The sequence below is a fragment of the Benincasa hispida genome, chromosome 5, assembly GCF_027475165.1.
Source record: "Benincasa hispida cultivar pf3 chromosome 5, pf3_genome.v1.1, whole genome shotgun sequence".
Lineage (NCBI taxonomy): Eukaryota > Viridiplantae > Streptophyta > Magnoliopsida > Cucurbitales > Cucurbitaceae > Benincasa > Benincasa hispida.
This window is the reverse complement of record NC_143482.1, coordinates 61,902,680-61,974,768: the sequence shown is the minus strand read 5'-3', so window position 1 is coordinate 61,974,768 and position 72,089 is coordinate 61,902,680. Positions and strand designations below refer to the sequence as shown.

Below are 72,089 nucleotides of genomic sequence, written 5' to 3'. Positions count from 1 at the left end.
ACAGGAGAAGAAGGAACAACGCAAGGTAAGGGAAAGGAAACAAAGGCAAGAGTCCCGCCTTGCGTTGATCAAAGAAAAGGGCAAAATAGTTGTAGAAAGTAGCAAACCCGCATTGGTTAAGGGGCGTCCATCGAAGAAGAGAGAAAACGATGATATGCTGATGGAGATGGGATTTTTCCCTGCACCAATGCCACTACCAGACCTGATTACAAGCATTATACTGGAGCACGGATGGGAAACATTTTACTAGTGCCCAGCCATCGTCATCCCAAAGGTAGTGCAAGACTTTTATAACGGACGGCTACATGGCACCAAGGATGTGGTGACCATAAAAGGGAAAATGATGCCTTTCAGCGCAAAAGATATCAATGAATTATACTTGATGAAGAGCAACCCAGATGCACTGGGTAATAAAATCATTGATGATCTTACTGAAGAGCAGATGGAAGATGCGCTGCAAACATTAACGCAACCGGGCACTAAGTGGACGGTTTCATTAAAAGGCATCAGAACCCTGACGTCCAAGACACTGCTTCTCAAGGCGCGGCTTTGGGTATATTTGGTAAAACGGCGACTCATCCTGACTTCCCATGACAAAATAATTTCGAGGGATCGAGTCATGGCCGCATATTGCATTACGCGCGACATTCCAATCGATGTGGGCCAGTTGATCGCAAGACAAATTCGAAGTTTTGTGGGACACATAAGAGGTCAATATTTCTTCGCATGGACTGTCTCAAGTTTATGCCTATCAATGGGTGTAGGCATTGAGGAAGAACCCATGCCTGAAGTTCATGGCCTCATAAACGTCAAGATTTTGAGGTTGTTCCTCAAAGATTCCCCACATTACCCCGAGCTCCCATTGAAGAGCCCCATCATTGATTTAAATGCGCCGCAGCAACCCAAGCCAAAGAAACAGTGCAAAGATAACAAAGGAAAAGGGAAAGTCCAAGACTCACCAATGCAAGAATCAGTACCTTTGGACCCTTTGCCTTGATAATTCGCCCTCCAAGCCCTCCCGCACAGCCTTCTTCGTCACTTCCCGAGCATTTCACCAATCTTCTTCTTGCCCCTGATTCTCCCACCGCATATCCAGTAGCTCCATCCTCACTTTCATCATCATCACCACAACTTCCCTTTCCACCGCCGTATGTTGATGACCCACGCGATTTAGGTGAAGGCACTTCCGCTCAACCTTACAACGTCGATGGTGAAACATCGCAGGCAAAACCTACCATTTCCTCCTTAGCTACTGAACTAGCCGAGATGCGAACTCTTCTTGTCCAACAACCTACCGTTCTACTTGGTGCTGGCTTATTTACTCTTTCGAATAATCTAAGCTAAGGATGTTTTTACCAATTGTTCAAGTTGGTTTAAGCGTTTAAAATGAAGTTTTGCATAAAGTATAGATGCATTCAACATAGACAAGAAATAAACAATGGCAAAGTGTGATGAATCAAATATATGAATTTATAAAGAAGCAGATTGTCTTTACAAAAGCAATATTTAATCAGATGAAATGAGAAAAGTGATAAATGAAATGAAAAGAACTGAGTCAAGCCGCAGAGTACAATTTCTTGTATCTCTTTGGCTCAATTCTAGTTATGTACAATCACTTGTATAAGAGTTAGACGAAGTATCTCTCTCAAGCTCGGCTTCCTCCGCTCCTTGATCGGTGGTGATGGTGGTTCTCTTCCCTTATGCTCTTCTTGGCACCACAGCATAGCTTCTAACGATCTAACAATACGACTAAGCTAATACTGAGAGTGAGAACTTGAAATTTCTGAACTAAGAACTTTGAAGGGATTTCATCTATTTATAGGCGTTGGTCATCTCCAGCTTGGTGATGGGCAGCATTAAAGTCCATACCCTGGTCAGCCGCCTGACACTCAAAAGCTTTTCAGACGCCGCTTGCTGTAGGTGCCCATACTTGCAAGTGGTGATTTGACACAAACAACCTGAATCAATGAATCTTCTCTGCGTTGAATCCCTCCGACGCATGGCCCATACGTTAGAACTTTGCCTGCAACACTTCTTAATCATGCGTTAGCTTCTTGTTGAAATCCTGCAATATAATGCGTTAGTGCCGCAGTATTTTAGTAATAAACATTCTTTTGCATGAGTTTGCTAATGTTTTGAGTAATTCCATGCATTTCTTCTAAAAATGAGGAGAATTTATCATTAAAAACTTTAGTTGTTCCAACTTAAGAGCAAAAATAACTTGTATTTCTATAAGTTATCAACACCATCGCATACATCGCATGCATTCTAAAACTAGAAGCCATAGCATTTACATTGAGAGATGATTTGTTGTTGTATATATGTAGCATGATCGCATAACATGAACGCAATCCTAGGAAGTGTTAGATAAATCCCTTCTCAACCCATTCCCTCGCATACTCATCACATCTTTCGTACTATTAACTCTTTTCTCAACTCCGCCACATAAACTTTTTACTATAAACAACATACCAACCAATGCATTGATTTATTTGTTACTGCAAAGTAATCAAAGATTACCATCGCATTTTGTTTCCTTAGTCCCTGTGTTCGACCCTGGGCTTACCAGACAACTCAGTAGGATTTATACTTGGGTCTTGCTGAGAAAACTTGCATGCACAACGTATCTTCCACCACTGCATTCTACACCATTATTTCATCGCATTAACAACACGCATCAGAATGCTTGAAGTTTTTATAGATGCAATATTTCATTAATTCATAAAGAGTTATAGTATTAATAAAATATATCAAAATCTATAATCTAGATTGCATGCAAACATAGGTCCAAATTATTTTAAATTGTTTAAAATTGTCTTATGTTATTTCTAACAGATTAGGAATAGGTTAATCTTTTTAATTTGTTTTAATAGAATTAAAAATGAATTGCAATAAAAGATCAATAAAAGAATTGCCTATAAGGGACCTTTGTCTAAGGAAGGTTTTGTCTAAGAGCGGGTATTTAAGCTGACAGAAACGGAACACCTCCACTTGGGAATCGACCTAGAAGGTGAATTGGGAAAATATTTTATAAGTATGCAATAAATGATTTATTTTATTAAAAGAGTTTAATAAATGAAATCAAGTATTGTTAAATTATTCAATATAAATGTTATGTTAAGCAAATGTAGATGACTTAGATAAATTCATTAGTCGAGTTTTTACTAAGTATAATAAAATCCTAATAAAATATTAGAATATTTTAGTGGGAGGAAGTTGGTATATATAATATATCAAATTTTAGCTCTCACATCCCTATGAGTTCACAGCATGAGATTCATGCTCGGCTTCGTGTTGTCTTGGATCTGGCCTCTCTTTAGAAAGTGTTTTCATGGGTTAATAACAAGATGAATGGGGAAAGTGTTCATATTAAGTGAGAGAGGGACACGTGTCAACGTATCCCATCATCTCCTCCATTAGGTTGTATCATGAGTTTCCTATGGTCCGCCTGCGTGTCATCCAAGAGTGACCATCCCTTCGGAGGGTCTGATCATAGGGGTCAGAACAATGCAAACTCCAACAATGGATAGGGTTTCTTAGGTTAATCTTTAATAGTTATCTTTTCCTTCAGTAGCCTATTGAAGCATGCCTCTGGGATCCAAAAATGGAAGGGTCATACTTACGGGATAAATTAAGTTAGTTAATAAATCCTTGATCGAAACAATGGTAGCGAAAAAAAATATAGTAATATGAGTTATTCCAGTATTAGTGATTGGTTGAGATTGTCTCAATTCAGAGGAGGAGTAGCTGATCATCCTTTGGTGGCTATTGCTCTAAACCTCTGAAGTATCATTGCAAAAACTAAAATCAATAGTTTAATTAGGATGCTACGATTACATATGTTTTGCTAAATTGATTGTATAATTAAGTAATGGGTTATGATAAAGATAACTAATAAGGTCAATTGATTGTTATATGTTTCAGCATCTTCCACAATCATATATTTGCTTAAAATGAGAAATTAACCTGTGAAAACTATTCGATGTGAAAATCTAACCTGAATACAATTCTGCTTGTTGATGATATGCAATTTTTCTTGACGGAGGAATGTCCTCCAATCCCCGCTCAAAATGCATTTCAAGGGTTGAAGAATGCTTATGATTGTTGGACAAAGGCTAATGACAAGGCCCGAGTCTACATCTTGACAAGTCTGTCCTACGTTCTTACCAAGAAGCATGAGGCCATGATGACTGCACATCAGATCATGGAGTCCCTCCAGGAGATGTTTGGACAACCGAATGCTCAAATTTGGCATAAGGCCCTCAAGTACATTTACAATGTGCGCATCAAAAAGAGCCAATCAGTGCTAGAACCTATTCTCAACCTAATGATCCATTTCAACGTCGTCAAAATGAATGGTGTGGTCATAAACGAGTAGAGTCAAGTGTCTTATTTTGGAATCTCTTCCGAAGAGTTTTCTTCAATTTTGCAGCAATGCAATAATGAACAAAATACAGTACACTATGACTACCCTTCTGAATGAGTTACAGACTTTTCAATCCCACATGAAAGGTAAGAGACCAGAAGAAGGAGAGGCAAATGTTGCCTATTCCAAAAAGTTCCATAAGGGTTCATCCTCTGGAACTAAGTTTGTTCCTTCAACTTCTGGTATTAAAAGGATCCAGAAAAAGAAATGAAGGAAGGGAAAGACTTCTGCTACTAGCAAAGGCAAGGGCAAAGATAAGGTTGACAAGAGCAAATGTTTCCATTGTAATGTGGATGGTCATTGAAAATGCAATTGTCCCAAGCACCTTGCTGAGAAGAAGATAGAGAAGGAACGTAAATATAATTTACTAGTCCTGTTAACTTGTTTAGTGGAAAATGACTATGATGCCTGAATGCTTGATTCATGAGCCACTAATCACGTCTGTTCTTCTTTGCAGGGAATTAGTTCCTTCCACCAGCTAGATGAAGGTGAAATGACGCTCAACGTTGGAACGAGAGATGCCATTTCAGCTCGTGCAGTGGGAGCTGCTAAGTTTTCTTTTGGAAATAGATTTTTATTTTTAGAAAATGTATACATTGTTTCCCAAAATGAAGAAGAACCTTGTTTCTATTTCTTATTTAATTAAACAATCATACTCAGTTTCTTTTAATTCAAATGAAGTGTTCATTATGAAAAATGGTGTGACTATTTGTTCAGCTAAACTAGAAGACAACTTATATGTGTTAAGAGTAACTGAATCAAAAGCAATTTTAAATCTTGAGATGTTTAAAACTGCTAATACTCAAACTAAAAGGAGAAGAATTTCTCCAAGTAACAATAATACATACATTTGGCATTTGAGATTTGGCCACATAAATCTTGATAAAATCGGGAGATTGGTAAATAATGGACTTCTAAGTAAGTTAGAAGATGATTCATTACCTCTATTGGGGTTGATGCCCTAAACTCTCGTTGGGTCCTGTAATTTGTAAACAAAGTTTTGAACAAATGCTTGTGATGTAATAATATATGATATTTTCTTCACTTTTGTCTATAGAACATTGAATGTTTTAATTGTTTTACCACAAACCAATAAACTAAGATCCCTGATTGTCGTTGTAACTTAAGCATGTATGTGGAGACATACAGGTGGAACATGTCTTAAGTGATAACCAAAATGGTCTGTAGTATATGGATATAGGAGCGAAACCTTATCCTGGTAACACTACGGATGCGGCCCGCCTTGTAGAATAGATACAAGTGTTGTGACTTGCTATAAATGGTCTGATCCTAATCATTCATGTAGAGACATGCGAGCGGGGGCGTCCTATACAAAGGAGTTTGTATAAAACTAGACTATGAAGTGTTATAGTCTCGTTATATAACGTCCTACATGACAGAGACTTCGCTTCACTAGGATGACCATAGGTAACATGACCTCAATCCTGAGTAAGTTGGGAACTTCTGCCTTTGAGGGCAGTCCTTTAATTTGCACGAGTGTGAGTGGTCAAATTGCCGACTCAAACTTACCACTTTGGGGATTTATCTGATTTGGGAGTTGGGAACTCAGCTACACAAGATCAAATTCACTCCTTCCCCGAAGCAGAGGTAAGTAGAAAGATTGTTCCCTTAAGGGCTGATTCCGGGGCTTGAACAATGTGGCACCACACACCTTCCCATGGCTCGAGAGATGTCCACATATAGTAGGACTATGTTGTATTATTCATTACAGCGATCAGTGGTACTTAAGGAGTTAGATGTAACTATAGGGGAAAAATGGTAAATTGGCCCAACTGTACTTACGAGCATCTGTGAAGGGTTATCGTACTGTTGATTGGTTATATCCGATGGACACAGAAATATATCTATGGTGAGAATAGTGCAGTTTTCGGTCTTTAGTGGAATGCCTGGTAGTTAACAGATGGGGGATCTCGTGGTTAAATAGTTTAGTCAGCTATTCACATACCGTTGGAGCTTCGAGCCATAGGTCCATAAGGCCCCCTTAGTAGTTTGATGGATTCAAGTTGAGAATCAGTTTTTGGGTCAGTTTGTAGTGTTCAAATTGACAAGAGGGAGTTCGATTATATATGATATGATTGAACTGGTCAATTATATATGATATGGTTGACATGATGTATAAGATACATTAATTGGCTGAAAATAATATAAATATGATTTATATCTAGTGGAGGAGAAAAAAACCATAGTTTATATGTTGCATTTGATGTGATATAAAACTATAGGTTATAAATATAATAAGATTATATTTATTTTTTAATTTAACAATTATGGGATAATTTTGCTGGCTTTTTCTTCGTAACCGAATGAGTTAGTGGGAGGTTGCATTCAATTTTCGTAACTGAAGGATAAAATGAAAACTGTTTTCATTTTGCAAAGAATCAGATATTCGCTCACCGAATTGTGTATACTATCTATCGCATAGCAAACTGAGAGCATACATGATAGCTCAACGTTTCTAAACGATCGTATACATGTGTGAATTTTCCTAAACGATCGCATAGAAATTACTAAACAATCGTCTAGCTCTTTTGTACGCGATCGTGCGTCCGAGCGTTTACTAAACAATCGTCTATACGATCTTGCCTCTTTTACTGCACGATCGTGTACCTCTACATAAACGATCAAACATCGCCTATGAAGGATGTCATATCGAGAGTTCCATGAGCGGGCTTAGATCGCTCCGATTTCACAGTGATCGAAGCACAATAGATATACATTCAACACATATAGTTATACATATAAACTTAATTATTGGCATGCTCAGAATACAGTAATACACAAGGAAAAAGGTTCATACCAGTTGAAGACTCTCTTTGCGCTTCTGAACTCAATGCAGCAGAAAACCTCCCATCGATCTACCAACACCTGGCGAGTATGTCGACTGCAATAGCACGATCAGAACGTACACGAACAATGTAGCAGAGACGACACCACCACAAGAGAAACTCGGGTATTCTCGGAGTCAAAAACCCAAAGAGTGGGCTCTAGTGAGTTTGGTAGAGGACGGAGGAGAACACGTCGTGTAGACGATAAGCAAGTGGGAGATGAAACTCTACTATCGTATAGCGGAAGTGCTTATCACATAGAGGAGCTACACGATCGTGTAGGATTTGCTGAACGATCATTTAGGAAAAGGTATACGATCGTTTAGCTAAATCGGCACACTATACGATCATTTAGAGAAGCTATCCGATCGTCTAGGCGACAGTGTGTGATCGTTTAGGCGCGAGGTATACGATCGTTTAAATGGAGAACGCTATTGCATAGGCTCTCAAGTGATCGAATCACCAACGCATGCTTCACGAATTCTTTTGGGCACGGACGACAATCGATTGCACGATTATGAAGAATGAAAAATGATTTTCATTTCTTTAACCTGCCAGTTACCATAACCATCGCAGCCCCACTTCCCACATCCGAACGTGGACAATTAGTTAATTATCATATAATTAATTAATTAATTAATTAATTAATACATACAATTATATTATATTTATATCCTATAGTTTGATATCACATATCTACTATAGTATTTTCTCCTCTACTTAATATAAATCATATTTATATCTAATTTCCTCCAAATTAATGTATCCCATACATTTAGCGAATTATATCATATATAATTAACTAGTCCAGTTATATCATATATAATTGAACTTCCTCTTGTCAATTTGAACATTTCAAATTAACCCAAACACTGGTTCTCGACATTATCGAAGCTCCAACAGTACGTGAATAGCTGACTAAACTCTTTAGTCACGAGATCCACCATCTGTTAACTGTCAGTGATTCCACTAAAGACCATTAGCTGAACTCTTCTTACCATAGATATATTTCTGTGTCCATCGGATATAACCAATCATGAATACGATGACCTTTCACAGATGCTCGTAAGTATAACTAGGCCAATTTACCATTTTGCCCCTATAGTTACATCTCATTCCTTAAGTACCACTGATTCTTCTAATGAACAATACAACATAGTCCAACTATGTGTGAACATATCTCGGGCCAGGAGAAGGTGTGTGGCGCAACATTGTTCAAGCCCTGGAATCAGCCTTTAAGGAAGTCATCTATCTACTTACCCCTGCCTAGGGGAAGGAGTGAATTCCATCTTGTGCAGCTGAGTTCCCAACTCCCAAATCAGACGAATCCCCAAAATGGTAGGTTTGAATCGGCGACCTGGCCATTCGTACCCATACAAATCAAAGGACCGCCCTCAATGGCAGGAGTTCCCAACTCACTCAGGATTGATGTCATGTTACCTATGGTCATCCTAGTGAAGTGAAGTCTCTGTCATGAACGGTGTTATATAACGAGACATTAACACTTCGTGGTCAGGTCTTATACAAACTCTTTGTATAGGACGCCCCCACTCGCATGTCCCCAACACGAATGATCAAGATTAGATCATCTGTGGAAAGTCACAACACTTGTGACCATTCCACAAAGCAGGCCGCGTCCGTAGCATTACCAGGATAAGGTTTCCCTCTTCTATCCATATACTATAGACCATTTTGGTTATCACTCAATACATGATCCACTTATATGTCACTACATACATGCTTGAGTCACATACAGATAACCAGAGATTTTATGTTTATTGGTTTGTGGTAAAGTAAATAAAACAATTAACCAAGCAAAACAACAAGATGTGAAGTAAATATCATATATTAACAATCACCAGTGTTCGTATATACTGTTTACAAACTACAGGACACGAGACTTTAGGGCATCAACCCTAACAGTCTATACGATAGACACCCGATATCTCCCACTTGCTTGGTCGTGGTAAATGATCGTCTCATCCTTCTTCCCTCTACCAAATCCAACAGAGCCCACACCTCCTAGATTCTCACTCCGAGAATACTGAGGGTTCCGAGTGGTGGTGTCTTCCTTACTGTCGTGTTCGTGAGGAGTTCGTTCGTGGGTAGACGATAGTGATTTGATGGACGACTGGTTTGGACGATCTAAGCAAGATCTAGATTGGTTTCTTGGAAGAGAGCGAGATTTCTGTGAAGAAGAGTTCTTCAACTAGTATATATTTCGTTCTCTTTGTAGTTTAAAGTTTCAAATCATGCCTGTAATTTGTTGTTAATGCATAACTTGTATGTTTGAATGTGAATGTGTTAATTCTGTCACAATGAGTTTGGAACGATCTTGCTTCCACTCAGAGGTACTCTTTGATAAGAGTTCCTTCAATTGGTATCAGAGCCATGTTCTGATATTCCAAATTCATTGATGCAAAGAATAACAATTACTTTCTCGGTGGGTAAACCATGTCTACATTTTGTTTAAGCATTAAATTATGTTTGTATATGTGGATTAGTGGAGTTTCTGGGATGAAGCCTCTGGTTATTTAAATTCTGTTACATTTGAAGTTAATTATAAGGGCCCCTGCGTTTTTGGGCGTATTAACTTGCTATTGAGTTTGTAAATTCAAAGTGTTTGAGTCGTTGAGTCGTTCGTGCTGAGGCTTCGAGGTAAGAAGTTGCTGTTCTTCGAGGATGAAGACAACCAAGCGTTGGTCGGGTCGTGTAAACGATTGGGTAAACGATCGTAGAGTATTAGATACTCGGGAGTAGGTTGACGCGCGCGCACTAGAAGATCATGTAGCTCAGCAAGCTTCATCGCTTAGTTCTGACTACATGATCACAAAGTAAAAAGTTTACTATGCGCTTGTTATGTGATCATCTAGACGATCATGCTTCACAGCAACGTCGTCGTCTAAACGATCGTTTAGACTCACGTGTTTTGTCTTGTGCGCTAAATGATTAAGTACCTCATGCTTCATCACATAGTTATTGGTACTCAATCGTAGCTAAACGATCGTGTATACCCGACTGCATTTACTAAACGATGGGAGCTTCACCTGAGCGGTTCAAGACCCGGTTCACCTGTGAACCGGTTTGCTCGATCGAAAATGTAATAGATAGAATTTTTATTTCCGTTTTTAAGGCAGTTTAACCCAGTCCATTAATCTTTGTGAATGTACATAGGATGTATGTTTATTTATATGTCATATGGTATATCATATAGAAGAAATCCCACCTTAGGTTATGCATTGGTCATGCATCATCTCTTTACTATAAGTGTTATGATTTAGAAAAGCATGATTTAAATTACATAAGAGCATGCTTATGCATCATATAACATAAGAGTTATATTTATGCATGCATAAAACATAGACATGCATCATCTTTATATTATAAGTGTTATAGTATAAGGGTGTATGGAAGCATGTTTGCTTGGTTCATTACATGTATATAAATGTTATGTATAGTAATGAATGGACATTGCATGAAGCATGACACATAGGTTAAATTTATAAGTGTTATAGATACCTAGTTATGTGGCAATGTGTATGGTTTTAGTTGTTTCTTTTATAAAGGTTATAAGGAAATTAGAACTAAAATCTATAAGAAAGACATGCATGCGAACTTAGGTTAGAATCATGGTTTTAAAAGTATTTTAAAACTTGGTGGAGATAGACCTAAGATTACGGTTCTAATATGATTAGTAACCTAGGCTTTAATCTTTTAATCAGTTTAATAGGATTAAATTGACTAATAAAAGGTTAAAGTGTAGCAAATCTATCTATAAGGGACCTTTTGTCTAAGGTGGGTTCTGTATAGGCTGGGGTATTTAAGGTAACAGAAACGGAACACCCCTACCTGGGAACCTACCTGGAAAGGTGAATTAGATAGATTTGATGCATGCATGCAAATTTGAGGACAGTTCATTAAAGAGTTTAATGTGACTACTTGAACTTGTTTAATTTCAAAGACAATAGTTGTTTTTGGGCAAATTAAACTAACTTAGATTAAAATCAGTAGCCAGATGGTCTAAGTAAATGAACCCTTAGGTAGAACATTCAGTGGGAAGTACTTGGTGAAGGAACTCTTAATGAAGAGCATCCATGAGCATGTTCGGATCTTTCTGATTTCATTGTGACCGAAATACAACATATACATTCTAACAGATAGTTATGCAAATTAACACTAATTAACGGCATGCTTTGATAAATAAAACACAAGGGAAGAGTTCTCATACCAGTTGAAGACTCTCTTCAAACATCGAACTCAAAGCAACGGAAGAATCTCTACATGAACTCTATCGCCCAGCAAAATAGTTGGCTACGACAATACGATCGTCTACACGAAAAGCAACAACACGAACAAGCACGAACAAGTAAGCAGCAAGGACGACACCACCAGTTGGAACCTTTGGTATTCTCGGAGTGAGAATCCAAAGTGTGGTCTTTGGTGAATGTGGTAGAGGTAGGAGGAAAGATAGGTCGTGTAGAAGATAAGCAAGTGGAAGAGATGAAGACAGTTATTGTATAGCAGGGATGTTTATCGTTTAGACAAAGCTACACGATAATGTAGATTTTACTAAGCGATCGTCTAGTAAAATGTATACGATTGTTTAGAAAATGCAGCACGTTATGCGATCGTTTAGGAAAGCTAAGCAATCATTTAAGGAAAGGCGTGCGATTGTTTAGACACTGATATGCAATTGTTTAGATGATGAGACTCTATCGTATAGGCTCTCAAGCTAGGCGATCGTTTACGTTTCCATACCGATTGCGAATTTTAGAACTTTTTGCAAAATGAAACCAATTTTCATTTTATTCATCGGTTACCATAACCGAATACGGCTGCTTCTGCTAACGCTCGACTGAGGAGAATAATACAGCCAATTATCTCATAATTAACCAATTTAATAATAAATGAATATAATCATATTATATTCTTACCCTATAGTTTGATATCACATATCTACTACAGTAATTTCTCCTCCACTTGATATAAATCATATTTATATCTAATTTCCTCCAAAATAATGTATCTCATACATTTAGCCAATCATATCATATATAATTAACCAGACCAATTATATCATATATAATCAAACTCCCTCTTGTCAATTTGAACATTTCAAACTGACCCAAATACTGATTCTCGACTTTATCCAAGCTACCTAGGGGACATAGTGGACCTGTGACTCGAAGCTCCAACAGTACATGAATAGCTGACTAAACTCTTTAGCCACGAGATCCACCATTCGTTAACAGGCATTCCACTAAAGACAAAAAACTGAACTCTTCTTACCACAGATATATTTTTGTGTCCATCGAATATAACCAATCATGAGTACGATGACCCTTCACAGATGCTCGTAAGTACAGCTGGGTCAATTTACCGTTTTTCCCCTGTAGTTACATCTCACTTCTTAAGTACTACTGAATCCTCTAATGAACAATACAACATAGTCTAACTATGTGTGAACACCTCTCGGGCCAAGAGAAGGTGTATGGCGTCATATCGTTCAAGCCCTGGAATCAGCCGTTAAGGGAGCTATCTATCTACTTGCCCCTGCCGCAGGGAATAAGTGAATTCCATCTTGTGTAGCTGAGTTTCCAGCTCCCAAATCAGACGAATTCTCAAAATGGTAGGTTTGAATCAGCAACCTGGCCACTTGCACCCATACAAATCAAAGAACTGCCCTCAATGGAAAAAGTTCTCAACTCACTCAGGATTGAGGTCATGTTACCTATGGTCATCCTAGTGAAGTGAAGTCTCTGTCATGAACGGTGTTATATAATGAGACATTAACACTTCGTGGTCAGGTCTTATACAAACTCTTTGTATAGGACGCCCCCGCTTGCATGTCCCCTACACAAATGATCAGGATCAGACCATTTGTGACAAGTTACAACACTTATGACCATTCCACAAAGCGGGCCACATTCGTAGCGTTACCAAGATAAGGTTTCCCTCCAGACCGTTTTGGTTATCACTCAAGACATGATCCACTTGTATGTCACCACATACATGCTTAAGTTACATACAGATAACCAGGAATTTTAAGTTTATTGGTTTGTGGTAAAGAAAATAAAACATACAATTGAGAAAAATCAAGATGTGAAGTAAATATCATATATTATATAACACAAGCGTTCGTACAAACAGTTTACAAGCTATAGGACACGAGACTTTAGGGCATCAACCCCAACACTTGGGTATCTGATGCTTCATTTAAACATCTTGCATTTCTCCCTTTATTGTCCACACCGTGAGATCTATCCTGGGACTCGTGGTACCCTGGGAGTGTCCCCCTAAAGGATGGTGTTTAGGTAAGTCAATATCAAAGTGGATGGAGAGATTTTGATAATAAGTAGGAGCGGGACGTGCGATAGCATATCCCATGGTTTCTCTCGTTAGGTTGCATAAAGTTTCTGTGCATCGCCTCGAGACACCCTGGGAGTGTCCCCGTATAGGATGGCAGTTTTGCACGTTTCTTTATCTGATCTTCTGTATAGGATAAGGTTTCTTTAGTCTCTTGTCCTAATCTGCTTTTTCCCTATGGTGGGTGCATTAGGGCTGAAAACAAGGGGTTACACTTACGCGAAATTGTTAAGGGTTAACAGTTCTAGACCGAACAAATGGTGACTGTTAGGTGTAGTTCCAATAGTTGATTCAGCCTAATGGTTGAGAGTGTCTCATCCTAGTGAAAGGGCATCTGATCACCCCACCGATGACGTTTGTCCTGCCTCGTTGGGGCATCATTGGGAAATAAAAGTCTTTTACACTTAGGGTACTTGGAAACTATTTTGCTAAAACTAAAATTGGTGTTAAAATGTTGTTTTTCATAGACCAATTAAGTTTGTTCTGTTTTCAACAACGTTTTAATGGCCATCGCCACTGTAGCTCTACTTATTGCCAATAAGCTGACTGGTGAGAATTACACTAGTTGGAAATGCATGATCACAACAATACTTATCATCGATGATCTCAGATTCGTCCTTGCGGAGGAGTGTCCTTCTATTCCACCTTCTAATGTCGCTCAAAACGTTCGAGAGGCTTATGAGCATTAGACACGAGCGAATGAGAAGGCCCGAGCCTATATCTTTACCAGTCTTAATGACGTTTTGGCCAAGAAGCATGAGCCCATGGTCTCAACGAGTGAGATCATGGAGTCCTTGTGGGGGATGTTCGAACAACCGTCTGGACAGCTCAAGCACGAAGCTCTGAAATGCATCTTCGACTTCAAAATGGAGGAAGGCACCTCTGTTCGTGAACATGTGCTTAATATGATGGTCCACTTCAATGTGGCGGAGAAGAATGGGTCTAGGATCGATGAAGGTAGCTAGGTTAGCATTATCCTGCATTCGTTGTCGGATAACTTCCTGCACTTTGTCAGTAATACGATTCTTAACAAAGTGGCTATACCCTTACAACTCTCCTCAACTAGTTGCAAACTTTCTAATCCCTACTGAAAAGTAAGAAGAAGAGAAAAGGTGAGGCAAATGTTGTTTCATCTTCAAAGACGTTTCATAAAGATTCGAACTCAGGAACAAAGTCTGCACCTTCTACTTCTTACGCTGGAAAGTGAAAGAAGAAAAAGGGTGGTAAGGGGAAAGGGAAGGTACCTGCTAACCAACAACCCGTTGTCCAGCAGGGTAGGCGTCTGGTGCTGGTTGACAAGGGAAAGTGTTTTCACTGCAACCAAGACACTAGAAGAGGAATTGTCCTCGCTGGTTGAAGGAGAAAAAGAAAGCCAAGGCTAGGGTTAAGGAAAAAGCAAAACAAGGTAAATATGATTTACTAGTTTTGGAAACTTGTTTAGTGGAGAATGATGATTCTGCTTGGGTTATTGACTCGGGTGCCACTAATCATATTTGTTCTTATTTTCAAGGGATTAGATCCTGGCGGCAGTTGGAGGCTGGTGAGATGACAATGCGAGTAGGCACCAAGTACGTCATCTCAGTTGTGGCAGTGGGAGGAGTTGATGCGTTATTTTATACGGTAAAATAATAGAAGGAATTGTGGTGATGGAAAATGCGTTGTGCAATAAGTTTTCTCAGCAAAACACAAGTATAAATCCTGCGGAGTTTCCTGGTAAGTCCAAGGTTGAACTCAAGGACTAAGGAACACAATATGCGGTAATAATTTTTAAGATGACTTTGCGGTAACCAATAAATTAAAGAAATGTTGGGTTATTGTTTTCGGTATAAAATGTATGCGACGGAGTTAAGAAAAGATTGATTATGCGACAAATACACTGAGTGTGCAGAGGAACGGGTTGAGAAGGTCTTTACCTAGCGTTTCCTAAGAATGCGTTCAAACTATGCGATCATGCTACACTCATGCGACAGCAAATCATTTTCCAATGCAAATGCGGTAACTCCTAATTCTAGGACGCATGCGATGAATGCGATAATGTCCATAGAGTTTATTCCTAAGTCTCTACTTCTTGCCTATGCGATGAAGTAAAATGCACACAAAGACAAGGTGACCGTATACAATCATAACCTATCTCTAGGATGCATGCAATGCATTAATAGCAAACAGTGTTTATTCCTAAGCTCCTATCTCTTGATTATGCGTTTCTAATCTGACTCTCCCGAGCCTAGATTCTAACCTGACTTTTCCAAGCCTAGATTCTATCCTTAGACTACCCTCCCGAGTATCTCTAATGGATGAATGACGCATACATAATACAAGATAATCGCATAGAATGAAGATCCCCAGTTATGCTAACTAAGTGCTTCTCAACCCATTCGACGGATTTAGCTACTCATGCATAATGTACAGAGAGTGAAAAGATAGATGTAAATTCCATTTCTATAGATAAGTTCAGAGTACAAAATGACAATGAAAAATAAGGGTAGAGTGCCTGGTAGCAATTTCTTGCTTCCCAAGACTTTTACATTGTTAACTCTATTCTACTTAAAAGATGTTCCTGTTTCTGCAGAAGTTGGCCCTCTCTCTGATCTCAGTGCTTCCGGCACTCTTCCAAGTTTACCGGAACGATCTCTCGGTACAATCTCACTTCCCGCACTTCCGCCTTCTAAGTAAAAGAAAACTAAGAACAAGGCTACTTCTACCTAAAGGAAAAATTATCTAACTGCCGAACTCTTCACTGAAGGTGGCCTCTGGTATTTATAGAGCTTCGGGGTAAAAGGCTTCTTCTCTCTTATGATTGCACTGATGGGATGACATTAATTCTCTGTCTGAAGCGCTGAATATTTTTCACCAAAAAGTTTAGTGTACTTGTTACAGTAGATCGTTAACGGCTTGTCAACTTAATTCGGAATCGACTGTCATCAGCTTTCTGTCCCATCGTGATTTATTATGCTTTTCACCCAGATGCGCCCACCAAGTTACGCCAGCTCTATGCGGCAACCTTTTTGAACAAATACTTGCGAGCGCAAATGACCGCATAGCCTTGCGTTAACGCAATCTCTTAATGTGAAGATATAGCCTTGCATTAACGCAATCTCTTTATGCGCAGATATAACCTTGCATTAACGCAATCTCTTGATGCACTCGGCCATTGATTTCTTTGGATCGCATTCTCTGCCTTGCATCAACACATATTCTGCACAAAATTACATAAGTTAACTGTTTTAATGCGATTGACACATGCGACCGCAATGTTGTGAACTAAATGCATTTGGACACAATATTGTATATTTTTATCAACGCAATCCTACATTGTTTTATAACTTTGCGCTGTAATAACGTGCATTTTTGCCCGTTATCAGAAGTCCAATTGACTTTACAGAAGAAATTTCTTGTTTTACATGATGTTTATGTAGTTCCTGAGCTGAAAATGAACTTAATTTCTGTAAAGTGCTTGTTACAGTGTAAATATACTCTTGAATTTCAATTGAATAAAGTGTTTATTCATAAAGATGGAGTTGAAATCTGTACAACATATCTGGAAAATAACTTATATGTGCTAAGACCGTTAGCAACGAGTTTCCTCCATAACATAAAGATGTTTAAAACTGTCGTAACTCAAAATAAACGTCAATGTGTTTCTCCAAAAGAAAATGCCCAACTTTGGCACCTTTGATTGGGCACATCAATCTCAATAGGATTGAGAGGTTGGTGAAGAATGAACTTCTAAGTGAGTTAAAAGAAAATTCTTTGTCGGTGTGTGAATCATGCCTTGAGGGTAAGATGACTAAAAGACCTTTTATTGGAAAAGGTTATCGAGCCAAAGAGCCTCTAGAGTTAGTGCATTCTGACCTCTATGGTTCGATGAATGTGCGAGCCAGAGGAGGCTATGAGTATTTCATCACCTTTACTGATGATTACTCTAGGTATGGGTAAGTTTATTTGATGCAACGGAAGTTTGAATCCTTTGAAAAGTTCAGAGAGTTCAAGACTGAAGTTGAAAATACATTGGATAGATAGATTAAGACACTTCGATTGGATCGAGGTGGAGAGTTTTTGGATTCGGGGTTCCAGGACTATTTGATAGAACATGGAATCGTTTCCCAACTCTCAATGGCAAGTAAAACTCAGCAGAATAGTATAGCGAAGAGGAGAAACATAACCTTGTTGGACATGGTTCGGTCGATGATGAGTTCCGCTTCCTTACCGAACTCGTTTTAGGGTTTTTCAGTGAAGACTGCAGTGTATATACTCAACTGTATTTCTTCCAAGAGTGTTGCGAGAACACCTCTAGAGTTGTGGAACGGACGTAAAGCTAGTTTACGTCACTTTCGCATATGAGATTTCCCAGCACATGTGCTTGAGGCTATTCCAAAGAAATTGGAACCACGGTCGAGGTTGTGCCTCTTTGTAGGTTACCTCAAACGTACACGAGGGGGTTACTTTTATGATTCGACAGAAAACAGAGTGTTTGTGTCCACGAACGCTACATTCCTAGAGGAGGATCATATTAGGGAGCATAGTCCACGTAGTAAGATCGAGTTACGTGAGCTTTCCAACGAAACTACTGAAACTTCAACAAGAGTTGTTGAAGAGCCTATTTCATCAGCAAAAGTTGTTAATGAGAGTTCATCTAGTAGGTCGGTCCACCTCAAGAGTTGAGGGAACCTCGACGCAGTGGGAAGGTTGCGAACCCACCTGTTTGCTATATGAGTTTCACAGAAATCCTAGCTATGGTAGCCAAAGGCAACATTGAGGATCCATTGTCTTATCAGAAGGCAATGAAGGATGTTGACTGGGATGAATGGGTCAAAGCCATGGATCTGGAGATGAAGTCGATGTACTTCAACTCAGTATGGGATCTTGTAGATCAACTTGGTGGAGTAAGACCTATAGGTTGAAAATGGATCTACAAGAGGAAACGGGGTGCCGATGGGAAGGTGCAAATCTTCAAGGCTCGACTTGTGGCAAAGGGTTATACCCAGGTGAAGGGAGTCGACTATGAGGAGACTTTCTCGCCTGTTGCCATGTTGAAGTTGATTCGCATCCTCCTTTCCATTGCCGCTTATTATAATTATGAGATTTGAAAAATGGACGTCAAGACTGCCTTCCTGAATGGTAATCTTGAAAAGATCATTTATATGGTGCAGTCCAAGGGATTCATTGCCCAAGGTTAAGAGCAAAAAGTTTACAAATTGAATCGGTCCATTTATGGGCTGAAACAGGTGTCTCGATCTTGGAATATTCGGTTTGATACTGCGATCAAATCATACAGCTTTGACCAAAACGTTGATGAGCCTTATGTCTACAAAAAAATAATCAACAGTTCAGTAGTTTTCCTAGTATTATATGTAGACGATATCCTACTCATTGGGAATGATGTAGGACTATTGAATGCAATTAAGAACTGGCTAGCAACCCAATTTCAAATGGAAGATTTAGGAGAGGCTTAGTTTGTTCTTGGTATATAGATCTTTCGGGATCGTAAGAACAAAGTGCTAACATTGTCTTAGGCCTCGTAGATTGACAAGATGTTGCTCAAGTACTCAATGCAGAACTCAAAAAGGGGCCTACTGTCGTTTAGGCATTAAGTTATTTTCTCTAAGGAAATGTGTCCTAAGACGCCTCAAGAGGTTGAGGAGATGAGATGGGTTCTATATGCTTCTGTCATTGGCATTTTGATGTATGTGATGCTCTGTACTAGATTAGACATCTTCTATGCTATGGGAATAATCAGTAGGTATCAGTCTAACCCAGGACAGGGTCACTGGATCGTAGTTAAGAACATCCTCAAATATCTTTGGAGAATGAGGGACATGCTCGTATATGAAACTAGGGATTTGAACCTTACTAGATACACGAATTCTGACTTTCAGACTGATAAAGACTCTAGGAAGTCCACTTCAGGCTCAGTTTTTACTCTTAACGAAGGAGCAGTGGTGTGGAGAAGCACTAAGTAGGGGTGCATCGCCGACTCCACAATGGAAGCCGAGTATGTAACAGCTTGTGAATTTTCTAAGGAGACTGTTTGGCTCAGAAAGTTCCTGACAGATCTAGAAGTTGTTCCAGACATGTCTAGGCTTGTCACCCTCTATTGTGACAATAGTGGTGTTGTGGCAAACTCCAGGGAGCCCAGGAGTCACAAGCGCTACAAACATATAAAGCGGAAGTATCATCTCATCCGCGAGATAGTGCATCGAGGAGACGTGATAGTCACGAAGATCGCTTTGAAGCACAACATTGCTGACCCTTTTACGAAGGCTCTCACGGCTATAGTTTTTTAGGGTCACCTTCAGAGCATGGGTCTACGGGACCGCTCGCGGCTGGACTAGGACAAGTGGGAGATATTTTGTAGTGGGCCTTAGTGCCCTAGTTTATTATTTTGTACTAGTTGTTTGTATACCCCACTCGCTTTAGGAAAAGGGAGAGATTATTGAGGATGATACCCTAAACTCTCATTAGGTCCTGTAGTTTGTAAACAAAATTTTGAACAAACGCTTATGATATAATAAAATAGGATATTTTCTTCACTTTTGTCTATGGAACATTGGATGTTTTAATTTCTTTACCACAAACCAATAAACTAAGATCCTTGGTTGTCATTTGTAACTTAAGCATATATGTGGAGACATACAGGTGGATAATGCCTTAAATGATAACCAAAATGGTCTGTAGTATATGGATATAGGAGCGAAACCTTATCCTAGTAACGCTACGGATGCGGCTCGCTTTGTAGAATAGGTATAAATGTTATGACTTGTTATAGATGGTCTGATCCTGATCATTCATGTGGAGACATACGAGCGGGGGCGTCCTATACTATGGAGTTTGTATAAGATCGGACCACGAAGTGTTATAGTCTCGTTATATAACGCCGTTCATGACAGAGACTTCACTTCACTAGGATGACCATAGGTAACATGACCTCAATCTTGAGTGATTTGGGAACTTCTGCCTTTGAGGGCGGTCCTTTGATTTGCATGGGTGTGAATGGTCAAATTGCCAACTCAAACCTACCACTTTGGGGATTTGTCTGATTTAGGAGCTGGGAACTCAACTACACAAGATCAAATTTACTCCTTCCCTGAAGTAGGGGTAAGTAGATAGATTGCTCCCTTAAGGGCTGATTCTGGGGCTTGAACAATGTGGCACCACACACCTTCTCATGGCCCGAGAAATGTCCACACATAGTAGGACTATGTTGTATTGTTCATTAGAGCGATCAGTGGTACTTAAGGAGTTAGATGTAACTATAGTGGCAAAACGGTAAATTGGCCCAACTGAACTTACGAGCATCTGTGAAGGGTTATCGCACTGTTGATTTGTTCTATCCGATGGACACATAAATATATGTGTGGTTAGAAGAGTGCAGTTGTCGGTCTTTGGTGGAATGTCTGGCAGTTAACAGATGGTGGATCTCGTGGCTGAAGAGTTTAGTCAGCTATTCATGTACCGTTCGAGCTTCGAGCCATAGGTCTATAAGACTCCCTTGGTAGCTCGATGGATTCAAGTTGAGAATCAGTTTTTGGATAAGTTTGAAGTGTTCAAATTGACAAGAGGGAGTTCGATTATATGTGATATGATTGAACTGGTCAATTATATATGATATGGTTGACATGATGTATGAGATACATTAATTGGAGGAAAATGATATAAATATGATTTATATCTAGTGGATGAGAAAAAAAACTATGGTTTATATGTTGCATTTGGGTGATATTAAACTATAAGTTATAAATATAATAAGATCATATTTATTTTTTAATTTAACAATTATGGGATAATTGTGCTAGCTTTTTCTCCGTAACTGAATGAGTTAGTGGGAGGTTGCATTCAGTTTTCGTAATTGAAGGATAAAATGAAATTTTTTTTCATTTTGCAAAGAATCAGATATTCGCTCACTGAATTGTGTATACTGTCTATCGCATAGCAAACCGAAAGCATACACAACAGCTCAACGTTTCTAAACGATCGTATATACGCGCGTCTTTTCCTAACGATCGCATAGAAATTACTAAATGATCGTCTAGCATTTTTTTCTATGCGATCGCGTGCCCGAGCATTTTACTTAACGATTGTCTATACGATCTCACCTCTTTTACTACACGATCGTGTACCTCTACCTAAACGATCAAGCATCGTCTATACGATAGACACCCGATGTCTCCCACTTGCTTGGTCGTGGTAAACGATCCTCTCTTCCTCCTTCCCTCTACCAAATCCAACAGAGCCCACACCTCCTGGATTCTCACTCCAAGAATACCAAGGTTTCGAGTGGTGATGTCTTCCTTGCTGCCGTGTTCGTGAGGAGTCCGTTCGTGGGTAGACAATAGCAATTTGGTGGACGACTGGTTTGGACGATCTTAGAAAGATCGAGATTGGCTTCCTTGACGAGAGCGAGATTTCTGTGAAGAAGAGTTCTTCAACTGGTATGTATTTCATTCTCTTTGTAGTTTAAAGTTTCAAAGCATGCCTTTAATTTTTTGTTAATGCATAACTTGTATGTTTGATTGTGAATGTGGTAATTATGTCATAATGAGTTTGGAACGATCTTGCTTCCGCTTAGAGGTACTCTTTGATAAGAGTTCCTTCAACCTCCATATAAATCCTATCTCAAAGGAAAAATTACTAAAAGGCCTTTTAGTGGAAAATATTATAGAGCCAAAGAGCCCTTAGAACTCATACATTCGGATCTTTGTGGTCTGATTAATGTAAAGGCTAGAGGAGGGTACGAATACTTCATCTCTTTTATAGATGATTATTCAAGGTATGGTTATTTATACCTAATGGAACATAAGTTTGAAGCTTTTGAAAAGTTCAAAGAGTATAAGGCTGAAGTTGAAAACCTATTAGGTAAAACAATTAAAACATTTTGATTTGATCGGGGTGGAGAGTACATAGATTTAAAATTCTAGGACTATTTGATAGAACATGGAATTCAATCTCAACTCTCAACACCTAGCCTTAGCAGAACGGTGTATTAGAAAGGAGAAATAGAACCTTATTAGATATGATTCGTTCAATGATGAGCTATGTTCAATTGCTTGATTCGTTTTGGGCTACTGCAGTTCACATATCGATCATTGTTCCCTCGAAGAGTGTTTCTGGAACACCTTTCGAGTTATGGAAGAGGTATAAACCAAGTTTATGTCACTTCAGAATCTAGGATTTTCCTGCCATGTATTAGTGACAAATCCTAAGAAGTGGGAACCTCGTTCAAGATTGTGTCAATTTGTTGGTTATCCTAAGGAGACGAGAGGTGGTTTGTTCTATAACCCTCAAGAAAATAAAGTGTTTGTATCGACAAACGCTACATTTTTAGAGGAAAACCACATGAGAGATCATAAAACACGTAGCAAAGTAGTATTAAGTGAAGCTACTGAAGAATCAACAAGGGTTGTTGGTGAAGTTGGTCCTTCATCAAGAGTTAATGAAAAAGCCAGCTCTTCAAGTCAATCTCGATCTTCTCAATCGTTGAGAGTGCCTTGACGCAGTGGGATGGTTGTGATACAATTTGACCGTTACTTGGGTTTAACTGAAACTCAGCCCACTCCTCATGTCACCACATGAACAAATCAGGATCACTCCGTTTGTAGTACTTTACAACAGATTGTAACAACTACAGAATAGGTTGCATCCTATAGTGTTACCAGAATAAGGTTGGGAATAAGGTACCCAACCTTATTCATATACTATAGATCATTTTGGCTATTTACTCGAACTTGATTCATCTTTATGTTTCCACATAAAGTTCAAGTATTCATATAATAGTCATGGATCTTAGTTTATAAAATTTAGTCTTTACAAGTGAAATTTACAAATTCAAAAACTTTTTTGAAGAAATGTTGAATAACATCTTTATTGATAATAAAAAATGTTTAACTTTACAAACTACGAGTTTTAGGACATACAACTCAACAATAATAACTTCTTTTAGAGATATACATTAGTTGGGTTAGGTTGGGTTGGATGAATTTTTTTTTACCAGCCCGATTCGGGTTGGTCAAGTTGGCTACCCGAAAGACCTAAACAAGGTCTCTAACACAACCCATCCCAACCCTTAAAATTCGGGTTGGGTTAGGTTATTATTATTGTTGTTTTATTAATTTAAAATACTTAAATTTATCAACAATACTTGACTAATAACTAAAATCTTGTAGAACTCAAATGTTAAATACCAAGTATCCATGATATTTATTACAAGCTTTAAACAAATACAAACATCGTAACCATCCTGAAAAAAAACATTAAATAAAGACGTGTATATATATATATATATATATATATGTATGTATGTATGTATGTATGTATGTAAATTAAGTTGGGTTGGGTCAATTTGAAAAAAAAAATTATTCAAACTGAAACCCAACCCAACCCAACTAGAATAGAAAAATATCAACTCAACCCAATCTAAGAACAAAACTAACCCAACCCTTATGATTTGGGTAAGTAGTTCGGGTTGTTGGGTCATTTGAACACCCATAACTTCTATGCATTGAATCTATGAATATTTTGATCACCTATCATATTTTCATGGTTAAGCTAGAGATTCATAATTTGGTAAGTGACATATAACGTTGTGTGAATCACCGAATAACAAAAACCGAAGCATGTTTGTGTGTAGATTGATCAGTTGTTTAGAAAAGCCCTTTTACAACATAGCATGTTGGTTTAATTCAAGAACGAGATCGATTAGCAACTTAGGTTATCCAAGTCTAATCGTCTTAGTGAAATTCTCTAGTCTACACTTTCGATCCCAATTAATTGAGCATGTAATTTAATTAAGAATTTAATTAATTAATTTGAGCGCTTGTGACGGCGATTGCGGCAAGTAGGCTAAGCACATGCATGCATAAGAAATTATCTCTAGAAGTTCTATGATCAATCGAACAATTAAGTGGATTGTAATTCCTAAGCTAGGTCTCCTTTATATTTTTTGCACTTTACTTTTCCACGCTTCAATTCTCAAACCACCACAAACTCCCATTTACCGCTTTAGTTAGAAACTTAACTTGTTCGAAATTATATACGCGCTTCCCTATGGTTCGACTCGGTCGTGCTACTAACACTACCTAATAGTAAAAGTTCTTGATCGGTAATTATAAATATTATATGATTGTAAGAACCCTCAACAAGTTCTTGCATCATCAGGTTCCATCTCAAAACTAATTGACAATAAAAAAAATTAGCTCATATCTCTCCTAAAATCTTGATGACCATTGATTTCTCTAAAATCCTCCCAATCTCTTGCCACAGCAAAAGAAAATTCCTCCTATCAGTATTCTCATAAACATTTCTAACTAAACTAGGGGAATCAAGATGATAAACTGGGATTTCTAGAGGTATATAAAAGTAGAAACAAGATAACAAATATTTGAAGACTATCAATTGAGAAATAGTTTAATTTTCTTTCATTCAATGAACTTCAATTAAAAAGACAAACACAGTTCAAGACATATACCACCAATGACAGTATCATCTAAAAAAGTTGAGGTAGCAGTTTTTCTTTTAACATGTTCTAAGGCTTACAAAAATTAATCCCAATATATTTCTCAGGTGATCAATGGGGTCAGTGCTAGCATTTTTCTATGAAAAAGACAGGACAATAACATTATTTACCAGCATAATTCACTTCACTGATCAGTATATGAAAGACAAAACCATGTGCATAAGCACTCATTTCTTGCTAGGCCCCATTCAAAGATTTCTAGCCATTAGTCTCATAGCCTTTTAATTTCATCCTCTATATATATACACACACACATATTGGTTGTTCTGTACAAACAACACAAAATCTTCTCATTCCCTTAAAATTTTCTCAAGGAACATTGAAACATTCTTCCATCAATGGGGCTTCGTCGTCTTCTAAGACGGTCTTCAATGACAGGAAATCAGAGAGTTTCTGCCCTTCCTAAGGGCTATTGTGCAGTCTACGTTGGAGAGAACCAAAAGAAGCGGTTCGTGATTCCGGTTACTTACTTGAATCAACCATGTTTTCAAGACTTGCTTAGTCAAGCTACTGAAGAATTTGAATATTATCATCCAATGGGTGGTCTCACATTTCACTGCAGAGATGATATCTTTGCTAATATGATCTCTCACTTGAATGAACAACTATGAGAGATAATACCAACAAATTTATGGGGTACAGTTTTGATCTTGGAAGTTAGGCATGAGAAATTTCATTGTAAATTCTATTAATCTTTCTTTATCTTTTTTTGTTCTCTTTTATGGGAGTGAAGAAAAAATGATCCCCCTGCATTAGGAAAATGCTAATGGATATAACTATTTATGGAAAATGAAGAGCTTCTTTCTCCAAAAGATCTTTTGTTCTTTGTAATCTAGTAATAGTTCAGTTACTAAAATCTTCATAACTTAGCTGATTCAATGGATGGTCGTAATTTTAATGGTCAAACTCAGAGTCTGTTTAGAATGACATTCTAAACACTAAAATATTTTTAAGTGTAAAAGAAGTAGGTTAAAATTCATTTTCGGTCCTAAATGTTCATTGAAGTAACGATTTAATTCTTGTACTTTCAAATTTGTGATAATTTAGTACTTAAACTTTAGCATATAATGATTTAATCCCTATATTTTCAAATTTATGACAATTCAATCCCTATCGCAAAAAATCTCATTAACTTAATTGTCCAATGGTCAGAAAATTCTGACTGTGGATTGATTTTTCTGATCACCATTATCATAAAAATTAAAAACTACAAATCTAAAACTTTATAGGGAAAATTCATTATTTATATTCATTGGGCTATCAAAAGAGTTGTACAAAACAGTAGAACTCAGTTTTTCTCTTTCATACTCCAAACTTTGTAGCTTCATCACTTGACTGAATGTATTGCATATCTATGGTTTTCATATTGAAATTTAATGCTATCTCAAATAGGAATTTTAAATCTGATAGAAATTAGTGAATATGCCTCTCTTCTACCTGATGTTAAGAATGAAACTGAAAGAAGAGAATGAATAAGCTTAGAGATCTCGAAAACTCAACATCCATCAATAACTGAATGAAGTTCTCTACTACTCTAACGATAGTCTTTAAGGGGGTGTTTGGTCCAAGGATTTCAAGTTGAGATGAGCGAAGTTGTGAACTTCACTCCTTGTTTAGTCCAAGGAGTTTGTAGGCCCCACGACTAAAAACATCAATTTTATGCAACTCTCTTGGACCCCACGACTTCAGTCCTTATTCCAAACACTCTCTAAGAGAGACATTAGGGTCGAGATTCTGGTCTCTAGATTTGCTCAATTTCTACAATGAGATGATCTTCCATCTCTAGCTTCTGATGGCAAAACTAAGCTCTAAATTGAGAAGTAAGATCAAGGAAAAGTTCTTCACTGCATGGAATTGTAACGCCGCCCATTGATTTAGCAAGTCTTGAAACAAAGGCTGGTTATAAGATAGCGGAATGACAAACTGCTTTTGCTGTTCCTCTCTGATATAAACTGTAGTAACCTTTTGGAACATCTTTGATCTTCTAAGCTGCTCGGTTGCTCGTTAACGAGATCGCCAATGAACTCTTAACAGGAGTAATACTCGGCAACCTGATACCCATGATACTGAAATTTTCAAAGGATTTAAAGATGTTGGAAGAAAAATACTAGGGAATTTCTTCTAAATGTGGGAATCTGGATGACTTGTCATGGGGAGAACTCATTAATATGTTTCTTAATATGGATGCTGAAGTATAAGGTAGAATGAATCCTTAAAGATTAGGACAGTGATTAGACAGAAGGATAAGAGTCAATGAAGGCATTAGCTCATTACTAACCACATGGAAATGTCTTCCATTTCTAACTAAAAGGAGACTGTGAAATCACTGTGTTAATTGGCAACATGTTAACCATTTGCAGAAACAGCATGGCCTACAATAAAAGCAGATAATCTACAAGAAAGGTATATTTGAAGATAAGTCATAGTCATTAGAAGCATCTGCATTCTTTACAGCAAGACGACGCTTTAGGACAGACCACTCGTCAGTTGTGAAGCTTATCTGCAATAGACAGTTTCATCTATCAATTTTATTCTTCTGTGATACTAGTTTTGTAAATAAATCAATGTAGAATGATTGAGATACTGCAAATAAATCATATGCTGAAATATCAGGAGAGAAAATAGAAAGCTTACATGCCTTTTTCGTGTATTATTGAGTTCATAAATGCAGATATATAAGCTAACGACATGATCGGAAACTCCGTACATATGATTTAAGATATTTTTTAGAATGAAACTAAGTTCATAGGAAATGTATATATATCTTTTTGTAAATGTTTACTAACCTAGAGCTCAAACAAGCTAGAAAAATCATATAGAATTGATTCATACCCCTTGTTCTATATGTGCCAAATGCACCAATTTCATATAAACATAACTGATAGAAAAATATGATTTGCTGAAACATGATGTGCCATCAATTATCTACTCCTTTCCCTTTTTGCATATGATTGAGCAAATAAATAGTTCACAGCTTTCTTTATGCTTCATTCATAATTAACCACAGGCAATGGTTTTGGCTTCACATAGCTGCTGCAGGTAAATTCAATATTATGGTAATTAATTGAAATATTTCTAGAAGTAAAATCTTTGAATGAATTAAGTTACTTATGAGGATTGAATTGCTAAAGGAAACCTCTTTTCTGCAAGATGAATGGATCAAATTCACAAAAAGCTATTTTCAATTTTTGGTCAAAATACTTGTGATGTATGTATTAAACTTTGGAAAATACATCACATATGAATATATCTAATTAGTTTTTGAAATGCCACTTAATCCACAAGTTTATAAAGTTTATATTGATGAGTTATGATAGATTTAATCTTTTATCAACACTTTAACATTCTTCCTCACATGTGGGTTTACAAATTTTCACAAAATCCAACAAGTAATTATCATTAGTAAATATGAGGAAATGACTTTCTAAGGTGTTTGAACACAAGACCTCCTGCTTTGAGACCATATTAAATCTCTCTAACATTATTTGTGGTGCATTGGACTATTTATGTACCAAATTCAACTTAAACTTCCTAACACTTGCAAAGGATGATCTGCAGCCATCCGAGCTTCGTATGCAAAGTTACTAGCAAGTTGAGTCGAAGTTCCAACTCAAGGGACTTTACTTTAGCTTTTAAGGATGTAGATTTCAAGCCTTTGCCCTCTCAGCACAGCTATGAGTGTGACCATTGGCTTCCTGAGTATAGTTTCTTTAAACAAAACATTTACTATGGAAGAAGCACAAGAAGTTGAAAACATGGACTACAGTAAAATACAAACAAGGTTGAATATCATAACCTGTCTCTTCTTACCATTCATCTTTACATGCTATGTGAATTTTCTTGTCCTAAACAAGGCAATTATACCTTTCATGTTACTTCTTCCTTCAAGAAACGAAGTTTTGTTTTGAAGAAATCATAACATTCACTTAAAAGTATGAGCTACCACTGTTTTGTGCATCAATTCTCACAACAATGACAGGTGACAATTTAAAACGATAGAAAAACAAGATTGAGTGTAAACCGAAGGCATCGGTTTCATGTCATGTCAAAAACCTATCTGCTTTTTGATAGTTGGAGACACTCATATCTCTTGTTACCCACCTATTAATATACAAAAAGATGCTGCAGAAATAAAGGAAATGGACAGCATTGCAGTTTTGAAGTTTGAAGCTTGAACATATCATAAGTTTTATCATACATAAACATTAATGGATTTTTCATGCCATTTATATCTTTTTAAGGTAAGAAACCGAGCTTTAACTGGGAAAAGAACGAAAGAATACAACAACATACAAAAAAAACGAGCCCAACAAAAATGGAACTCAAGAATTAACTACAAAAAAAGACGTACTCCGATCCTACAAAATCAAACAAAGATCATAATTACGGGGGGAAATGTCATATACATCTAAATGTGTCCTCCATGAGCTACAACTCTTCTTTCCAAGTTCCCATAATGCTCTTAGGTCTACGTTTTGGATTAACTTGTCCCAACTTTTTGTAGAATGAACTGATATGGAAGATAATAGACTTCTATATTCACTTAGAAGTTATTTAATGTCACTTCTGTTGGTAGATATGATATTATGGTAATGACTTTTTACCTTTATAGATAGTACACAAAGAAATATATCCAATGACACAAGAAATATACATTAAGATAAGATACTTCTACATCCAATTTCATAACTCTGTCGATTCAAAAAATTGTAATTGAGTCAGCAGTGTTAGCAAGCATCTATGACGATCACCGATCGGGCGTCATTCAAGGTCGAAAAGAGTGCTTTCAATCTAACTGTCTCTAGCCAAATGACTGAAGAAAATCTCTTCTGTACAAGAGAAAGTAAGGCCACCCATTGGATGATCATATCCAAACTCTTTTTCAGCTTGACTCAACAAGCTATGGAATGAAGGATTGCTCAAATATGCAACAGGGACCAAAAATCTCTTCTTTTCAGTCTCTCCAACATATACAGCCAAGTGGCCTTTCGGCACGACCGCAGTTCTCGACAACTGACGAATAGGCCTTAGAAAGTGCTTTGGAATTGCAATTCTTGGCAAAGGGATACCCATTTTTTGTAGTAGGTGGTGGTAAATGAAACTCAAGAATTGGAAATGGTAGCTCCTGTGATGGGAATTGGTGTTCTTTGAATTGTGTGTATATATATAAAGAAAAGAGAGAGATTTGTGTGAGTTCCAACTTGAAAACAAATTGCCTTTTTGTAGTGAAAGAACCACAGTAGATTGAGTTTTGAGTCATAATCCATAAAGTTCACATGGCTTTGTCCCCCAACAAAAAGCCATGGTGAACTTCATTTCCTATTGTTGATTTATTTTATCACAAACCATGAGGACCTACACTTCTCAGTCAAACAAATTATTTTTTGGCCATCATCACATTCATACATTGTGGATCATTTGAAAAAAAAAAAGAGAGAGAATCATTTCAAGAGACCAATAAGCAAAATCATATGGCACATAATCTTTTTAAAAACGTAAATCAAAACGATAGATTTGTCGATGTTCTCGACCATATATACATGTGAATGCTACAAGACCTTGCACCTTTGGAGTCTAGCCAACAAATACATTATCATAAAAATGTCACAATGTTTAAACAAAAACCATTGGCCACATGAAGATTATAGGAATTTGGTCCTGAATTTGAAGGGGCCATAGGTCAAGTAGTTGAAATAAAATAGACCAAACAATTTATTTCTATATTTTTAAAGGCAACTTTCATTGTGACAAATGAAAGAATACATAGTCATCCCAGAGAAAAAGAAAAAAAGAAATAAATCAAGTCCAAAAAAGAAAGTCGTATAAAAAGAAAAAATGATTCCAATCAAAAAGAATAAGACCCAGTGAATAATTACATGACTTTGGCACCGATGCTTAAAGAGAAACATAGAACCTGACGAGAGACCCCCTCCCCCCGAGCACAAACCCTGACTTGTACAAAAACCTTCCCTTATTAAAGGATGGATGGAGAAGGAACTCATCAATTATCTCCATGCAGTTTCTGTGCCTGGCTAACTGGAAACCAAACACACCAAAAATTAATTCCAAATGCAACATGCAAAACCACAACTCCAAAAATATCTATGTATTTACTTTTGATTCTATAAATGTCAAATGACTTGTGACTAAACTGGAAAAGGAGAAGAGTTAAATTTATCACCACAAATTGTGCTTCAAAAAAGAAGCAATTTGATTCTTGATGAATCATGGATGATATAAAGGCTAAAAAGCATGATCTTAATTATCCAAAGTTCATTTCACTTAATTTCTGTTTGTGTAGCTGATATGAATCTATGCTTTATTTCTTGACAGAGATTTCCTCTAAGTGCAATCTTTTTATAAAATGAATGATATGGGAAGTTTTAATAATAGCTTTATGTCATGTTTGTGGATCCTAATCATTAAAAAAAAAAAAAAATCTAGAAATTAAATTATTTAGATCTCTGAAAAGGAGACCAATTTGTGAAGATAAAATTATAGTTATAGGAAGTTTGGCGTCATTGTATAGGTACTTGTGTGTCAAAAATGTTTGAGGATTGAATAAATCTAAAATTAATGCACAAGATGAATGATTGAATAAATCTTTCAAAACTTATAAAGTCCGACAGAATCGATATTGATTCGTTTATTTAGTTAATGGTAATATTTTTTATTTTATTTTAACCATGTATTGAATATTAACAAATAAAAAATTTAATTAGAATAAAATAACGTCAACTAAAAAAGCTTAATATAATTTCTGTTAGAAAAAATTGTCTTAATAAATAATAACTAATTGAAATAAAACTACATCCATTTAAAAGGTTAAATCTTTTTTTTATAGAAAATTTAATAACGAAAAATATAGATTAATTTTACTTGTATATACTATACATTATTATTTTAACAAATCAAACAATAAAAGATATTACTTAATATAAATTTTCAATAACTTAAATATATATACACACACACACACAAAATCACATACCAAAAAAGTTTGTTTCTTTATTCCAAAAAAGAATTATTGAGTACATAATTAAGAGAGTAAAATTGTAAAACAATTAAAAAAAATGTGTAGATACAAGTAGGGAGGGAAATGATAAAAGTTGTAAAGTATTAGAGAGAGAGAATACATATCAAAGGAAAAAAAAAAAAGAGAGAATACATATCAAAGGAAAAAAAAAAAAGAGAATACATATCAAAGGAAAAAAAATCATTCACATTTCTTGTGTAAATGTGTTGACGAATTGCTGATAGGTATGACTGATGATGTTCTATGCTTGAAATGATGCGATACTACTGCTAGATATGCGTTAATTATGGATGTTCACGTAGTATGCCATGCGTTGTCACAAGTTTCCTTACGATGGAACCAAGTGTAATTCCACTGCAAGTTTCTCGGTGTGATCCGAGGTCGAACTCAGGGACTGTTTTAGGTTATTGTGATATGTTCATGATATATGCGACCAGGTTTTCAATCTTTAAAAATGTGTTTGTACAGGTATATAAATTGCGATAAAATAAAGTAAAGCAATAAAGATGCAATAATAAAACTAGATGATACAAGATACAGGCTTCATGTTACAAGATGCTGGGGTCAGGCTGGCTGTGGAAGTTATGCAAAGACGTGGAATGTGGCGGCAAGTCTTATGAACATAATAGAAAGATAAAGATAAATAATATAAACAACACAAGTTCTCAATTGCGTTGAAGCTAGGAATACTATTCCGCTCTTCTCTTGGCATACACCTTTCAGTGATCGGCCACGCTCCCACATGTTTGTGGTGAAACAAAGAATAACGTAATGAACGCAAGGTTGCTTCCATATTTGGGAGTACTATTCGCTTTAGTTAACACATTCTTCTAACCCTCTCTCGATAGATCAGAATGGCATCTTCACTTCTGCTCTCACAGGTGAAGATGTCGTCTAGCATGCCTTAGCTAAACGCATTTTATACCTTTAACACAGATTAAGTACTTGTTTGATTCATATTAACTATCAGGGGATTAAAAAGACATCATAGAGAAAATGATTAATGGAGGAATGGAAATAGACAGAGAATGGTATATGAAAGCTATCGAAACATTTAATATATCTATTAAGCGTTTAATACATGGTGTGTGAATGAAAAGATAAAGAGAAAGTGAAATACAACGATGAAAGAGATAGAAAAGATACAAACAAGTGTCAATGTCTTGTCACTGATTCGATGGAGATCTGCTTGCCGGATAGGATGGATTTGATGGTAGGGAGAGCTTCCCTCTCAAGGGGTGATCTACAATGTTTTGTTGAGAAGATTCAAGCTCAATTTGAAGATTAAAGATTTCTTCAAATGTATGTTTCAGAAACCCCCTTTTTATTTGATAAGCATGCTTACTTAGATGCTAAAATAGATGAATTAGAGTATTTAATGATCTTGATTTCTTCCGCTGTTTGCATGCTAACTTCTTCAATTGGCATCGGAGCATGATTTAAGCACTTAATTCGTGTTAATTTTAGCTTGATGGGTGTTTTTAATAGGTTATATGAAAATGGTTGCTGATATGGATAATTTCAATTTTAGCATTTAAATTCTCTTCAATTAAGTGTTAATTGTTGTAATTGGCTCTTTGTTTGTGGACCTTAACGTGTGATTAAGAGTCTGTAAATTTGTTAGAGTCAATAGAGTTGTAATTAGGTTGTAATTGAAAACAGAAGCAAGAGAGGTCAGCAAAAGAAAACCTGTTGTGAAGCTACTGCCAGGTAGTGTTACAACAATACCCATAGAGCGTTGCAACACTACTTATCAGATTGCCCAAAATTGAAGAGTTCAACACGTGGTGTTGCATCATGCGACCCGACCGACAGTTCAAATGAACTGGTTTGGCCGGTTCAGGTCTTGGGGGTCCAGTTCAACCCTTTTTTGGCTGGTTCGACCCGTTTTGGTGCTTTGGAGGTCTGGTTCGAGTCAGTTCATGAAGTCTAAAAACTTTTGGAAGCCAACTTTGTTTTTTATTGTAATAATTTAAGTTGTTTCCTTGCTTGGAATGTCAAAATTGGTCCATATTGGTGTGTGTTTAATTATTTATGCATTATGATATATAATTAAATAAATCTTGTATGTGCATATAGTATGTCATGTAGATTTAAAATCTCACCATAGGAAGCATGTAGCATACATTGAAAGTATGTTATAAATAGTTATAATGTATAGTATTCATGTGTTAGGGTTTCAAGTTTTTAATATAAGGTGAATGTTATGGTTGAAAAGCATATCTATAGTTTTATAAATTGTTATAAAATTGGATTAAACATTTAAAATCCATAACAAAGATAAGATGCATGCTCACCTAGGTCAAAAAATAACAACTTGTTTTAATAGTTAAAATAGGTTGTTATCTTATAAAATTCTGGTTACAAACTCAATCGGTCTATATCCCTGTCTAGGGCTGGAGGTATTTAAGTTGACGATTTACAGAATACCTCCTACATGGGGATTATGGTCGAATAATTGAGCATTGTTAACCCGATTTTAAGAGCATGCGTGAGCGATGTGAGGTTTTAAAACTATTTATCATCTAGACATCGAAGGTTAAATCCAAATAGAAAAGTTGTGTTTGGAAGATCATCTAGACTTAGATTGTTTATTAGCCAAAATGAACTTGAGTAAATATTTACCTAAAATAAATACAACACTTCAGTGGGAGATTTAATAATATATACAATATATTGTTCTTAATTCTCACGTCCCTAAGAGTTCACACCGTGAGATTCATGCTTGACTTCGTGTCACCTTGGGAGTGACCTCCATTCGGAAAGTGTTTGCATAGGTCAATAACAAGGTGAATAGGGAAAGTAGTTCATCATAAGTGGTTAAAGGATGTGTGTCAACGTGTCATGCGGTCTCTTCCATTAGTTTGGACCATGACATTCCTATGTTGCTTATCGTTTTAGGCGACATAAGCTAGTCGTTTTACGATGGTTATCTTCTCGAAGGGTTGTAATATGGGATTTGGAACAACTCAAACTCCAGAAATGGATAGGATTTCTTAGGTCCATTCCCAATCTTGACTCTCCAATTCGGTAGCATCATTGGGACCAACCTCTGAGGTCTGAAAATGAAGGGTTACACTTACAAAAGATACTAAGTGTTAGTAAGTTCTTGACCAAAAATGGTAACTAAATAACTATAGGAATAAGAGTTATTCTGAAAATAGTATTTAGTCAAGAATGTCTTGCTTCAGTAAAGAAGTATTTGATTGCCTCTCGATAGCATCTATTCTGACTCACTAAAGTATCGCTGCAAATAAAAAATGAAATTTGAGTACATTATTACTTTTGTTAAAATTGAATTGGTTTTAAAAGAAATTTACTAATTAGAATTTGTTTGTATTTTCAGCATGTTGAATTCTTCAAAATTATACACTTCCAATATGTTTAACGGTTTTAATTATTCAACATGGAAATTGAACATAAAAATAATACTAGCAGATGATGATTTCAAATTTGTTTTAATAGAGGAATGACCTCAGTCTCCCAGTTCATCAGCAAACCAAAAAATTTGGAATGCATATGACAGATGGATTAAGGTAAATGAAAAGGCCCGAATCCTTATCTTAGCAAATATATCTGATATACTGGCTAAGAAATTTGAGAACATAGCTTTTGCTAAAAGAATCATTGATTCATTACAGACATTGTTTGGACAATCTGTCAGAAACGATATTCTCGAAGAAGTTTGACTATAACGTAAAGGATAGAACCTCTATTAATGAATATATTCTAGATATGCTAAAAGTAATAAACATGAATGTCATAGATGAAGAAACACAAAAAACACAATAAAGTAAATATGATTTACTTATCATTAAGACATGTTTAGTGGAAACTGATAAATTAACCTGGATAATAGATTCAAGTGCCGTTAATCTGTGCATTCGCTCAGGAAACTAGTTCCTAGAGACAGCTTACAAAAAGGCGAAACAACTTTTGAGGTAGGGACCGGGGAGGTTGTTTCAGCTAAAGTAGTGAGAGATATGAAGTTATTTGTTGAAGATAGATTAATTTTACTTGAAAATGTTTATTAATTCCTTCCATGAGGAGGAATTCAATATCTATCTTGTGTTTGCTAGAACAAAATTATAAAGTTTCTTTTGAAAATAATGAAGTGTTTATTATTTTGAAAGGTATCAAAATATGTTTTGCAAAACTGGAAAATAACTTATATATGTTAAAACCAACTGAGGTAAAAGTCGTTTTGAATATATAAATGTTTAAAAAAGCTGAAACTCAAAACAAGAAATGTAAAATTTCTCCAAACGCCTATCTTTGGCACTTAAGACTATACCACATAAATCTCAATAGGATTGGGAGATTGGTTAAGAGTGGACTCATAAATCAGTTAGAAAACAAACTTTTTACCACCATGTGAATCTTGTCTTGAGGGTAAAATGACCAAAAGATCTTTTACAAGAAAAGGTCTTCGAGCCAAATAACCCTTAGAGCTAGTACATTTAGACCTCTGTGGTCTGATGAATGTTAAAGCACAAAAAGAGTAGATAAGCACAATTAGGTAAAAATATTAAAACACTTCGATCAGATCAAGGTGGCAAGTACATAGACATAAAATTCCAGGACTATTCGATAGAATAGAAAATTCAGTCTCAATTCATAGCACCTGGTGCACCTCAACAGAATGGTGTAGCGGAAAGGAGAAATAGAACCCTATTGGACATTGTTCATTCAATGATGAATTATGCTCAGATGTTAAGTTCTTTTTGGGACATGCAATAGAGACTATTGTGTATATTTTGAACATGGCTCCCTCAAAAGGTGTTTCAGAAACACCTTACGAGTTATGGAGAGGATGTAAAGGTAGTTTACGTCACTTCATGATTTGGGGATGCCCAACACATGTGTTGGTATAGAACCCAAAGAAATTGGAACGCAATTCAAAAGTATACTTATTTGCAGGCTATCTTAAAGAGAGAAAGGTGGTTATTTGTATGATCCTCAAGAAGATATATTTGTATCGAGAAATGCAAGATTCCTAGAGGAGGATCACATAAAGAATCATCAACCTTGGAGTAAGCTAGTATTGAGTAAGATGTCCAAAGAAACTACAAATAGATCGACAAGAGTTGTTAATGAAACTGCTATTTCACATCTTGTTGTTCAACAGCCTGACCGGTACATGGGTTTAACAGAAACTCAGGTCATCATACTTGATAATGGTTTAGAGGATTCATTGACTTTTAAACAAGCAATGGAAGATGTGGATAGAGATCAATAGATAAAAGTTATGGACCTCGAAATGGAGTCTATGTACTTCAATTCGGTCTGGAAACTTGTAGATCAACCAGAAATGGTAAAATCTATTGGTTGCAAATGGAAGTACAAGAGAAAACGAGACCAAGATGGTAAGGTACAAACCTACAAAGCTAGACTCGTGGCAAAAGGGTTTACCCAAAGAGAAAGGGTCAACTACGAAGAAACTTTCTCTCTTGTTGCCATGATCAAATCTATTATAATACTCTTGTCCATTGCTGCTTTTTATGATTATGAAATCTAGCAAATTGATGTCAAAACAGCTTTTCTGAATGCCTATCTTGAAGATAGTATTTATATGTCTCAACTAGAGGGATTTATAGAACGGGGTCAAGAGCAAAAGATTTGCAAGCTTAAAAGATCCATTTATGGGTTGAAACAAGTGTCTCGGTCCTGGAATATGAGATTTGACACTACAATCAAATCTTATGGCTTTGAACAGAATGATGACAAACTTTGTGTTTATAAGAAGATTGTCAACAAAACTATAGCTTTTCTGGTTTTATATGGATGATATCCTGCTCACTGAGAATAAGATAGGATTCCTTGCTAACATTATGAGATGGTTAGCATCACAATTACAAATGAAAGATTTTGGAGATGCACACTATGTCCTTGGAATCCAAATAATTTAGAATCACAAGAACAAAATTCTAGCATTATCTCATGATCTTATATAAACAAGATGTTGTCTAGATATAAAATGCAAAATTCCAAGAGAGGTATGTTACCTTTCAAACATGAAATTCATCTGTCTAAAGAAAAATGTCCTAAGACACCTCAAGGGGTTGAGGTTATGAAACGAATTCTTTATGCATCAGCAGTCTGAAGTATGTCATGTTGTGTACACACCCCGACATATGCTATGCAGTTGAAATTGTCAACAGATATCAGTCTAATCCTAGATATAATCATTGGACTGCCGTTAAGAACATCCTCAAGTATCTTCGGAGAACGAGGGACTATACGCTTGTGTATGATGCTAAGGATCCGATTCTTACAGGATACACTGATTCTGATTTTCAAACCGATGTGGATTCTAGGAAATCAACTTCGGGATCAATATTCACTCTGAATGGATGAACTATAGTATGGAGGAGTATCAAGTAAGGTTGTATTACTGACCCCACCATAGAAGCGGAGTATGTAACTGCGTGCAAGGTAGACAAGGAAACAGTATGGTTTGGCAAGTTCTTGACCGATTTGGAAGTGATTCCAAATATGCATCTGTCAATCACCCTTTATTATGTAACAATAGAGCAATTGCCAATTCCAAAGAACCAAAAAGCCATAAGCATGAAAAACACATCGAACGCAAGTACCATCTTATCAGAGAGATTATACACCGAGGAGATGTGATTGTCACACAGATAGCCTCAGAAGACAACTTAGATAATCCTTTTACGAAAGCCCTCCCGGCTAAAGTGTTCGAGGGTCACCTAGTGGAACTAGGACTACGAGATAGATAAATCTAGGGCAAGGAGGAGAATTATTAGGTATCTAATGCCCTAGTTTGTTGTATTTATTCTCTCATACTCAACATTATATATATTTGTATATTCTCTCTGATTCTCTTCTCTCTCTCGTTGTTTCACCTCCATCTCCCTTACCAAATCTTTCAATTTTTTTTTCAAAAATAATCTCAATGGAAAATCCCAAGGGGTGCCCTCCCCTCATCTTCTTCCACAATCACACCAAATACAAGGAATTATATATAATTAAGCTTTGCAGCATCCATATTCCTTTTTCTCACCAATAACAAAGCTAAAACAGTTCAATCATAAAAAGTGTTTAAAAAAGCCCAAAAACATTTCATCCAAGTTGAAAATCAATTCATTGGTTGGTTTTAACACTTCATTCATCAAGCTTGTTACTGGAGTCAAAGTTTCTTTGGGTCAACCATCAGCCATCAAAGTTCGTCTCCCCGACGAAAGGATCGGAGAACAATCGATGAAACCATAGACTTAAAAAAATCGAATGCATCAACAAAATCAAAAGCCCTTTCAATGGCGTCATTAGCAATGCATCTCTTTGCTATTTTTGAAAACTTGGTATTCGAGTGGAGAAGGAGGAGAAAGAACAAGAGTGAAATGGAAGAGAATGAAATGCAGAGAGAGGGAGGAGAGAGAAATGGAAAGATTAAAAAAAAAATCAAGTCATCTTTCCATGTCACTCATTTAACCATTTTTCTTTTTAATTTTTACGGTTTTTTTATTAGAATAATATAAACTTATTTTGAAAGTTCAAAGATTAAAGTAGACAATTTAGAACATCAAGGACTAAATGCACTTTTTCGCTTTAATTTTTCTAAGAATCTATCAACTAGCAACTTATAAATCTCAAAACTATCCTTCTTTATTAATATATTTTTTCACATCTAACACTTCTCGAACTTAAATTTTCATAGATTTCTAAATTTTTAATTTATGTTTAATAGATCCTTGAAATATTAAAAAAATTAAAAATTAGTTGGTATATTAAAAATAAATTTGATTTTTTTTAGAATATAAATTTGACTAACTTTCAATTTTTTTGAGTAGATCCATGTTTTTTAATATATATATATATATATATATATATATATATATATATATATATATATATATAAATAGGTCAAAAACTATTAGACACATACTTAAAAATTTAGAAATTTATTAGACACAAATTTAAAAGTTTAAAGATCTATGTCTCAACAAATAAAATCTTAGATGAATCTAAAATGAGAATCAATTGAGAGACATACAACCTACTAATTTTTATCAAGATGAATCTTAAAAAAAAAAAAAAAAAAAAAAAAAAAAACTGCATTAACGTCCTTCATAAATTTTATTAACATAGCATTTTTTACATGAAAATAATTATTATTGTTTAACCAATTTCAAGAAAAATTAAGTTCGAATGAGTGAATATAAAATTTTATTGAAAGTATAAGAACTAAACTTAAGATTTGCACTAAATTTATTGAAAGTACAAAGAGTAAAATGAAATAGAACCCAAAACACACGGACAAAAATGATATTTTAACCAAAAATCCTAATATGAATCTTTTCCTTACTAAATTCCTTCCCTTGTTTATTGATCTTGTAAAGAGAATTTCAAGATTCACAACCTTTCCATCTGGACAATTCATATATACATTATCACAATGAAAAGATAATCATAAAATTCAAATATACATTATCACACTGAAAAGAAAATCTTAAAAGTATGTTTCACATAAAAGGCAATCCCATTGGATTCATTGATATGAAGAAAGTGGTAGGTCACCAATTTGCTGCTTTATCGTACAGAATGCCAATCAATAAGAAGAAACTGACTCAAAACTCAGAAGACAAAGGCATGTGGTTTACTTCCAAAGCTTTCATCTTCACTCCACTAAAACTAGTAATTTTTATGATGTAAAATATGTTTCTTGCTTTCCTCTTAATCGCCTTATCACTACAAAAACCTTCTTGTTCATTGGATCTTTTTCACGTCTAATACCAATCCTTCAGCATCAAACTACCATTAGTTTAGCAAATCAGATTGTCATTTGATTTATAAAAAAGAAATTAGGGGTAACATCATTGTCAACCGGGACCTTCGTTTCTTTATCCAAAAGTTGTATCTACTTTTCTTGAAATTGACTCATGGACTTAGTGTCTGGCCTTCTCTAACATCATGTATTTCATTTTCTTCCAGCTTTTTGTGATTGAAAATGTTATACGTATTCAAATAACAATATGTTTAATTAAAGTATAGGCTATGTATGTGGATTAATAATTTATCACATTGAGTTATTTTATAAGATTGGACCCTATTATGTGGTCTAATTAATTAAGGCCCTAGATTCTTAATTGAGTATGAACTTAATGGGTAGAAGCTCATTCCTAGTTAATTAGGATTTAATAGAAACCCTAATTGAACTAGTATATAAAGAGACCTTAAGGCTATGGCCCCCTATATACCATAACAATAAGCACTCAATCTTTCTTGAATTCCATCTAAAGAAAGATCCCACTTTGGACATTTGGAGTTTTGGTTGAAGAAGACAATAGCTGCCTTATAATTGTCATTGATTTTGCAATGGAATCTACCATGTTATTCTTGACAATTTAGCATGAATAATCCTAGGGTTATATCTATTCAATATAGATCTAAAGTATTTATGCTAACAGAAAGTTGACAGCCGTTGGGATGATATATTTAGGGATAAGATTTGATAACCACAGAGAATATTCAAAAGGATCTGCTAATCCTATAGCAAGATTCTCGATCATGGACTGCCTAACCAAACCAACAGAGAAAGAAAGCTTGCAAATCCCTCCTTAATCCCACACGACTTTCGTTCCAATCCAGTAGAAAATTAGATCATGATATTGGACTTTACATAACAATGTCAAGGACTGCTACAGATTCAAATAGATGAAATATCCATTCCAGTACAAGACATAGTAAGGTCATACGGATTTTGTAAATGCCTCAATAATTAGAAGTTAGGAGTTGGATTTAGTAGCTAGATTACACTTCAAAAAGTTCTCACAAAGTTCGCGTGGAGTGATAACGATGCCATTGAATAGGCATCGCTAAGACACCAACCTGGTTGAACTGGACACTCGTCCTATCTCTAAAAGGTGATAGTTAAGATATTTTCGCACCTAGTTCGTCGAAGTTTCCACTTTGCTTATGATAAATCCACGTCGTATGTATTCCGCTTGGAAAAGTCCACATAGTACCAGAGACGTGTGGACACTAGCATTTATTATATGTCCTGGAAGCATAAATTCTTGATGAAGTATATGAAAATTCGTTATCAAAGCATTTAGTAGCTGAGTTCGAAGTGTTGCAAAAGTGAAGGGCCATTAAATTGTTAGAAAGAACAAAATTTCACACTGAAGCGTCAAATTCTTGCAAAAAGTTTCGATATATAATAATGAGTACTATACTATTCATGACTCTTCATGGAGATACTGTCTGAAGATGCATAATTTAGTTGAGAGCAAGAAGGAAATGAAAAAGTTGGGTCACTGTTTTCTTCAAATTGAGGGACCCTTGAGTCAACCAAATGAACCCACAGAGGCTGGTTGGCTAGTTGGCAAAGGGGATAAAGGAAAAAATAAATAAACAAAAATAAACCCAAAAAAGCAAGCAACTAAAGAAGCAGTCCAAGTTCAGTGCTTAAGCAAGTAATCTAAAAATGGAACTTAAATATTTTCTTTAAGTGAAAACATACTACATGTTGCTAAGAACATGCCCAGCATCAATTAATTTAGAGCTTTATTTGATTAGAGACTCAAGGATTCACAAGTTGTCCATCCTTTTTTTCTTTTTCTTTTTTTTCTATTTTTTCCTAAACACATACACATTTGTGCAAGCAAATGGTAGGGCATAATGTTTTGCACTAAACAAGGCAAACCATGTGAGAAATTGGCAATTTCTTCACCTGCTATGTTTTCCCTCTCTTCTTCTTACTTTTCTACTTATCCATAATTGACAAAAATTCTATATATATATATATATACACACACACCCACAAACAACACTCACTCACTCACTCACTCACTCAAACCACAATAACAAGTACCATAACAAGTCCTTTCAAATCCAGTTCAAAAGGCAATTCAAAACAGGGGATCTTCTTTGTTCTAAAGCATACACAGAGATGGGAATCCATTTGACAGGAATAGCAAATGCAAAGCAAAAGTTACAGAGAACTTTTTCAGCGAAATACGGAATTGGATCGGCGGTGACGACGACGAATGTTCCTAAAGGGCATTTTGCAGTTTACGTAGGAGAAACACAGAAGAAGAGGTTTGTGATTCCGATATGGTACCTGAATCATCCATTGTTTAAGGATTTGTTGAACCTTGCGGAAGAGGAATTTGGATTCGATCATCCAATGGGTGGCCTCACAATTCCTTGCAGCGAAGATTACTTCATCAGCTTAACTTCGGCCCTAAATTGTTCATAAATCGATTTCGGACCCCCCCCCCCCCCCCCCCCCCCCTCTCTTTTCTCATCATCTGCCCTAATTTTTAACATTTTCTTGCTTCGATTTTTTTTTTTTTTCATCCAAGAGAATTGAAATCAAGAGATTCAAACTAAAGCTGGTCTCTGTGAATTTTGTATCATTATTGATTGTTCTTCCTAATTATTATTATGATTACCGATCCAAACTTGGCGTTCCAAATTCTAGTTTCCTCCTATTTTCCCTTTTTTTTAAAAAAAAATAATGTAAAATTAAACAAGATGTCAAATCACTAGTCATCGTATTATTAATCTAAACAGGTGATCTTTAAGTTAGACACTAAAGATTTTGGTTCGTCGTGCATTACATTTAAGAATATGAACAATGATATTACAAATTCAGAGAAGTTTGAAACAACGTTTCATCGGTGAAAAGCTCTAATGTCATCAATAAATACCTAGAGTCTTGGACTTCATTGTTAAAATAGTCCCAAACCTTCGAGTAAGTTCTAAACTATCATTGAATCGATTTCAACCTATAAAGGATAAATTTATGTTTCGTCAATTGTAATAATACCGTTTAGGAGAGCGGTAGCCTCAACAAGTTCAATGGTCTCAATGAGCTTTAGAGTTTTTTGCGTCGATGAATTTTAGAGGATTTTTTTCAACATATGTATATATTAAGGTTCAAAATTCAAATATCACAATCCTAATTATTGCATTAAAACAGAAAATCAAAATAATAAAAGTTTGTTTAAGTTTTAATAAAAATGTTTTGAGAGCATTGATTCTAAAATTACTAGGCTGATTCTAAAAAAGTACTAATAGTGGTTTGAGAAGAACTTCAAAATTTTGTCTTATAAAGTAAAAGCACTTTTAATTTAAATGTTAATTTCAAAAGAATTTAATGTTTAGTTTGTGTATAAAAAGAGGAGAAAAAGATTGTTATAGCTTCTAAATTTATACTAAATTGTTGGAGCTTAACTATAATAACTAAAATAAGTCTCATTAATTTAATAATGCATAGTGTTAGGTTAATCTCTAATTTCAATTTTTTCTATTTTTAATAAAATAACTAATCTAGATTTCATATGTTTTAAACTACACTATTGTGTTAATTCTAGAGATTTTTTATATTTTGATAAGAAAAATAATTGTTTTCTATTAAATATAATAAAAAGAGAGGGATTGGAACTACAAATTTCTAAGTTGTCAGCAGATATTTATATTACTTTAACCAAGTTCATTTTGAATTAAAAATCGTCGTTGAAATATTTATGTTAAAAAGTGTGATTTCAAATTGAATGAAATTGAAAAGTGTCATTTCAACCCGAATTAAAAAATGTGTAAGAAAAAATAAATTTATTTAAATTTAAAATATGATAGTTAAATTTAAAATCTCAACTAGAATTTCTAAAATTATGTTGTGAAAAAATGTTGAGGGTACAGGCTAAAAAGCATTTTCTTAGATCCATTTTGGCTAAAAGTTAATTTTAAGAATAAATTTTATTTAAAAAAATTATTTTCAAATATAAAAAATTAAATCAAAATATAAATATAGTAAATTTTCATTTTCTATGTTATAGATAAACTGTGATATTATTATTATTTACGGATATTTTCAGTATTTTAAAATAGAATCGTACAACTATTTTTTCGAATAATTCCATTTTTTTTTTTTTTTTTTGTGAAAGGTCACTATTCTCATGTGTTTTGGAATTATTATCGAAGTTGAAATGATAGTGATGGGAAATAATTATATTTGATTATTATTTCAAAAAGGCTTCTTCTTCTCTTTTCTTTTTTTTTTTTTTCTTTTCAGAAATAAAAAATTTCTCAATTATATAAGTTGATATTGACATTATTGTATCTCAATATTTCGAATAGTAGAATTTACTTAAAATTTGCTTCCTAATAAATAAACATTACTGTAAATTATAATGGCTTTTTTCTTCATTATTTGTAATTCACGTAATATTATTAACTTTTTAAAACGTATTTAAATGAGTCTTACTCTTCATATTAGGATTGATTGATTATAAGTAAACGCAACTTTAAAAGTAAATTATTTTTTGTAGTTATATTTTAAATTGTTATTAACTTATTACTAGTGTAGTTCTTCTTAATAATCTAGATATAATAATTAAAATCTTATATGATAAATTTTCTATTATAATTTTCTGATTTTGAAATTTATGTTTGTTGAATTTTAATTTTTTAATAATGGTTTATATATATATAATATATATATATATTTATATATATATATATAACAAACATTTGAACTTCTTGGCTTTTCAAAAATAAAAAACAAGTTTTTGGAAACTACTTTTTTTAGTTTTTAAATTTTCGCTTTGTTATTAAAAACATGAATAGAAAGTGGATAACAAATATTAAAACTTATGGATAATTTTAAAAAGTTAAAAATGAAATAATCATCAAACATGGTATTAAAGGAAAAGTAATACTTCTTTTCTCATTTTTCAAATTCTAAAAAAATAATAGTAGTTAGTAATGGGTCATTGTTTTCCTTTTGTTCATGTTTTTCAACATTTTTTAAACTAGGTAGAAATTTCAAAATAACAAAATCAAAATTTTTTTTTTTGAGGAATTTTTAAAAATAGAAAAATTATTTACACAAAATAGCAAAAATTTAATCTTCTTTGATAGATGCGGATAGAAATCTATCAATGTTTTTTTTTACTATTTCAATAAATAGTTTGACCTTTTTACTATTGGTGAAAATTTTCATTTGCTTGATTTATTGATCTTTTTATTTTTCAAAACATAAGGTAAATTTAACTTTTAAATTTTTAATATTTAATTTTAAAAACTAATTTTCATATGATAACAAGGAGTGATGAGCTACTATACATTTTTTTTTTTCTTCTTCAATTAAAAGAATGAAAGAAATAAATAGACACCAAATTCAATGAGGAATCAATAAATATAATTATATCAAGAAAATGTGAAACACAAGAAACAAAATTATATTGAAGAAAACGTGAAACAAGAAATAAAAATTTTACTAAAGAGACTCCCATTTTTTTTTTTAGTTTCTTCATTATTTGTAACTATTCTTTACTTGGGTGGTTGGAATATCTCTATTCCATACATATTCGATTATAAACTTTTTCTCCTGACACTAATTCTCCTAGCCTTCTTCTGATGTAGCAACGCAATTTCACAATAAGTATCGAAATGAATCACTAAATAATATAATTTGTTTCTTCTTTTCTTGATGCTTATCGATGTTACAATAATAGCTTCATTCAGGAAAAAAAAATAATTTTTGTGTGAAACTTTTATCCAAACTATGACTATGAAGTCAAAAGTTCGATTTTTTTTTTTTTTATGAAATGGTATTGAACTCAAACAATTATGTTTCTTCCCTAATGAAAAAAAAAATAGCACAAAAAGAATTTAATGGAATATTAATTAATGAAAAGACAAATAAACAAGAAGAAAACATTTTTTTTTCCCACAAATGTATCTAAAAATTTATAATAGTAAGTGTTGAAAGAAGAGACAAGGACAAGACCAGAAAGGCTTCATTTGAAAAGATTTAAGGAAAATTGGAAGTGTCTTAGTCAAAATCATGTCCTTTTTGTTAACCACCCACTAGATATATTATTACTTTCAAATTTCAATCATAAACCAAAAAACCACTAAACTCAATCTTATCTCTTTTTCCCCAATTTTTCCCCTAAAAAAATAGAAAAAAGAAAAATACCCTTTAAAAAAAAACTACTTATTTTCCCATTTTAGTGATTGTACTAATGTACTATAGAAATTTAAACCAAAAAAAAAAAAAAATCTATATAGTACTATATAGTTTTTTGAAAATTTTATTTCCTTTTTTGGTTGAATTATAGATCTTGTTGTTGTACTTGGTGCTAAAAAGTTTTGAAACACATATTATTGGTACAAGTTCTAAATTAAAAAAGAGAGAGAAACTATGACGATGAACAGTAATACTTATTTTTCAATTTTTTTAAGTTTAATAATATGTGAATTAGAAATTTGAACTTCAAATTTTTTTTATAAGATAATATAATACTTTAATCAGTTGAATTGTATATATCAAAACTAATGGATTATTAGACTTATTTAAATGAGATTATCTTGAGAATTTTTTAAGAATCGTGGAGCTTGCAATTTGATATACTATCCGATTTAATTCTTATTTTTCAAATTCATTAAACATAAAATTTTAGTTAGCTAATAATTTTGTGATGTGTAAAAAAAATCATGTATAGACATTCTAATACACAACTCATTATTAAAAGGAAAATTTTTACGGATAGAAAAAAAGATAAACTATTTACAGAAATAGTAAAAGAAAACACTGATGAACTTGTATCGATGATAAATTTCTATCGGTTTCTATCACTGATAGACTTTTATCAGTCTCTATCAATGATAGACTTCTATTAGTTTCTTTCACTGGCAGATGCTGGTAGACTTCTATCAGCGTCTATCAATAATAAACTTGTATCAGTTTTTATTACTGATAGTATCAATGATAGACTTTTATCAGTTTCTATCACTGATAGATTTCTGTCGGTCTCTATCAATGATAAACTTCTATCAATTTCTATCATGATGAACACTGATAAACTTCCATCAGTGTTTATCAGTAATAAACTTGTATTAGTTTCTATTACTGATCTTCTATCAGCATCTATCTATGGTAGAAATTGATAACAATGTCTATCACAACTATTTAAAAAAAATAAATAGTCTATCAGTGATAGACCATATTATTGGTAAGAGTCTATCAGTGATAGATCATATCATTGGTAAGAGTCTATTAACGATAGAAGTCTATCACGGATAGACTTGTCTATATTTGTAATTTTTTTAAATGATGTTATATACTTGGTTATTATTCCTAAAAATGCTACCAATTGTAATTACCCAACAAAATTTCTAGCAACCTTTTCTTGAATCCTCAATAATTGTTATCTAAAACAAGAAAAAGAACCCCTCAATCATTATGATATCCTCTTCATAGGCTTGCCTAAGCTCTCATCTTTTGATTTTTGTATGAATTTTCCATCCATCTTCAATCCAGTTGAAGCATCTGGGATTTTCTTCTTCGGTGAGTATGTTGAAAATTAAACATGTTTTAATTAAATAAATTATAATTGAATTAAAAGATGTGAGTTAATTAAGTATTTTAATTGATGAGAGTTGGTAAGGTCATGTATCGAAAAGAGTTAGAAACATTAATAAATTAAATATAGGACCTTAAAGGTTTTTTATGTGTTTAATTAAGGTGAGAGTTATAGATTTAGACTTGCCCATCATAATCTTATAAATAGGATTGATATTTTGTATCGTAAAAAAAACCAAGTGTATAGAGAAGAACACACAAAGCGAGTTCAATTAAAAGTGTGAACTAAGTTTGAAGAACATTTCAGTTAAAAGTGTTTTTGTTTCCTCTCAAATAATTGTTAGTTGGTCATTTATTTGTGAGTGTCCATCACATGCTTCCAAAAAAGTGGTATCAGAGCCTGAGTTTGAAAAACAATAATTGGTTTTGTAAATGGCAAATAACAATTTGGTTCCCTTCCAAGTGCATCAACTTATGAAAGAAAATTATAAAAGTTGGTGTATCTATATGAAAGCTCTATTTGGTTCCATAAGATGTATGAGGTATTGTCAATAATGATTATGAAGAACAAGAAAGTGATGCAACTTTAAAACAAGCTCAACGAGAAGCTTTGCAAAATACAAGAAAGAAAGACCAATAGGCTCTCACCATCATTCATGAAGCCATCGATGATCCAAACTTTGAGAAAATTTTTGGAGCAACTATTGCACATCAGGCATGGAAAATTTTGGAGAATACATTCAAAGGAGTAGATCGAGTCAAAAAGGCTCGCTTCCAAAAATTGAGAGATGATTATGAACCACTACATATGAAGGAATCTGCCTCGGTTTCAAATTATATTTCAAGATTGCTAGCAGTAATAAATGAAATGAAAAGATATGGTGAAACGATAGATGATGAGCAAGTGGTGAAATGATACTTTGCTCATTGGATGAAAAATTAAATTTCATCATTGTAGCTATTGAAGAATTAAAGGATTTGAGTACAATGTAATAGAGTTGACAATCAACAAAAGAAAGTTATTAGGGATCTAAACACTCTAACTACATTAATTTAGAAGGAAAAACATGCAAGTTGAATAAAAATAAACTCCAGAAAAAGGGTTTGTAGAATGCAACCTTTGTAGAATCCACCAAATTATGGCTTGATTCCTCTCCGATTTTTTCTTCAAATTCAACAATAGACTACCACCAAAATCTTCTCTACTATGCTTGAGCCTTAGATTGAGTTGTGGAACTCAGATGAATTTAGTATAGGTTTAAAGAGTTGATCGAGAGAGAAAACAAATTTTTTTTCCAGATTTTTTCACTTGCATGAACCACAAATCTGAAGCCAAGTTCTCAATATATAGCAAGTAACCATGCAGATAAACTTCATGGAGATGAAGCCACTTCAAAATTCTATTAATGGAAGTGGCATGAGGTGTTTTAATGGCAATTGTGGGATAAACCTGAAGGATCCCTTAGATGGGTCCTTGAGCGGAAGCGCAATCGTCTCAATTTCCCATAATTTTACTGAATGAAAATTTTATAGAAAAACATATAGAATCATGCATTTAATTCAGAAATACAACATACTTAATAAAAATACAAGAGAACATATTAGGATTTCATAAACCCTTACCTTTGAAGAACTCAAATCTTCGTGTATCCTTTCCAACAAATGTCACAAACTGTGAAATGGCCAATTGGAAACCACTGTATTCTCAGGTAGAGAACCCAGGAGGTGTAGGCTCTGACTATTTTGGTGAGGGAAGAGTAAATCTTTTGGGATTAGAGAGAGAAAAAAAAAAGAGATTGAGAAGAAACTCAGAACCTTTCTGTATTTCTATTTCTTTTTTCAAGTTCTCTGACCAAAAGGGGAGAAGATGAAGATCATACATCTCTTTCTGTCAACCACCCACATAATACGTGGGTAGAGAGAAAATTGGGGAGGAAAGTTATTTTCCTCCCAATAATCTAAAAATAACTTATTTAAATTAATTAATATAATATATGTATATATATATATATATATAATAACTAATTTATTATAAATACATATATATATACACACACACATAACTATATGTTATATCACATATTACATATAATCTATAGTTTCTATATTGTATCAAATACAATATAGCCTATAGTTTCAATTTTCTATCACCATGGCTTTTAATATAAATCACATTTTTACATTAAATTTAATTATATGAATTTAATTCATATAATTAATATTTAAATCATATTCAAACATTTATTTCCTCTCTAATAAACTTTATATTATAATGTATCAAATACATTATAGTAATTATATCATATGTAATTAATTTGAACAATTCAAATTAATCCAAAAACTGATTTTTATTAAATTCCATTGAACTATCGAGGGGACCTTATGGACTAACTCCTTAAGTACCACTAATCCCTCTAATGAACAATAAATTATAGTCCAGACATGACTAAACCCCTCTCGGACTAGAAGACGGTGTGGTGCCACATTGTTCAAATCTCGGAATCAACCTTTAAAGAAGTAATTCATCTACTTATCCCGACATTGGAGAATGAGTAAATTCCTTCTTGTTTAGTTGTGTTTCTAGCTTCCCAATCAGACGAGTTCCTAAAATGGTAAGCTTATTAAGTCGGCGATCTGGCCACTCTCACTCATACCAATCAAAGACTCACCCTCATAGGCAGGATTTCACAACACACTCAGGATTCAGGTCATGTTACCTATTGTCATCTTGATGAAATGTAAGTCTCTATTATGAATGGTGTTATATAATGAGACTAAACATTTCGTGCTCCGGTCTTATATAAACTTCTTTGTATAGAATATCCCCGCTCATATGTCTCCACATGAATGATCAGGATCAGATCATTTGTTGCACTTTACAACAATTGTAACATCTACAAAGTGAGTCATACTCGTAGTGTCAGCAGGATAAAGTATCCAGCCTTATCCATCTACTACGAACCATTTAGGTTATCACGTAAACATGATCCACTCGTATATTTCTACATACATGTTTAAGCTACAAGATAACCTTGGATGTTAGTTTATTAATTTGTGGTTAATGCAACTAATTTTGAAATAAAACATCACATATTTTATTACATATATAAAATATTTGTACATCACAATTACAAACTATGGGACCCTACAAGGTTTAGGGCATCAATCCCAACAAAATCCACTTTCCATTTTAATTTTCAATTAATTACGAAAATTTGCATTTAATTTCAAAATTAAAATTGATTTTTAAAAATAATTTTAACTAAATATATTTGTATCAATTTCAATTTAACAAATAAAAATTTTAATTCAATTAATTTCATAATTTTTAATTTAATAAATTCAAAATTTTAATAAATTTAAAATGGAAAATTAAATAAACCAATTTAATTAATTTAATATCAAATATTAAATTAATAAAATACCTCATCAAATATTTAAATCATATTTAAATGTTATCAATTCTCTAAAACCATAATGTTTAACTCGTTAATTAAACATCAATTATATCAAATATATTAATTCGAACCTTAAATGGAGTTTGAGTATTCTAATTTTTCTCAACAATATATTCTAAGGTTTAATCCTTTTACAACTAGTAGAGGGACCTAATGGACCTACAGATCATGAGCTCCAACGACTTGAGATTAATTAGCTAAACTCTTTAGCCCGAATTAATCAATATTCGTTAACTACCAAGATAATATACCACTATATCTTAGGAGTTGCATTCTCCCCACCGTAGATATATTTCTGTCCACTTGATTAACCATAATCAATAAGTCAATCATTCACAGGTCGTTCATATTAACAACTAGGTCAAAAATACCGTTTTATCCCTGTAATACATCTTGCTTTTTAAGTTTCCACTGATCCTTTAATGAAGAATTGGTTTATGCTCTTACCAATAAACCAAATCCCTCTCAGTCACGAGAGCGCAGGACCCCTTTATTCAAGACCAGAAATCAGTACTTAAAGGAACAACCTATTTGCTACCCCAAACACGGGTAAGATTGAATTCTATTTTGTAGAACTATGTCCCTAGCTATCTATCTGATCTTACTCTTAAAATGGGAGGCTGGTTGGGCAATGATATTGAACCACTCTCACCTATGTAGATTAAAGGATAATCTTGCGTAACAGGAGTTCATAGTTAGCTCAGAATTTTGATCGAGTTACCTTAGGTCATTGAATTGAAATAGTCAGTTTTAACAGTAAACGGATGTTATAGAGAAAAGTGATCATTTCGTGGTCCAGTCTTATGCAAATATCTTTTGCATAGAATGTCTCCACTTGCATGTCTTCACATGAACGACATTTGGATCACATCATTTGTATCAATATACAAAGAGGGTTGCATCTATAATGTCTTCAGGATAAGGTAACCAACCTTATCCATATACTTAAAATCTTTTTGGTTATATACTAAAACTTGATCCTCTTTTATGTCTTACATAAAGTTTAATAATATTCATATTATAGCCATGAGTTAGTTTATTGGATTTATAAAAGAATGCAATTCAATAACACCTTTATTAATAGAAAAATTCAAATAATAACTTTGTTGTGAATAGAATGTGTTTAATGTTTACAAACTGTGAGTTTTTAGTATATTCCCAACACAATGTCCATTGATCAACTTATGGGTTCCTTACAAGCCCATGAAGATAAGCTTCTCAAGAAGAACAAACAAACAACTGAGCAACTTTTTTAGTCAAAGTTGCAGTTAAGAGATCAAGACGATAGCCAAGAAAAAGACAATCGAGGTCGAGGACGCCAATCATGGATGTGGTGATTTCAAAGGTTGAGGTCGAGGAAAATACGGTCAAAGAAAATTTGATGAGAGTAATTCAAACTCTAATTTATTAAGAGGTCGTGAAAGACAAAATTATTCGAAGTCAAATGGAGAAAGATCAAATAATGAAAAAAAATAATAAAAAGACAGTTTGAATGTTATAACTGTCATAAATTTAGCTATTATTCCTAGGAATGTAGGAATAAAGTAGAAGAAAATTCAAATTATGTTGAGAAAGATGAAGAAAGCAGTGAGTCATCTTTGTTTTTAGCATGCAAAGGTGAAGAAACATGTGAAAATAATGCATGGTATCTTGATAACAGTGCAAGCAAACACATGAGTGGATGTAAGTCAATTTTTATGGAACTTGATGAATACATTGGTGGTAATATCATATTTGGTGATGCCACAAAAATTTCTGTTAAAGGAAAATATAAGATTTTGATCAACTTGAAGAATGAGAAGCATGAGTTTATCTCTAATGTTTATTATGTGCTTGATATGAAGAACAATATTTTGAGCTTGGGACAACTCTTAGAGAAAGGCTATAATATTTTGATGAAGAATTATAGTTTTTCGATAAGGGATAATTGTGATAATATGATTGCTAAAGTGCAAATGATGAAGAATAGAAAGTTTTTATTAAACATTCAAACTGATGTTGCTAAATGTTTGAAGTCATGTTTGAAAAATCCATCTTGGATTTGGCACTTGAGACTTGGGTATTTAAACTTTGATGGTTTGAGACTATTAGCAAGGAAGAACATGGTGAAAGGACTACTATATGTCAAACATCCAAATCAATTCCTGAATGTGTCTTTATGGCAAGCAAGCAAAGAAGAGTTTTCTACAAGAATCTTCTTCAAGAGCAAGGAGACAGATAGAGTTAGTTCACACTGGTCTTTGTGGACCAATTAAACCAAGATCTTTCAGTAAGAATAATTATTTCTTATTATTTATTAATGATTTTAGTCGAAAAAATTGGGTTTATTTTGTCAAGGAGAAATAAAAATTATTTGGCATGCTCAAGAGATTTAAAGCTCTTGTCGAAAAAGAAAGTGGTTATTACCTAAAAGCCTTGAGATCAGACAGGGGAAGAGAATTTACTTCAAATGAATTCAGAGACTTTTGCACAGAAAACGGAATTCATCTGCCTATGATGGTTCCATGGACTCCTCAACAAAATGGTGTTGTTGAAAGGAAGAACAAAACGATACTCAATATGGCTCGAACACGAAGCATGTTGAAAAGTAAGAAGATGCCAAAAGAATTTTGGGCATAAGCTGTTAAATGTGTTGTATACTTTTCCAAATGTTCTCCTACTAGAAGCTTGTGGAACAAAATGCCTCAATAAACATGAACATGAAGAACACCAACCATTGCTTATTTGAGAGTATTTGGAAGTATCGCTTATGCACATATACCTGATCAAAATCGTAGGAAGCTCGATGATAAAAGCGAGAAGCATATTTTTGTTGGCTATGATGCAAGCTCAAAAGGCTACGAGCTTTATAATCCTACTATAGAGAAGACGGTGGTTAGTAGAGATGTTGTGTTTGATGAGGAAGCAACATGGAATTAGAATGATGAATCAAAAGACTATAAGTTTTTACTTTTTCCTAATGATGATGATAAGTCTAGTCGCTTGCTTCTCCATCAACACCACCAATATTGCCAATCACTCCACAACAAAGCACACCTTTATCATCTGCAAGTTTAAGTGAAGGATCTCGCACCATGAGAAATTTACAAGACATATATGTTGATATTGAAGAGTTAAGTCAAAGTTTTAATAATCTTAATCTTTTTTATCTATTTGGTGACAATGAACATTTGAATTTTGAAGAAGCTTTGCAAGATGAAAAGTGGAAGACTACCATGGATGAAGAGATGAAAGAAATAAAGAAGAATGACATATAGGAACTTTTCACTCTTCCAAGTGGAAAGAAAGCAATCGGTGTCAAATAGACATTTAAGACAAAAAAAATGAAAAATGAGAAGTGGAAAGGCATAAGACAAGATTAATTGCAAAAGGATATTCTCAAAGAAAAGGCATTGACTAGATGAAGTATTTGCTCTCGTTACTCGCTTGGAAACCATAAACTGTTAATTACAATTGCTGCTCAAAGTAAATGGATGTTAAATCAACATTCTTGAATGGATAATTGGAAGAAGAAGTATACTTAGAACAACCTCTTGGCTATGCTGTGAAATGTCAAGAAGATAAAATCTTGAAATGAAAGAAGGTATTTTATGGATTGAAACAAGTGCCTAGAATGTAGAATAGCAAAATCAACAAATATTTCCTTGACAATAGGTATTTGAGATGTCCTTATGAACATTCTCTGTATATTAAGACTAATGACTGTGGAGATATTTTGTTGGTTTGTCTATATGTGGATGACTTAATTTTTACAGGAAATTGTGCATGTTTGAAGATCTCAAGAAGACAATGACCCATGAATTTGAAATGAAAGATATTGGGTTGATGTCATATTATCTTGGCATTGAAGTGAAGCAATCAGAGAAAGGTATTTTTATCTCTCAAGAACGATATGCTAGAAAAATTCTAGAGAAGTTCAAGACGATTTATTCTAATCCTGTCACAATTCCAATTGAAGTTGGGATAAAAGCTTTCCAAATATGAAGAAGGAGAGGTTATTGATCCTTCATATTTCAAAAGCTTAATTGGAAGTTTGAGATATTTGACTTGCACATGACCAGATATTCTTTTGAGCGTTGGGTCAATTTATGGAGTCTCCTATAATTACTCATTTGAAAGTGGCAAAGAGAATTCTTCGTTACCTTGAAGGTACACTTGATTATAGATTATTTTATTCTCCATCTAAAGAATTGAAGCTTGAAGGTTATTGTGATAGTGACTGGGCTGGAGATGTTAATGACCGAAAAAGTACAAAAGGATATGTGTTCTTTGTTGGTAATAATGCATTTACTTGGAGTTCTAAGAAGCAACCTATTGTGACATTATCTACCTGTGAGATAGAATATGTTGATGCAACCTCATGTATTTGTCATGCAATTTGGTTAAGGAATTTGCTGAAAACAGTTGGAATTTTACAAGATGATGCAACTGTGATCCATGTAGATAATAAGTACTAAAGAATTGCTCTAGTAAAGAATCCAGTGTTCTATGATCGCAACAATATATTGATACAAGATTTCATTCTATCAAAGATTGCATTTCAAAAAAGGAGGTTCAAGTTGAATATATGAAGACTAAAGATCAAATTGCGGATATTTTCACGAAGCCACTCAAAGTTGATGTGTTTAACAAGTTAAGAACTTTGCTTGGAGTTTTCAAAAAACATGTATAAGAGGGGATGTTGAAAATTAAACATGTTTTAATTAGATAAATTGTAGTTGAATTAAAAGATGTGAGTTAATTAAGTATTTTAATTGATGAGAGTTGATAAAGTCATGTATTAGGGATGGTCATTCAAACCGCAAAAATCGAACTGTTTCCAAAAACTGAACCGAACCGAATCGAAAACTTAGTGAAACCAAAAAATGCGGTTTGAAGAAATTTTGAAACCAAATTAATTCGGTTTCAATTTCGAAAACCGAATTTGAAACCAAACCGAACCATTTTAACTAATATATATATATATTTACTTATTTACTTATTTATTTATTTATATATTTATATATTTAAAAAGAGTACAACCGAATTTAAAACCGAACTGTTTTTAAATTAAAGAACAAAACCAAATTTAAAACCGAACCGAACCGCACCAAACCGTTTTTAATTACTTTTTAAAAATGCCAAAACCGAATTTGAAAGCGAACTGAACCGCATATATGCGGTTCAGTTTGGTTCGGTTTCACATATTAGAAAATTCAATTCGGTTCAATTTGACCACCAAACCGAATCGAACTAAACCGTTTCCATTCCTATCATGTATTGAAGAGAGTTAGAGACGTTAATAAATTAAATATAGGACTTTAAAGTTTTTTATGTGTTTAATTAAGGTGGACAAGTCTAATTAGCTTTAAAATCCACTCCCATGTCCTATTCTTGTCTTCTGGTTGTTTTAGCTTTCAGATTTTGGTTATTAGATCTTCCAATTTCTCTTTGATTCATCGCATTGTTCTAATAATGACCCAAAATCGAGATGGCGTGAGGTCAAGTAGTGAAGATCTGCTTAGCCCGATTATGCCATTAATGAACCTTCTCTCCCTCACAGCAATAGGTTTATTACTTTCCCACCAAAAAATAATTTACAAGGAAGATTTTGCTATTTTTTTAATTTTTGAAAACTCCCTTATAAAAATTTAGGTTTATGTAATCAGAACACAAATTAACAAATTATCTATAAATTAAACCAAGAGGAAGTTCTTCCAATCTCATTGCCATACAAAATTCTCATGAACTAAACATTCTTCAAAAGGGCTATTATAAATTTCAAAATGAGATCATAATTACAATATCTCAATTTGATGGTTATTTATTAAATTTAGTGTAACTCGTTCCTATCTTTTGAAGATAAGACGACACCCTCTTAATTTACTTCAATATAAGATGGTCTACCACCTTTAAAAAAAAAAAATAAGATTCTTATAGCGTGGATCAAACGTGTATCAAAATATGTTATCTCATGCAAAGTTCAAACCTTATAATCAAGGATAAGGAAAATGTGGATATGATTTATCCCTAAAAAAAAGTGCATAACCTTTTTGTAAATATGTCGATATGGTTAGAGATCACTATCATAATGTCGTTTTGTAAGAAACATTTTAATAAATTTTGAGTTTTTGTATAAAGAAATTTTGTTTTGTCTTCGACTTTTGTTTACATGTGTATTTATCATAGAAACAAAATCTCAAACAAATCTATTGTTGTATAATTGAACGACCACAGACTTGAAAACAAATTATGGCACGATTTCGATGTTAAACCAATTTTTATCGACTGTTCTCCAAGATTAACACAACATTCTTCTTAGATGTACACTTGTTAGAGAAAGATTGTAATCAAATGGAAACTTTACTTAAACCATAAGACCGAAAAAACAGAGAGAAAGGCAACATGATAACAAACATCATTTTTTAAGAACTCGACAACCATTTTCAAAACAACCCCAAAAGAAAGTTTTTTTTTTCAAATTTACATTAGATAAATAAAAAAATTTCACATCTAAATTAAATACAAAAAAATGCACGATTTCAAATATAAATTAAATAAAGGGAACTTTTTTAGATCTGAGAAATTAAATAATTGCAAATCTTTCAATATGGACAAAAACCAAAAACTACGATTACGACAATTCATTCCAACAATTGACTAGTCATACCATTTATTTGTTGTTACTCTCATTTTAGAATATATTTACAATGAAATCATTTAAATAATGGTCTTCCTATATTTGATTATCATTTTACTTTTAAGTTATATGTATATGAAATTTTTTACCATTACTAATATTTTAATCTTGGATGTGATGAGAGTGCTAAATACGTGTCTCAAAACAAAACAAACTGTTCATGAAAAATTATCCATGTTTAGCTATTTAGATCCAACATGTGTTCACCATGAAACTCATTGCAAAATATTACTAAAAGAGAAGCAAAAAAATGTAAAATGGTAAAAAGGAGGCAACAAATAGGGGATTTCCTTTTTAAAAAACGTGTCTACACCATATTGATTTAATAATTTCGTCCTCTATAATTTTTTTTTTTTAAATAGTCCTCTAATAATTTAGTCTACATGATTTTATTATTTTTAACAATTTAGTTTCAAACTTTAAAGTATATTAATAATTTAGCCTACCTATTTTAAATATTTTATAACAATTCAATTTACGAAGATGTATTTTGGGTATCATTGAAATGTATTGGTTCTGTTATCTGGCACTCTGATCGACCAAGCTAGTAAAGTTATATTCGTATTTATGTTATTTACATTATTTACAATTATGACCCTAGGATATATAGAAATGTGTTATATAAATTCTCTAACGTAACTTTACTAATGCATCTAAATCTGTAATATGATATTTTCCCTCTATTAATAAATTGTTCTCTTCTTCTACTTGTGGATGTAACTAACATATTATCAATGAACTACAAGTAAATTTGTGTGTCAATTTTCTACCGTTTATATTTTCTATTTTCTTCATTTATCGATTCTATAACATGTATATGATTTAGTCTGACGTGCTCAAAATCAGGTGATTTTTATAACAAAAGAAAATTATACATACATACATATATATATACATACACACACATATATATACACACACACATACATACATACATACATACATATATACATACATACATACATATATACATACATACATACATACATATATATATATATGTCATGTAAAGTACTTATACACTAGTGGATTTATTATTCTTCAATCAGATATTTTTTTGGGATCAAATATATGTTTGAGTTTAATAGGCTCTAATACCGTATAAATAACATGACAGGTATCTTAATAAAAATTTTGAAGTCTCTTTATTTTTGCAATAATGTAGGATATACTTATCACAATATATATATATATATATATATATATATATATATATTACTCTATTTCTATATATACACACATGATTTTTGACAAATTTTACAGAACAATTCGTCTAATTCAAAAATATTTACATGCCAAAAAAAAAATTGGTAGTAAAATGGTAGGTTATTTGTGAGATTGAATAGGTTATTTACGGAGGATTGTTGAGGCTATTTAATGGAAGGGACCGTCGTAGGCTGTCGCCTGAATCAATTTTGGACATACAAAAGATAATAATGGAAGAAGGGTGACATGATTTCCAAGTTTTCGTGCATAGCCATAATTATTGAGTTTCCTCTCTTTTGCTACTTCCAATTATTTTTCACATCTTTCTTCTTTCTCACATTCCCTTCTTTATTGCAGATGCCGACACATCGCTACGTTACATGCATCTTGACTCTAAAATGTTTTATCTTTATATTGTATGGGATATAAGTAAGGACAATATTAGAATTAAATGATCTATTAATATGAGACTTTTTTAATGATACGAGAAAGTAGAGTTAGGCACGTAGACGTAAGTTTTATAGTGGATTATATTAATATTTAGCAAAACACAACTTACCTTCTAAGTACCTGATTGTTATGTTGTTTAGAATCATTCGATACTGAAAATATGGGGAGACCTCACAACTTTTAAAAAATACAAGTGAGCTATACTTCTTTGATGGTTAATTGGTTTTGAGGCGACGTTACATTTGTTCTAAACAAAACCTAAATGGATATTTGATCTAAAAAAATTGATGAATCGAAGGATCTACTTCTAATCTCTCATTCTTTGTAAAATTGCATTCATTCCACTACACAACTTGTTTCTGTACCATAAAATTTGTACTATGTGCATACTCCCTTCTCCCTCTTCAATTATTTCTTTTCCACCTAAGCTTACGCGTGTTATAATGTATACCTCTGTTATTATGAGACCTTTATAATAAAATAACGAAAAAGTAAGCAAGTCATATTGTGAACTTAAATCTAAAAAATAAATATAAATATTGGAATGAATCTTACGTTACTATCTTAAGCATTTTCATATATTGAAGACAATTTTATATATGTTTTTCACAAGTTAGGAGAGAGAAATCTAAAAAGAGGAAGAGAGAAGTTTTTTTTTTTTTTTTTTTACACAAGTTAGTTGGTTGTTAGTACTATCTTAAATGTATTATACAAAATAAGACCTAGTTTAGTTGAGTAGGTAGAGATATCTTGACAATTATTATTATTGTTATCGTTATTTTTTTTTTCTTTCAAAATAAAGATAGAGGAATGTAGAAAGAGAGATAAAATAATTTTTTTTTCTTCTTTAGGGGAGATCAACATATGATCAATTTTAATGGTAGTCTGTCACACCCCACTCTAGATTACCTCTTAACCTGGATGGAATGATGACTGCAGCAGTTACCAACCCTTTTGCTGGCACTTACTACCTAACTAACCTGTTAACTTTTACTCAAACCCTGAGTACATACATATCATCAATATACCAACATATTAACTCAGAACTTTACACATTTACATTACAAGGTTTCGCAGCATTGTTCATACATGAATATTACAACTTAGTGAGCCCCATCTAGTATACTAGTCACTAGACAGACACATGTGTACTAACTAATACAGGTTTTCAATTACACTTCCTTCTTTAAGTAGCAAAGCAGTAGCAGAAAAGTCTTTTGGGAACTGACCGCTACCTGAAAAGGAAAATATTTGAAAACGTGAGCTAGAAGCCTAGTGAGTGACTTACTAAAAACATAAATCTCATGCTTAAACTGAAAGCTCGAAAACATAATACTGGAACTAAAATGTACCAAGCAAACGTGTACACAAAACCTTTAAAACCACCATTAAACATCATTATTCCTTAGTTGAGAATGAGCATACATCGCTCTAGCTCCCAACATCTGTTACCGGCTAAGAGACCCATACTTCGGCCTCCCTTTGCTGGTATATAACTTAGGAGACCCATACTTTGACCTCCCTTTATCCTTAGTTAAAAGTGAACTACTAGATTTAACCCTCAACGTCAACTTTAGTCGGGGAGAACCCTTTTGCTCAATACCTCAACGTCAACCTTAGTCGGGGAGAACCCTTTTGCTCAATACCTCAACGTCAACCTTAGTCGGGGAGAACCCTTTTGCTCAATCCCTCAACATCAACCTTAGTCGGGGAGAACCCTTTTACTCAATCCCTCAACGTCAACCTTAGTCAGGGAGAACCCTTTTGCTCAATCCCTCGACGTTAACCTTAGTCGGGGACAACCCTTTTGCTCAATCCCTCAACAACAACCTTAGTCGGGGACAACCCTTTTGCTCAATCCCTTGCCTTCGTATTACCAACGTGTACGTGGTGTTTTCTATGTACCGTCAACACCTTCGGTACATTTATTCAGATACCTTCCTTACCTTCAGTATCCGGCTCACTTAAGCTATCAAGTTCTCGAAGAGCATTAAAAGAATAGTTTTCAAATATAGCATAGAAAACTCTTTAGGATACCTTCCCTACCTTCGGTATCCCTTTTCATTATGTTTAGAAATACCAACGTCTGTACTTTGACAACCTTAGGTATTTAAAACATAGTACATCAAGCTTCATTCAACCTTAGCTTTAACCCTAACGCATGCTTCATACTTTGTGAAATAAGTTGGTTTAAAACATACTAAACCAGCTTACAAAAACCACTAGCATGCGTTAGACATGGAAAACATACTTGGAAAACCCATACACTAGTAAACGTCATGAAGATGGAGTTATTAAAACATGCTAAAAATATTTGGACAAGATAACATATTTAAATCGTGTCAATTTCCATGGAAAACATGCTTTACTTAGCATGAGAAATAGCTTCAAACATATGTTGCTTGGCACTTCATTTGAACACTTAGCGTGAGAAATATCTTCTAAGAAATCATAGTTTCTAAATTATTAAAACATTAAAGTATCACATAGTCACTCACAGCTCGTTGGCCTCTTAACGGGTTATACGCCTCTCCTAGCTCTTCTTGGCCTAAAAGGACATAATTCCCGGTTAACTACTTAGAATTCTTAGTAAAATACCTCAAATAGTTCATTTACTAATGGAACTTTCATCATCAAAGACAGCTTTACTAGCGAGATACTCATCATGAGTGCATTTTTCTTATGAGCGAGATCCTCCTCATGAGCAAGATCCTCATGAGGAGATCCTCCTCATGTACGAGATCCTTATGAGCGAGATCCTCCTCATAAGCGAGATCCTTCATCCTAGCGATACTCACCTTTCCAGCGAGATTTAACCCAATTTCTAGCGAGATTTCCTTCATTAACGCCTCAGTACAAAATTAGCGAGATTTCCTTCATAAGCGAGATCCTCATTCTCCATATGAGCTTTTTGCTTGTTCTTCCCTAGAAGCTGTCTGCTTATGCACAGCTTCTCTGTTGTAACTTCAAAAATTCATAACTTAAAATTCAGCTCTCTTTTGAAGAAATTTCCTTCTACAAACATGTTTAGAATTGAGTTTTACCTTAAAATTTAAGCTAAAATTTCCTTATAGTTTGGCCTAGAGCTTCCAATCTTCACCTCGGGCCCTGATTAATCCACGATTCTGCCTCTTCTACAAATTCCTCACTTTTTGTTTTTCTTCTTCTGCAATCTTTTTCCAGCAAGACAACCTCGAAAACTAGATTCTCCCAACTTTCAAATATCACTGATTTCACTAAATTTGCTCATGTAGATTGCCAAAACCAAGCTTTCTAAGTTCCTTTTCCCTTTTAATCTTCCTGTCGCCTCTCGAATTCAAGGATTAACCACCACGTGCCAAACCAATAAGTGAGTTTCCTTATTTAACATGTTTTTCCTTTCCTTTCTCAACAACTCCTATAAATAACATAGATTTTCACTTATTAGATATTTAATATATCGTTCCTTTGGCTAAATATGCTTGTTTAGGAAACTTAGAATTCGGGGTTTACACTTATCTACACAAGAATTTATTTCTTCTTGTTTCCATCCTCTATCCCTCCTAAACCATGGTTTCATTTAACTCACTAGAAGACGTCACATTATTTACTCTTACTTAAAGTAATTAGGGTTCGGGTTTTACATAGTCAGATGAAGAAATCGTACTAATTAGTTGAGAAACAAATAGTTAATTAAAATAATATATTATGCAAAATCTAAAATAGGTAAGTTTATCCATTTAGACATTAAAATACCACTAATTAAACTTTTGCATGTCCATCATGTAAAATTGGGATTATATCGCTGTCCAAAAGAATATGTCAAATGATGGGTGAAGCTATAATATATAAGTGGAGATATATAAAGTCAAATTCCAATAGTGTAGTATATAAATGCTTTGGTGGAAGAGAAAATAGAGTATCTTATTATCCAAATAAGATTAAAGTCTTTACTTGATGGTCTTTCCATCATGTGTAGGGACCTAAAATCCCAAATAATAAGTTTTTAAGTCTTTTGACTTTGTAATTTTTTTAAATAAATAAATTCTCAACTCATCAAAACCCTAAAGTAGAAGGTGGGTTGTCTAGTGTACAAGAAGAGAGCTTGCAAAAGTCCTATTTGCACATGTATTTGTGTGGTTGTGCACTTATGTCTAATGAATGTGGAATGCCCTAAATTTTCTTTCTTCTAAATTATTTCAAATGGAAGATACTTGAGCATCTTGTGTGGAGGGATTTTTTTTTTCACGAATGTTTTAATTTCTTTTTTTTTTAAAATATTTTTTAGGTGAAAATCAATAATATGAATACTTTTAGAATGAGTAATTAATGTCTTATCCACCCTAACTAAATGTGTAGTCGATAATATAAGTATTATGTCAGTTGAACTACACTCATGTTGACTTATGTATTCTTTTAACTTGTCAAGAAATGACTAAAATTTTATATATATATATACATATATATATTCTTAATATGATCATTTGCACTCTACAATTTATTACCATGTCACATACGATACAAATGTGTTTTCTAATCTTTTTTTTAAAAAAATATGATATGGGTAGTACTTGGGTGGATCTCCAGTATTACCCATCTTTATGCATCCCTTTTTACCACTCACATCTAAAAAAATATTAAAATATTTCAAAAAAGGAAAAAGTAAAATTTTTCAATTGACAAATTATAATTGGATAATTTGGTGGAATGCACAAAAATAGATAATGTCATGATGTACCTAAGTATTTTTCATATAATATTGCTGAAAATAGTTAAAATATATATCGAACTTTAGGAGGTGTGTTTTAAATTAGGATTGTTTTCACATAAAAAAAAAATGAATCAACTTATTTATAAATATAGTAAAATATCACTACCTATAAATTATAGAAGTCTATTGTAATGTATCGAAACTAATCTCAAGCCGCGGCCGCGTGTGGCAGAGGATTGTTATTGATTTGTTTGAAGATTTTAATAGAAGGGGCCGTGGCTGGCTGTCACCTTGTACGGCGGCATGCATGCACCAACTTTTCTTCTACAACTTTCATTTTAATTCTCACATTCTATTTCTCTGTAGCAGCAGATGAAGACGAATCGCATTCATTCTAACACACCCTGTTTTTGTACCAAAGTTTTGTACCATTTGCTCTCCTCTTCAATTATTTTCTTTTTCACCCAAGTTTACGTGTATCTCGACTTCAAAATTTCAACGTTAGAACGGTGTGTATATAGAATTATGGTATAAAAATTTTGTCGATATATTTAACATATTTTACATTTTTCATAAGTTCGATATCAACAATAAAAATAAATTGATATTTCTATTATATTGTAAAAAAAACCATAAAACATATAAAATAAACGTTAAATAACAAAATTAGAACCCATGATTTAGAGAAAGTTAGAATTTGGTCTTTTCTTTCTTTGAAATAGTTACAATTTAGTTCTTAAGATTTGATAGAACATCCTTTATAAATATTCTCAACCGTGAGGACTAATTTAGGAGGATTTTATAAATCATAGAGATAAAAATCTAAACCATAGAAGCGAAATTTGCAATTTAACAAAAAGAAACCAACAAAATATAACTAAATTGAATATGATATTAAACAATAAACATTTAAGGTATATAATTTTGGTCGCTATACTTTGAAGTTTGATCTATTTTTATCTCTATATTTTGAATTGTCTAATCTTAATCTTTACAATTTCAATAAATCTTAAATGTAGTCATTTAAAGCTAGTCTTAACTAAAATTGATTAAATAATAATAATAATAATTTTCATGCAATAAAAATAAATACAATATAAGAATATATTTCAAAATTTATAGTAAAATAGCAAATAAACATAACAAAAACTTTAAAAAAATCATAAATAAACTAGTCGCGGAGACTAAATTAAAAAATATTTTCAAATGTAACGAAATGTTTTGTATTAGTGATATTGATAGACACAAATAAATTTACCATATTTGAAAATATTTAACCAGTTTTCTATATATTTAAAAACATCCAAATAAACTTAAAAAATATAAAGATCACTTATTAACCGATATTTAAACTTATTTTAAAGGGTAAAAAAATAATCACTTATTAATTTATAATTAAATACACTTTTAATTTTGATAATATTTTCATCAATATTCTTCTAACAATTTTAAACGGGAGATAAAATTAGGGTTTTGAGAGAGGTGGTAAATGTGGGAACCGAAGCTAAAGGAGAACCGCCGTGTCAGGCGGAGGTTGTCGGAGCTTTAATTGAAAAGGGGCCGTCGCAGGCTGTTGCCTCACGAGCACTTAATTAATAAGTACGTTACTCTGGAAAGTTTTCAATCAAATACAAAGAAGAATAATATGTGGTTCTTAAGATTTAGGGTTTAAGGTTTTTTTTTTTTCAAAAAAAAAAAAAAAGTAGAGACAAAATCTCCCATGTTCCGTGGAAGTTGCGGCAAAGCCATTATTATTTATTATTGGCCATGAATTTACGTGTTTTTTTTCTTCTTTTTGCAAGTTCCATCAACTTCTTTCTCACATTCTATTTCTCTTGGTACTAGATTTTGACAATACACATTCATTTTCTTTATGTACCTTACTTTCGTCTTACTTCCTTCTCCTCTCCTTACAATTATTTCTTTTTCCACCTAAGCTCACGCGGATCCCGATTCGATGTATGAAAATGTAATCAAAGTCCCACGTTTTTTATAAAATATAAGGAAGGATCATGAATATACAAGGGGAAGATATACAATGTATCATCGATCTCTACTTGTACAATGATTTTGATGAACTAAAGGCAAGGTTATGAAGGTTTGTACATTGTTGTAGATGAACTTTGGCCAGATTGAATAAAGCCCATAATCAAGATTAAGATAAAACAAGAAAAAATGAGATAAAGTAAGAATTAATCTAGCTTCTTTAGAATTAGGAAAAACTATATTTTAATCCTAGGAGGGCTAAATCTTGTCTATAAATAGACCATTATGATTTCATATGAGGTATCTAAAAACTTTTGACTTCATCTGTATTATTTAGTTCTCCTTGCTGACTTAGGCATCGAATCATTCTTTCTTTGTTTTTACAGGTCCTCTCTTCCCTCAAGTTACAAATTGACCGTTGTTGTCACGTGGAGGTCATATATGTTTTTCCTTGGACAAAATTTAGCATCAATATATATGATTATAATGAACAAATATCATACTATTGTGAAGATATGCTTTTATTGGCCAGGTATGTTTTTCTTTGGCCAAAATTTAATATCAACATATATGATTATAATGAACAAATATCATACAATTGTGAAGAGATGTAATATGTTTTATTGGTCAGGTATGTTTTTCTTGACCAAAATTTAGCATCAACATATATGATTATAATGAACAAATATCATACTATTATGAAGATATGCAATAGGTTTTATTATCTATCAAAAAATGCATCTCTATTATTTATTATGAGATTAAATAAAAATAAATAAATTGGATAACATATTATTTAAGAACAAAACTTAACTATTGAATTTCTAATGGCCACAATTTTTTTTTCAAAATTAAGAAAGAGGAATGCAAAAAGAGAGGAGAGGTTTTTTCTGGGTTAAAATATTATTTTGATCTCTATAATTTGTTTAATTTTAGCTTTTATAATTTCAATAAATTTTAAATGTAATCCCTATTGCATATGTATTATTTATATATATAAATATATATATAGATATATATTTATTAGCATTTTCACTATATATTTTGAAATCATGTAGCATATTATATTTTTGAAAAAAAATTACTCTTTTAGTCCTTGAGTTTTAAGGAATAGATATATTTGGTCCCTATAGTTTTAATTTAGTCAGTTTAGTCATCGGTTATGAATAATAGGTTTAAAAGGTTTCGTTTTTATTAATTTATTATTTTTTATTATTTTAAATAAAAACTATAATTAAAATAGTAATTAAAGGGGGGAAAAAGGTACTTTTTCTCTCTCATCTCCCTTGCCAACCCACACCCTCACCTCTTCTTCTTCCTCTTTCTTCATCCCCTTCTCCTCCTCCATTAACACCATATACAAACACCATTATCATTATTTTTTTAAGATAAATACAAACACCATTATAAAATAACTTAATGAGGCTTTTTATGAAAAAACATAAAATCCCTTTCGGCTTCTCCTTGTCGTCTTAGCCATGGCCAAACTGAAGCTTTTCCTTTCATAAAGACAGATGTGCACTAGTTCTGCTCTAAACATATGAACTCTCACCATCTCGACTGAGGGACGGAATTAAAACTATATAGATCAAATATACACCTTCCTTAAAATTCAAGGACTAAAAAGATATTTTTTTTCTCTATTTTATTTCGTAAAAATTATTATTATTATCATCATTATTTAGCAAATTTTTATTAAGCTAACATTTAAGATTTATTAAAAATACAGAAATTAAAATGGATTGAAATGGAATAAAAACTACAATTTTATTCTTTCTCTTATAAGTTGTCAAAATTTATAGGGGGTGGCAAAGAAGGATTTATTCATAGTTAATTAGTTAGGAGACCAAGCTATATATGAGTATTAGAATGTGACTTAAAAGGATGTTGTTGATAAGATTGAGATTCTCACTACGCACTATTCCTCTTGAAATCTTTTCTAAGAAAGAGATGTGGAGAAAATGAGTGAAGGGTATAATAATTTATGATATTGAGACATAAAGTCAAATTACAATAAGGTTTCTCTTCTCTTGCCTACATAATTGCTTTCCTAAAGTGGTGGAAAAATAATGGAGGACACCTACATTATCACTCCTATAAGGATTAAGGTTAAATTGCAATTTAGTCCCTACAACTTTGACGTTTGTATCTAGTTGATCTTAAGTTTGGAAAAGTTCGATCTTTCGACTTTTAAAATTCTACACATTCACAGATCTGTTAAACACATGATTGAGAATATATGATTCTATTAGACATAAAATTCAATTTTATATTTTATAGATCTATTAGTTTTTAAAATTTATAAATTTATAAATCTATTAGATATAAAATTGAAAATTTGAGTAACGTAAGATCTTTTAATGATACAATGAGCCTTTCTCCTCTTATCTACATGATTTTCCCTAAAGCAATGGAAAAAAAATGTAGGACCTAAGATTTCAAATAAAGTTGACATCTATCTTTGACTTAATTTGTAGTAGTTTTCAACTCTTTCAAATCATACTACTTGATAATTAAAAGAAATTTTCATTTTAATTTAAAATCTCAAATATGTAATAAGATAATAGATTAAAATAGGATCATAGCTATGTACATTAATATAAATCAATTGATATAAAATTTATACTATCAATTTCGAAATCAAAAGTTTGATTCTTCAACATTACCTATTGTAAAAAATAATAACAATAACTTATCTTTTGTTTCGACGGTTAATTATTGGTTAAATGGAACATATTATAATGCGGAGGCAAATTTTTTGTAATAGAAATTTCGAATAAAGCATATAACCTATCAAAGAGAAAATTTTAGGCAGATTCAAGATATGACTTGTTATATACTTGAAATCTATTTATATAACACTTAAAACACCATATTCATGTTAATAGTAATAACCTTTCTATATTCTATTATAAGATGGATTTTTAATCTTGTAGTGCATACAATACAAATCTAAAATTTATATATGAACCAAATATATTCCTCAAAATGACTAACATATTCAATTACTATTATTATCCATCAACAAGGATAAGATCATTGTGTGACTGTATGCTAGGTTAAGTCCTAGAATTTCAAATTGATTGAATCTAGATATCCCCTATTCCTATCATCCTATCTTTTCAAGATAAGACAACCGACCCCTCTTTTATCCCAATAAGATGACCTACAACCTTAAAAAAATAATAATAATAAATAAATAAAAACACTAAACTTATAAGTTAACTTGTAATGATTTAGTCTCGTTTTTAATTTTGTAACAATTTAGTTCCTGAATTTTATTAGATAATAATTTAGTCTTTATACTTTGAAATTTATAACAATTTAATCTTTAATGTAAAAATAATTCATTAATATTTATTATTTCATAATGTAGACTTTGTATTTATTAAAAATATTAAGTCTCTAATTAGTTTATTAGTTTATTTATATAAGAAATCTCATTAAATCTTCACAATAATTTTTACGATAGAGATTAAATCGTTACAAATTTGAAATTACAAGGACTAAATTGTTATTCTAAAGTTTGGAAACTAAATATTATGAAATTTAAAGTACAAAGAGTTCAGGGACTAAACTATTTTTATCAAAACTCAAGAAGTAAAAGTGATTTTTTAATTAAATTTGAGCTTTTTCTTCACAATTTTATTGAGTTTAATTTTATGTTTTTTTTTAATAGACATATATACAATGTCTAATGAAACTAATTTTTTTTTTTTAATTTTATGTTGAATAGATCTTTGAATTATAAAAAATTTGAAAGTTTAGACAGTAAGTTTGACTAGTAACTAGTATATGTTTAAGAGTGATATTGAGTTAGTTAAAACCAATTTTGCATCGTTTAAATTAAAATCACTCTGATTTATATACCTTTAATCACACAAAATTAAATTAATGTATAATCTTACACTTTTAACTGCATATTTCATATTACTAAAATTGACTTTAGTTAGTTGGAAAACTAAAAAAATATTCCAAAGTTTTGAGGCAAGGCAGAACCGCCGTGTACGGCGGAGATTGTCGGAGGGTTTAATGGAAATGGGCCGCCGCAGGCTGTCGTCGCAGAGCGGTAGGGTAGTGGAAAGTTCAAATACAAAGAATGTGATTTAAATCCAAAAGCCAAGAAGGAAGGTGTGTGATATTCATAGGGTTAGGGTTTAGAGAAGAGACAAAGAAATTGCCCAACCAAAATTATTATTCACTAATACTTGGTGCATATAATCAAATTAAAATTAAAAATAAAATATTTAAGTGTATCTCGGAACAACAATATTTTCGTAGTCCATTCCAACTACACGTCGAAAAATATGGAAGAAGAAGAAATGAAAAATTAGGGTTTTTTTCCCTAGATTTTCTATGTAATTTTTATTTGATCCTAAATTTCAAAATATTATATATTTACCTTGAATTTTGACTTTAGTTTGTATTTTGTAGCTAGATTTCAAAATGTTACATTTTTATCGTTGAGTTTTGAGTTTTTTTATTTAGTTTCTAGATTTCAAAATGTTACATTTCAATCATTGTGAATTGAGTTTTGTTTCAATTTAGTCATTTAACGAGTTCAAGATTTACAATGTTAACTTTAGAGTAATACTTAGTACATCCCATTTTTATGCATCCTGCATCATACGCCTAAAAAGATAATTAAAATTTTTCAAAAAGAAAAAAAAATGTGTCACATGATAAATTGTGATGATAATTTGGTAGGATGCACAAAGATAGATACTTCAAGTGATGCACCTCGGTATTTTTCTCTTTAACTTTAATTTCTTTTCACTAAATTCTCATTTTAAGTCTTTGATTGATGTTAATGTCTATTAATAAATTTTAAAAAATAAATTAGTTTTTCATTAACTTTCATCATTATTAAAATGAATTAAGAAAAAGTTTCCATCATAATATTTCAATCAACTGAAAATAATGTGAAATACGAGAATGCAAATTAATAAAAACTCGAGAGTAAAAATACAATCATGGTTTAAAATTTCCATTGAAATATTAAAATATCGATGGCATTGGGACTATTTTTTTTCCAATTTCGAGAATATTTTGATTCTTTCTTTTGACAAAATTTCGAGATTTCGAGAAAATTTCAAGA

The 72,089-nt window shown here is 33.2% G+C and overlaps 3 protein-coding genes across 4 annotated transcripts; 2 read left to right on the top strand and 1 right to left on the bottom strand.

Moving 5' to 3' along the window:
- Positions 1 to 25,425: 25,425 nt before the first annotated feature.
- On the top strand, positions 25,426 to 26,053 carry LOC150036316 (auxin-responsive protein SAUR24-like). Its single transcript, XM_090314080.1, has one exon. The coding sequence runs from the start codon at positions 25,486 to 25,488 to the stop codon at positions 25,756 to 25,758; it is 273 nt and encodes a 90-aa protein (XP_090170206.1). The 5' UTR covers positions 25,426 to 25,485; the 3' UTR covers positions 25,759 to 26,053.
- Positions 26,054 to 29,458: 3,405 nt separating this feature from the next.
- LOC150036315 (auxin-induced protein 15A-like) lies at positions 29,459 to 43,436 on the bottom strand. 2 transcript variants are annotated; one of them, XM_090314078.1, is made up of 3 exons: positions 43,270 to 43,436; positions 42,095 to 42,207; positions 29,459 to 31,183 (listed from the first exon to the last, which is right to left on the bottom strand). In XM_090314078.1, exon 3 carries the CDS (start codon positions 30,218 to 30,220, stop codon positions 29,939 to 29,941), a length of 282 nt encoding a protein of 93 aa, XP_090170204.1. In that variant the 5' UTR covers positions 30,221 to 31,183; positions 42,095 to 42,207; positions 43,270 to 43,436; the 3' UTR covers positions 29,459 to 29,938. The 2 variants fall into 2 exon arrangements, with proteins under 2 accessions (XP_090170204.1, XP_090170205.1); XM_090314079.1 differs by lacking the exon at positions 42,095 to 42,207.
- On the top strand, positions 42,827 to 43,612 carry LOC120077880 (auxin-induced protein 15A-like). The gene has a single exon (XM_039031974.2). The coding sequence runs from the start codon at positions 43,099 to 43,101 to the stop codon at positions 43,405 to 43,407; it is 309 nt and encodes a 102-aa protein (XP_038887902.1). The 5' UTR covers positions 42,827 to 43,098; the 3' UTR covers positions 43,408 to 43,612.
- Positions 43,613 to 72,089: the final 28,477 nt, after the last annotated feature.

Coding starts and splice junctions, on each gene's coding strand:
- LOC150036315 (XM_090314078.1), bottom strand. CDS start 30,220: ATGGGTATCCCTTTGCCAAGAATTGCAATTCCAAAGCACTTTCTAAGG.
- LOC150036316 (XM_090314080.1), top strand. CDS start 25,486: ATGGGGCTTCGTCGTCTTCTAAGACGGTCTTCAATGACAGGAAATCAG.
- LOC120077880 (XM_039031974.2), top strand. CDS start 43,099: ATGGGAATCCATTTGACAGGAATAGCAAATGCAAAGCAAAAGTTACAG.